Source organism: Pleurodeles waltl, chromosome 4_1 (assembly GCF_031143425.1).
Source record: "Pleurodeles waltl isolate 20211129_DDA chromosome 4_1, aPleWal1.hap1.20221129, whole genome shotgun sequence".
In the NCBI taxonomy this organism is placed as follows: Eukaryota; Metazoa; Chordata; class Amphibia; order Caudata; family Salamandridae; genus Pleurodeles; species Pleurodeles waltl.
This window is the reverse complement of record NC_090442.1, coordinates 928509551-928581639: the sequence shown is the minus strand read 5'-3', so window position 1 is coordinate 928581639 and position 72089 is coordinate 928509551.

Genomic DNA, 72089 nt, shown 5'->3' with positions numbered 1-72089 from the left:
GTATTTTGGTAATTTCTTGGTCTCCTGCAGTGGAACCTCTAGGAATCTCTAGGATGTTGGAAAAAAAGGACACAAATTTTGCATGGGTAGCTTATGTGGACAAAACGTTATGAGGCCCTAAGCGCGACTGCCCCAAATAGCCAAAAAAAGGCTTGCCTCCTGAGGTAGAAAAGGCCTGGTAGCGAAGGGGTTAACATATTCTCATTAGGAAGCATATTTATTCTGAATTTGCTTGTTTGTTTGGTAATCTGCTTCGAATTTAAACCAATATTACTTGGGGAAGGTAGGGGAAATTATATCACAGATCTTTAGACCCCCGCCCCGATGACATCACAGCAAATGATTTCATATGGCTAGTGAACCTTTGAACTGACGATTTCTTTGACCATTGAAGCATTTCAGGAAATTATGTGATTGAAGTTAAAAATCTGCATGAATAGTAGTAATACATTAATAGTTGTTAAATCAACTAAAATCAATATTGGTTCCTAGCCTCATAATAACATTATGTAACTATAAGTTGCAAACCCAGGCACAACCTCAAAGTTCCAGTAATTGCCTTAAATTGTGAAATTATCTCATAAATACCCAAGAACAGCCACAACATCAAGGCTATAACTCAGATGCTCAGGACTATTGACCTTGTACAGCAGAGAGCGTGTAAGTGTAGTTAGAGTGAAATGGGACTGCAGTGAAGTCTGGCTGCAAGTGTTAGGGTTCTGGGAGTCCGCTCTGAATCAGACAAAAAGGTGAAGGCCAGTCTTCCTCCTGCCTCCATTCCTGCTTTCCCACTTCTCACCTTGCATGAGATTTAAACCAGCACTGTCCCAATAAGATCTTGGAGAGAAGCTGTTAGCATCAGGGATACTCTTCCCTCCGTTTGAAACATTGCAGCACAATGTAATCGGGGTATTTGGGGCCTGGCGCCGCCTTTCCTTTCCTCATTCTACAGACAGGATTCCTTGCAGTGCACTCCTGCGATTACCACATCTTGATTATATGTTCCCGGTTGGAAAGAAAGGTTTCCAATACTCTGCAATTGTCCTAGTTGCTTCTAAGGAAGTCTTTGAGAAACACGTGTCAAAATTAGAGAAAGTGAATACTTCCTTTTATGGAGAGTCCTATTTACTTTCTGTTCATGGTGCTGCCCTGCAAACTGTGAGGCAGCAATCGCAAGGGGGTTCTTTAGGAACCAGAAGCAAGGTGAGCAGAAGTAGCTGCTGCTACTGGAAGCCCCGAATTGATGACTCTGATTTAGCTACTGTGTTGCTTTACCTGTTTTATTGTGTCCACAACAAAAATGGTGATTTTTGTTGATAGATCTTTGCTTATATGTCTTCTGCTTATGTGACGTCCATCTGTTTATTTCCAAAGCTTTATGTCCACATATAGGGGGTCATTACAACCCTGGCAGTCGGTGTTAAAGCGGCAGTAAAACCGCCAACAGGCCGGCGGTAAAAAAAATGGAATCACGACTGTTGCGGAAACTGCCAACATAGACAGCCACTTTAACATTACCACCTCCATGGCGGTACAAACAAACACCGCGGCGGTAACCGCCAACAGACAGGCGGAAGACAATGTACCGTCCACATTATTACAACAGTCCAATCCGCCACCTTTTCCGGGGCGGATTCACCGCGAACAAAAACACAGCAGAAACAGGACTTGGAAGTGAAAACGCTCACCTCTACACACCCCACGAGGATTCAGGATGCCATGGAACCCGAGCTCCAGATTCTACCAGCCTTTATCTTCCTGCTCCTCTACCAGGAACAACAAAGACGGCGGCGAAGACCACGGTGAGTACTGCACCTACGACAGAGGGGAGGGGGAAGGGAAAAAACAGCAACACACACATGCAACACGTAACACTCTCACCCCCACCCTCACCCACTACAACACACACACAAGTACATGTTGATACATTACATTTAAAAAAAACCTGGAAGAATGCAAGGACAAAAGGAAATGAGTCAAACGATTATAATATATTCAAATACAGTAATCAAAAATATATACATATATAAAGATATTTACACTATAAACAAATATATACACCAAGAATACAAGTCCAAGGTATTCCACCATCCTAGTCAGTGGACCACTGGGCCCAAAATGCATGGGCGACGCCCACACTCAATACCCGAACAACACGGAGAGAACACTGCTGGGGAATCAGATAGAAATAAAACAGGCACCTCAGGGGGAAGGGAAGGTGGTGCACCTCAGCCGGATGAGTGCACAACGCCAGATCCACGAGGGGGCTCCATGCCCATTGATGTATCCTAGGGAGTGCAAAGCCACAGTCTCTCAAGTCTCTACAGTGGGTGGTTTGCCCACTGCTTTATCCTGGGGAGTGCAAAGCCACAGTCTCTCAAGTCTCTACAGTGGGTGGTTTGCCCACTGCTGCATCCTGGGGAGTGCAATGCCACAGTCTCTCACGTCTCTACAGTAGGTGGTTTGCCCACTGCTGCTTCCTGGGGAGTGCAAAGCCACAGTCTCTCAAGTTTCTACAGTAGGTGGTTTGCCCACTGCTGCATCCTGGGGAGTGCAAAGCCACAGTCTCTCAAGTGGATAACAGTCTCCACTGGTTCTGGAGGGGGCTTGGTGCCCAGAGTGCTTCATCCTGCCAAGGACTGAGGTAGTGGATGCCTTTCTCCACTGGTTCTGGAGGGGGCTTTGTGCCCAGAGTGCTTCATCCTGCCAAGGACAGAGGTAGTGGATGCCTTTCTCCACTGGTTCTGGAGGGGGCTTTGTGCCCAGAGTGCTTCATCCTGCCAAGGACTGAGGTAGTGGATGCCTTTCTCCACTGGTCCTGAGGGGGCTTGGTGCCCAGAGTGCTTCATCCTGCCAAGGACTGAGGTAGTGGATGTGAATCTCCACTGGTTCTGGAGGGGGCTTTGTGCCCAGAGTGCTTCATCCTGCCAAGGACTGAGGTAGTGGTGAATCTCCACTGGTTCTGGAGGGGGCTTTGAGCCCAGAGTGCTTAATCCTGCCAAGGACAGAGGTAGTGGATGCCTTTCTCCACTGGTTCTGGAGGGGGCTTGGTGCCCACAGTGCTTCATCCTGCTCGTGGCGGCCTCAGTAGCATCGAAATCTTTGGCGCTCACTGGCCTGCGGTGCTTGTTGTGGCAGTGTCCTGTTCAGCGGTGCTGGTTGCGGCGGTGTCCTGTTCAGCGGTGCTGGTTGCGGGGTGCAGCGGCGTCCTGTTCAGCGGTGCTGGTTGCGGCGGTGTCCTGTTCAGCGGTGCTGGTGGTGGCGGTGTCCTTGGCAGCGGTGCTGGTTGCGGCGGTGTCCTGTTCAGCGCTGCTTGTGGCGGCAGTGTCCTTGGCAGCGGTGCTGGTGGCGGCGGTGTCCTTGGCAGCGGTGCTGGTAGCTGTCTTGTCCGCCGTGCAGGTTTTCCCAGACTTGCCAGTTTAACTGTGCCCCTTCCCCACCTTGGATGGTGGTGCAGCTGGATCCACACTCCCACCTGTACCCCTGGGAGCGGCTTTGGTTGAAGATTTTTTTCCTCTCTCCCGCCAGGCACTGGCCAACTTTTTGTGCTTTTGAGGTGGGGAACTGTCCGTGCTCTGGCTCCTTGGCACACTGGCTGCCCTGCTGCCTGGCGCACTCCAGACGCCAGTTACTACTGGCACCACTGTTCCCGCAGATGTTTTGGCTGGGGCGCTGGGTTGGGACCTGGAGAGGCGGGCCCTAGGAGACTGAAGGGGTGGGGGAGGTGAGGGGAAGAGGTCAAGGTTGGACAGAAAAAGTTTTTGGGACACTCTGGGACAGGTAGATGGAGGGGGTTTGGGAGTGGAGGAAGAGGTAGTGGTTGTAGGAGGTGTACGTTTGGTGACTTTGGGTGAAGGTGCATGGGCTGGAAGCTGTCGTGAGGTGGATGGCTGTTGGGTGGGTGTGTGGCTGCGTTTGTGTACCTTGGGAGGTGGGCTCACAGACACACTGGTAGAGGACACAGGGGATGTGTGAATGGTAGTGGGGTTGGTGACTGCACGTGAGCGGGGTGTGGTGGTGGGTGTGCTGGTGATGGAGGTAGTGGCTGAGGATGTAGTGCATGCAGGTGTGAGTGGAGACGAGACAGGGAGGGAGGAGGGAGACGAGGAGGAGGGGGACAGAGTGGAGGCAATGGCTGTTGGTATGTCTGCATGGGTATGATGCTTGCGTGAGTGCCTGTGGGATGTGTGGTGCTTATGTTTGCCTGAGCTTCCCTTGTGTGTTGAGGTGTGTGCATGCTGGTCTGATGGTGTGCTTGGGATAGGCTGAGGTACAGAGGTTTGGGTCTGGGTGGAGGAAGTTGGAGGGGGGAGGCTAGAGACAGGGACAATGGCTGCCATCAGTGCTGAGGCCAGAGTCTGAAAAGCTCGCTGATGGGCTGCCTGACCAGAATGAATGCCCTCCAGGAATGCGTTGGTCTGTTGCAACTGCCTCTCTACACCCTGGATGGCATTCAAAATGGTAGACTGCCCAACAGTGAGGGACCTTAGGAGGTCAATGGCCTCTTCACTGAGGGCAGCAGGGGTGACAGGTGACAGGGACAGGGGCTGAGGTGCCTGGGGTGAAGGAGATGCCCACCCTCCTGGGTGAGCGGCCACGGGGCAAATGCTGAGGGGCTGCTGGGAGGGCAATGCTGGTGGGGGGGTGGCGGCTGTACCTGTAGATGCGGGGGGCACAGAGGGGCCCGCCACCACAAGAGAGCTCCCATCAGAGGAGGAGTCCATGTTGCTGGTCTCAGCTCCTGTCCCTGCCGTGGAGCTCCCCTTGCCCTCCGTCCCACTGGTGGCTTCTGACTCCGTTGTCTCACCGTCCAGGGCCATGTGGGATGCAGCTCCCTCCTGCTCCGGTGCCACTGCTCCTCCGCCTGATGATGCTAATGCACACAAGCACAGGGAGACCACAAAAAGGGGGGGGGAGACAGAAGAAAGACATGTTGAGTGCATGCAAGACCGCTACCGTTGGCGGACACTACAGACACAGAAGCCCCCTGCACTACGCCGTGCACTGGGAGTTCCCTAATCAATTTCAGGGACATGGGTTACAAGGCTAAGCCCGATTGCTGCACACATGGATGTCACAGGAGCCTGACTAGCTGTAGTTGGCTCTGTACACAGGTGGGGTGGGGTGCCACAGGGCCTTCCTTAGGAAGGGACCTTGTCTACTAAACTCATCCTGGCCTAGGGGAACACACAGCCCACCTCCCCCACCCAGACACCTCCACTGCGCTCTGAATCAGCTGAATGAGAGTGTACTCACCCCCTTGTGGCTGCTGTGATGCCCTCAAGCGCCCATCCAACTCCGGGTACGCCACCGCCAGGATCCGGAACATCAGGGGGGTCATGGTGCAACGGGCACCCCTCCCACGCTGGGAGGCCATCCCCAGCTGGGCCTCTGCCGTCTTCTTGCTCCAGCGGCGAATGTCCTCCCATCTTTTCCGGCAGTGGGTGCTCCGTCTGAGGTAGACCCCGAGGGTCCGGACTTTCTTGGCGATGGCACACCAAATATCCTTTTTCTGGTGGGCGCTGAGCTACAGGAATAGTACAGGGGAAAAGGAGAAGATATAAGCATCCGCACCATCACAGTCATTGGCCCGCATCCCTACCCTTGCCATGACGCACATGCACTCACCGTCGTGTCATGCATGCCTCATTCTCCCCCATCTTTCATCTACACCACTCCAAACAGCCATTGTCCATACATCATGCTCACAGTGTACTCACCTGTTTGTCTGGAGGACCGTAGAGTAACATGTACTGGGGGAGGACCTCATCCACTAGTTTCTCCAAATCCTCCGTGCTGAAGGCAGGGGCCCTTTCCCCAGACACACAAGCCATTGTCTCTTCCAGACTGAGGTCACAGAAGCACTTGCAGTGTAGGTCCTCTCCTGTCAAAGATCAGGTATCAAGTGATTGAACAGACGGGAAAATGGCGGTCACGTCCGTGGTGGTGTGTACTGTCACCACCGGCGTACATCGTCATTGGATCCTCAGACCCATAGGGTCCAATGTTAACCAATGCAGGTTTGTGCCGCGGTCTTCGACTGCCAACCGCGACAGTGTACAACGCCAGCACAGTTACCTAATATCCCCTTGTCCCACATTAGGTCAGGAAGACGCCATTTCAGGGGGCCACATGGCATTATTTTTGACTGCGTCACACATATCTAGGCCTTGCTTATACACTAATACAGCCATATGTCGATTTTAAAACATTTTCCTATAAAGTTGTGTTTACGTACCTCAGTGTTGGTTGACTCTCTGCTTGCTATTCTCCTCCATAGAGCACCTCCGCTGGGGCATGTGAGGAGATGGCGGCATCCTCCGGTGTACAGACCGCTGGTGGACCTGTCGACAATGGAGGAACGACATGTGATTATCACCTACAGACTTGATCGTGCCACAATCCAGGAACTGTGTGCCTAGTTGGAGCCAGACCTGATGTCAGCTATCCGCCATCCCACAGGAATACTCCCTCTAGTGCAGGTGCTGTCAGTACTCCATTTCCTAGCAAGTGGGTCTTTTCAAACAACAGTGGCCATAGCATCAGGGATGTCCCAGCCTATGTTTTCCAATGTGTTGTCCAGAGTGTTGTCTGGCCTGCTGAAACACATGCGGAGCTACATCGTTTTCCCTCAGGTGGAGGATTTGCCTACAGTGAAAGGTGACTTCTATGCCCTGGGACATATCCCCAACATCATAGGTGCCATTGATGGGACACATGTGGCCTTGGTCCCCCCGCAGGAGTGAACAGGTGTACAGAAACCGGAAGAGTTACCATTCTATGAATGTGCAGATGGTGTGTTTGGCCGACCAGTACATCTGCCATGTGAATGCCAAATTTCCTGGCTCAGTGCATGGCGCTTACATTTTGAGGAATAGCAGCATCCCTTATGTGATGGGGCAACTCCAGAGGCACCGTGTGTGGCTATTAGGTGAGGACATGGACCCAATACAGTGTGACTAGGTGTCTGGGGATGTCCCTAACAGTTAGTGTGTGTCTAATAGTTGTCCCTCCATATTTGCAGGTGACTCTGGTTACCCCAACCTGTCATGGCTACTGACCCCAGTGAGGAATCCCAGGAAAAGGGCAGAGAAATGCTACAATGAGGCACATGGGCGAACTAGGAGGATTATAGAGAGGACCTTCGGCCTCCTGAAGGCCAGGTTCATGTGCCTCCATATGACAGGTGGTTCCCTATTCTACTCACCAAAGAAGGTGTGCCAGATCATCGTGGCCTGCTGTATGCTCCACAACTTGGCTTTGCGATGACAGGTGCCTTGTCTGCAGGAGGATGGTCCTGAAGGAGGTGTTGTGGCAGCAGTGGAGCCTGTGGACAGTGAAGACGAGGAAGCAGAAGAAGAGGACATAGACAACAGGAACACGTGATCCAGCAATACTTCCAGTGAGACACAGGCAAGAAGACAGCATTGCCTGCTATATCTGTTTAATTCTTCTACATCTCTTCTGGCTGTCATTTTCACCCAGTGTATGGACACTGAGTTGTCACTTTCCCTTTCGATTTCACAGATGTGGGTCCCACTGTGTGACCTCTGCTTTGTTTCCTCATGGACTAGAGCTGTGTGACTTAGGTATGTTGACAATACAATGGATATATAATTTCTACTCAGTTCTCGCAAATACACATTTTCGAAAGCACAGAATGACTCCAGATAGTTTTGTGATTTAAGGGTGTTTATTTAAGTGCTAAATAGTGGAGGGGGTTGTAAAATGGTCAGGGGTGATGGTGGAGGAATGTCCATGGCAGAGTCCAGTCTCACAGTCACACAGGTCACACAGGTGCATTGTCCAAAGGGGCATAGGAAGTGGAGCCGGGGCAGTTTAAGGATGGACAGGGTGAAAAGTGTGTCAAAAGGATGACAATCAGGGTGGTCTCATTTTTTGGTGGGTGTCTTGGCATTGTTCTCTGTCTTTGTCCTGGATCTCAGGGACCGTTTGCGGGGTGGTTCTCCATCTGCAGGGGGTGGGGTGCTGGTGTTGTGGTCCTGTGGTGGTGCCTCCTGTCCACTAGCGCCGGCGGAGGTGGTGGGCAGTTCATCGTCCAGGCTAGTGTCAGGGGCCCCTTGTAGTGCCACAGTGTCCCTCCTGGTGTTGACGAGTTCCTTCAGCACCTCTACAATGGTGCCCAGGGTGGAATTGATGGATTTGAGTTCCTCCCTGAACCCCAAATACTGTTCCTCCTGCAGACGCTGGGTCTCCTGAAACTTGCCCAGTACCGTTGCCATCGTCTCCTGGGAATGGTGGTATGCTCCCATGATGTTGTAGAGGGCCTCGTGGAGAGTGGGTTCCCTGGGCCTGTCCTCCCCCTGTCTAACAGCAGCTCTCCCAGTTCCCCTGTTTCCCTGGGCCGCTGTCCCCTGAACCGTGTGCCCATTACCACTGCCCCCAGGTCCCTGGTGTTGTTGGGGTGGTGGGTTAGCCTGGGTTCCCTGTAGTGGTGGACATACTGCTGCTTGACGTGTCCTGGGGACAGAGGTATGGGCCCGCTGGGTGGGTGCTGTGCTGGTGTTTCCAGAGGGGGGAAGCTCTGTGGTGGCCTGTGCCAGTGTGAGGGGAACCGACTGTCCCGAGGTCCCAGATGGGCCGGGCTGGTCATCTAGATCCAGTTGGACAGAGCTGCTGTCATCACTGTGGGCCTCTTCTGTGGGTGGAGTGGACATGTCTGGACCCTCCTGTCCGGTGACATTGGGTAGGGGTCCTGCAGGGGTGTAAAAGCATGATTATTGCATCTGGGTGTGCCATGGTGTGCAATGGGTGGGTGACCCTGTACCCCAGTGCTTGCATTGTTGTGTGGGACCTTGTGTGATAATGGTTTAGGGGGGTGTATGGGTATGTGCAGAGGACATGCTTTGGTGATGGGTGTCCATGCTTTGGGGTTACATGCAGGGCTTGGGTTTGGGATGTGTGGTTTGTGATATTGGGACATATGGGAGGAGTTGGAGTGATGGGGTGAGGGCGAGGGTGGGGGTATGTGATAGCATGCAGGTGGGTGGGGTAGTGAAAGATTTGACTTAGCAGAGTCCATTCCTCCAGCTGCTCCTGCGAGGCCCTCAGGATGCAGCATAGCCAAGACCATGTTGTGAGTTCTGGGGGAGGAGGTGGGGGTCCGCCGCCAGTCCTCTGAACCACAATCTGGTGTCTTTAGACAACAGAACGCACCTTCCCCGTAGGTCGTTCCACCTCTTCCTGATGTCATCCCTAGTTCTCTGGTGCTGTCCCACTGCGTTGACCTAGTCCACTATTCTTCGCCAAAGCTCCATCTTCCTAGCTATGGTGGTGTGCTGCATCTGTGATCCGAATAGCTGTGGCTCTACCTGGGTGATTTCCTCCACCATGACCCTGAGCTCCCCCTCAGAGAACCTGGGGTGTCTTTGCGATGCCATGGGGTGGTGTGGGTGATGTGTGGGGTGGTGTGTGTTGTGATGTGTAGGGTGATATTTAGAGGTGTGTTGTGTGAGGTGCTTGGATGAAGTGTGAGTGATGGTGTTGAGTGCCTGTGGATGCTATTGTTCTTTCTAGTGGTGTCTCTCTCTGGCCTTCTGTCGCAATTGTTGTCGTAAGGGTTTGTGGGTGATGTGGGTGTGTGTTTTATATTGTATTGGATGTTTGGGAGTGGTGTGTGTATGTGTATCAGGTGTGTGTATTTGGAATTATCCAATGTGTATGTGTTTTGTATATGTGTGTGTATTTTGAGTGCGGCGGTGTATACCGCCAATGGAATAGCGCGGTTGAAAGACTGCTGTGTGGATTCGTGGGTTGTGATAGTGTGGGCGTATTCCTGTTGGCGTGACAGCGTCGGTTTTGTTATCGCCAGTTTATCACTGACCTTTGGTGTGGCGGACTTGTGTGGGTGTCTGGATTTTGGCGGATTCTGAGATGTGGGTCATAATGGCAGTGGCGGTATACCGTGGCCGCGGCAGTGTGTTGGCGGTCTTCTGCACGGCGGTAAGCGGCTTATACCGCCAATGTTGTAATGACCCCCATAGTCTTTAACCTCAGGGAAGATTTCAAATTCGAATTCTCTTCCAAGAAAGTGACTAACTTTTGGGAATTGTAACCGGGCTGCTATCCTGTTATGTGGGTAATGCATGCGTCTACAAACTAATTGTGTGATTATTTTTCAGATCATGTTTTCATGAATAATGTAACTACGTATGTAGCTGAGAAAGTGGCTCACATTTGCAAATCGAGGTAATTTTGAAATTGTAATGACAAGCTCTAAAGTAATGTGGTAGAGGGCGTGCATTTGTCCTTGCTGAAGACGTGTGTGGTACTATCAAGGAAATCAAATTAAACATAACAGAGCGTAATGCAACATAACATAACTTTTGTCACAATGCTTAAAGAAGTGGCACACTGTTAATTTGACATTAGCTAGAGCATGTAATACTCCGTTGGATTGCTGCTTGCAGCACCTGGCTCCTCCAGCCTGCACACACACAGTGTACGCTGGCAGATACTATCAGCGTGAACTTTGTGAATGGTTCCCATCTGTATTTGGAAGTTGTTAACCATGTCATGCTTTGTAACTTGTAAAATGGTCCCAAAGCATTTGCGCGATCCACTGTGTCTTGCAAGATGACAGGAACACCCGTTGACCTCCTCTTTCCCCTCGAGATTGGCAAAGGATCCCCACGTGTGCAAAACAACTAAAGTTGCATTTTCTTTGAGAATGCAAAGTGTTTTGGCGTGACACCCAGTGCCCCTTCTGCTGCATTTAATAACTAACACATTATGGTCCTCAGTACGACTTTGGCGGTCTTGAAAAAGACCCCTGAAGCCGCAGACGCCACAATACCGCCAGTGCTGGCAGTATTGGTGGCACATTATTTTGACATTTCCGCTGGGCCAGCGGACGGAAACAGCGTTTCCGTCCGCTGGCCCAGCAGAAAAGTCACATCAACATTGAAGCCAGCTCATAATAAAGCCAGCGGCAATGTTGATGTGCAGCGACTCCCCTAGAAGTAGGTCAGTGGTTAAACAGGCGATGATTGATTTGGGGCTTGCGGATGTTTGGCAGATTAAGGAGGGGGAAGGGCCCAGATTTACCTTTCATAATAGGAAATATGGGCATAAGTTTAGAATAGATTTTTTTTTACTGCAAAATAGCCTGCTTGGGAATGTAGCTCATGCCCCGGCACACCTCTCAGATCATGCTGCTGTGAAGTTGTATCTTTCCTTTACGATGCAAGTCCCTAGGGTTTGGTGTACAATGAATCGCTCATTATTATTGGATGATTTGATAATTGAGATATTAAGAAAAGACACAAGAGTATTCTTTGAGTTGAATCAGGGTTCAGCTAGCTTGCAAATAACATGGGATGCATACAAAGCTTACATAAGAGGGAGATTGATTAGTTTGGCCGCATATAGGCGTAGTGAGGAAAGGGGAAAGATACGTAATATTGAGACCAGAATGACAATTTTGCAGAAGGCCATACAGGCTGCACAGAAAACGGAGAATAAGGTTCAATTAAGGATTTTTGAGCAGCAGTACGAAAAAGCACGTTTGAACTTGGAGTGTTTTTTAGAAAGGCAAGAAAGGAAGAAATGGGAAGGTAGTCAGTATGCGCATTATGAGTACGGGGAAGAATGCAGTAAACTATTAGCTTGGAAAACAAAGTCAGATCATTCAAAGAAATATATTTCTTCAATAAAGTCTGAGGCTACTGGGCAGAACTGTGTAGAAAGGACAGAAATAGAAGCTGCTTTTGTTTCCTTTTTTCAAATCTTGTATTCAGAGGAGCCTCGGAACTCTGAGGAGCAGATTAGGGACTTCCTGACTAAGGTTAGATTGCCTGGTCTGGAGAACTCAGCACGAAATTTACTAGAAGGAGAGTTAACTGAGATGGAACTAATTGAAGTGTTTAAGGGCTTGAAGAGAGGGAAGGTATCTGGTCCAGATAATCTCCCGAATGAGTTGTACTTGGTACTGAGGGAAGAATTAATCCTGTTTTTTTTTACATTGTTCAACTGTATGCTTCTGGAAGGGGCGCATGCACCGAGATCTTGGGCTGAGGCTGTAATGAGTTTGATTTTGAAACCCCGTAAAGATCTAACACAATGTTCTTCTTATCGGCTATCTCACTACTTAATTCAGATTATAAAATTTACACAAGCTTATTATCTAAAAGGTTGGGGAAAGTCATTTCTGGTCTGGTTCACCCAGATCAGAAAGGGTTTATTAAAGGTAGGCAGCTACAGGAGTTAGTGCATGACTTGTTGGCTGCAATGGACTTGGCCTTAGATGAGAGGCTCCCTCTGGCAATAATAACTTTTGATGCGGCCAAGGCATTTTATCAGGTGAATTGGTTATTCTTGCAGGTTGTGATGGAGCTATTTGGATTAGGGAGCACCTTTATTAGAGCAGTTAAAGAGCTATATAGGTCACCAACAGTGAGAACTTTGATTAACGATGTGCTATCACAGGAAGTAGGCATTTGTAGAGGAACACGTCAGTGTTGCCCCTTATCCCCTCTATTATTTGATTTATATATCGAGCCTCTTGCAATATCGCTTAGAAATAACTGGGAAATTCTCTCCTTTCAGAGTAAGGGATGGGAGAATAAAGTCGCATTGTATGCAGATGACCTGATGATTTACACTAGGGATCTTTCTTTCTCACTTCCCTCTATAAACTCAGTCATAGAAGGTTTTGGTAGAATGTCGGGCTATAATGTTAATGTTGAGAAAACAGAGATAATGTGCTGGAATATTCTATATGAATCCCCCTTAGTTAAACAAGAGATTAGATATCTAGGAGTTCAGATTATAAAAGATCTGGGGGAGGTAGCAAAGATAAATTTTGAGAAAGTCCATTTCGAGACTAAGAAACTCCTTAGAGCATGGGTGGCTCTTCCTCTCTCTTTAATAGGTAGATCTAATGTTTTGAAAATGATAATTTTGCCAAAATGTACGTTTCTATTAAACGCTATCCCCTTGGAATTCAAGGTTAAGTGGTTTACAAAATTGCAGGGAGATTTGTCTTCGTTTGTTTGGGCACATAAGGGAATAAGGATATCTTGGAAGAAGTTGTGTAAGAAGAAGGAGTGGGGGGGATAGCAGCACCAGATTTCTATAAGTATTATTTGGCTTTTCAAATCAAGAATATTAGAATTTTGTTAAGTAAAAAGTCAGAGTATACCCCAATGTGGGAAGCTCTGACAGCACATGCGGAGGAAGGGGCCGAGTTTTTTTTGTATAAATTCGGTCATCCAAGGTTTTTTTAATAAAGTCAGACTTAAGATTCTATGGCAGGCCTGTAAGGTCAGGCTACAGATTCATAACCTACTAGGGATACCCTACTATTCTGAATTAGCCCCAATCTGGGATTCACCTGGTACCCCGGTATGTCTTCTTGATAAGCAATCAATCCAGCTGAAAGTGAGTGGGATACTAAGGTGGGGTCAGATCATAGAGGATGGGGAGTTGGTTCCTTGAACCACATTTTTGGAGAGAGCGGGGGGGGGGTCTGTTTCTAAATTTAAATATTATCAGTTGGCTAGTTGGATTAAATCGTTACAAGTAGGAGAAATTGGCAGATCTAGTTGGGAGGACAAATTAATTCAGAGACCTTTACTTAAGGAAATTGGGTTTTGGTATCAAGCCTTGTGGGAGGCAGCTGAGGAGGATTCCCCCCCTGCCGCTCCAGAAGTGGGGAGAGGTCTTTCCAACTATTGATATAATATCGTTGTTGCAAAGGTCATGTTCAACTCTTTGGTCCGCTGTTAAATCAGCGGCAATGAGGGGGAACCCTTTGTTTACTTTGCATAGGGTGTATTGGACCCCAGCAAGGCTGTCCGGCATTGGGAAAATTCAGAAAAACTGTCCACGGTGTGATGTCCCAAATGCAGATGATATTCATATGTTTTGGAATTTCTCCAGGCTGGCAGATTTTTGGGAAGCTGTGCAGAAAGTCCTAAACAAGATATTTGGTGAAGGAATAACATTGAACCCTGTTTTAGTTTTATTTGGAATTTGCGATCTGAAAGCCCAAACACAGCAATGCCTACTGTTTGTTTTGATGCTTATTGCCAGGTGGCAAATTTGCTATAAATGGGTATGCTCATCACCTCCCACAGTGCAGGAGTGGCAGATCTCAGTAGATCGATTACATAAGTTGGACAGAGCCAGGCCGATTAGCAAAAGAGATATTTTTTGGTTGGGATGGGAAAATGTTTGTCAAATGCTTACTTGATTGGTGGTGCTCAGTTTGGTTATGAAGTCCGATGATTATACCTGATCCACCCTTCCGTGTGTCTAGGTGCATTGTCCAGTTATGATACCAGATGGATAGCTGGGAAGGAGTTGCCAAGGACACAGGGGGATCCACGGAAGAGAATGGCAGGTGGGGTGGCCCGTTGATGTTGTGGGGCTATACACCTGGGGGGCAATGAGCAGTGGATCCTTCCTTTACTGGCATGGATTAGCGAGATGAGGAAAAAAAAAAAAATGTTGATGTGCAGCGGGTGCAGCAGCACCTATCGCGCATTTCACTGCCTGAAATTTGGGGAGAGAAATGCACGATGGGGCTGTGCCTGGGGGCCCCAGGGGCACCCCGAGTCCCCCTTACCGTCAGCCTTTCCATGGCACTGTTTACTGCCATGGACAGGTTGGCGGTTGAGGATTATGACCGCCTGGCGGTATATTGGAGGGGCCGGCGGTATGGCCGTGGCTAATGCGCCACGGTCATAATACACTGGCGGAACACCACCAGCCTGTTGGCGGTGTTACCACCAGTGTTCCGCCGTACGCCAGGGTTGTAATGACCCCCTATATGCTGTTTTATAACGTTAAAAGTGCTCTGAAGTACCAACAAGGTGAAATATCTGGCATTTAACAAAATAATTACATAGATGAAAGAGTTAATAAATGAATGAATGAACAAACGCTTCCTTGCCCTTATATTAGTTTCTGGACTCATGAGGAACCTTGCCAAACTTGCTTTTCTCCTACCGGGCCAAAGTTAGAAAGGGAAAAAAAAAGTGAACTTTGACAACCCCAATGTAGATCAAAGGGGATTGATTACATTTAGGCCTCTTCTACATGAAGCAGTTGCTTGTTAGATAGGGGATGTTACATGACGTGTCACCAACCCCTGATATATGAACAAGACAGATTTTTCCACACTTCCAGTTCATCTTGGGGCCAGGTAGAAGTTACAAAATACTGCACGTTAGGAGTGTTTTCACCAAAAGACCTTCAAGGATTGAATCCACATTAGCTGCTAGGGCCTTGATACATGTTTGTTGGCAAAAACCACCAATTGGCTAATACCAATTTCATGGATCAGGAAAATAACACTTATGTTAAATAACACGGTTGTGAGTTTTAACCGTGTACTGCAGAATTGTTATCACATGTGGTAAATACTACACCCGATAAAAAGCATATGCACAATACATCAGGGAGTGCCCGTTTTCAGGCATGGAAAGTTCCTGTAGTGAGGAAATGATTCCCTATTGAACAGAAACAACCAAAGTAATGCATAAAAGGATCTTAGGACATCCCAAAAAAAGTGACCTAACTACTCCTTCCTGACTGTGGGAATGGGCATGCAATCAGTTGGGTGGACAAAGAACGTTGAAACAAGAAAAGTAGAATCCACTTGTTAGAAATGGGGTCTTTCGTTGACAGTCAGGTTACCCACTGTCCAAGCAAGTACCCTCAATCTAATCAGGGTAAAAGGGAATCACCCTCAGCTAACCCCCGCTCACCCTCTTGGCAGCTTGGCAGCTTGGCACCAGCAGGCAGGCTTAACTTCAGAGTGCTGCATGTAAAGTATTTGTACCAACACACACAGTAACTTAATGAAAACACCACAAAATTACACAACACAGGTTTAGAAACATAGAAAATATTTATCTAAACAAAACAAGACCAAAACGACAAAAATCCAACGTACACAAGTCAAGTTAATAATTAACAAGCAAAAAGAGCCTTAAATCCTCGAGAAAACAGGTAAAATACTGTTAGCATTGAAAAGTACCTGGGTAGCGTCAAAATAACATGCACAGGTGAATGTGCATTGAAAAGGGTAAGCGGTGTGTCGATTTCTCACCCGCAAGTGAGAACATGCATCGTTTTTCCTCCCCCCAGGAGAGCCATGTGTCGATATGGGCAGCATTCGGGTCCAGGCCAGCGTTGTGTTGTTTTTCCACGCCCAGCAAGTTTTGCGTCAAAAATCCTGCTGCGCGGTATCAACAAAGCCGCTCAATGTGGGTTGCGATGTTAACAGCCTCCGTCAGCGGGTGTTGCGCGTCGTTCTTCCAGCTACATGTGTCGATTTTCCAGTCGTGATGACGGTGGAACGTCGATTTCTGCTGTGAAGCCGGCAGTGCATCGTTTTTCAGCCGCTTCTCATAAGTTGCGGCGATATTTTACCGCACGGTGTCTGTGCGTGGATTTTCAGTCTTGGTCTGCCAGCTTTGCCTTCCAAAGCCCCAGGAACTGGATAGGGCACCACTTGGCAGGGCAGGAGTCTCAGCAGAGAATCCAGGTACTGGCAGGAGAAGTCTTTGATGGCCCTGAGACTTCAACAGCAGGAGGCAAGCTCAGGACAAGCCCTTGGAGGTTTCTTGACAAGCAGGAAAGCACACAAAGTCCAGTCTTTGTCCTCTTGCACAGGCAGAAGCGGCAACTGTAGGGTAGCTCCACAAAGCACAGTCTCACACAGGGCAGCACTTCTCCTCAGCTCTTCATCTCTTCTCCAGGCAGAGGTTCCTCTTGATGTCCAGAAGTGATCTAAAGTCTCTGGTTTTGGGTGCTCTTCTTATACCCATTTTGGCCTCTCTCTTGTTTGTGAAATCCTGCCTTGCCCAGGCCAGGCCCCAGACACACATCAGGGGGTTGGAGACTGCATTGCGTGAGGGAAGGCACAGCCCTTTCAGGTGTCAGTGGCCACTCCTCCCCTCCCTCCTAGCACAGACAGCTCATCAGGATATGCAGGCTAATCCCCCGCTCCCTTTGTGTCACTGTCTAGACAGAGGTGCAAACAGCCCAACTGTCAACCTGACCCAGACAGGAAATCCACAAAGAGGCGGAGTCACGGAATGGTTTAACCAAGAAAATGCTCACTTTCTAAAAGTGGCATTTTCAAACACACAATCTTAAAATCAACTTTACTAAAAGATGTATTTTTAAATTCTGAGCTCAGAGACCCCAAACTCCATCAGTCTATCTGCTCCCAAAGGGAATCTACGCTTTAATCATATTTAAAGGTAGCCCCCATGTTAACCTATGAGAGAGATAAGCCTTGCAACAGTGAAAACTGAATTTGGCAGTATTTCACTGTCAGGACATATAAAACACATTAGTATATGTCCTACCTTAAACATCCACTGCACCCTGCTCATGGGGCTACCTAGGGCCTACCTTAGGGGTGTCTTACATGTAAGAAAAGGGAAGGTTTAGGCCTGGAAAGTGGGTACACTTGCCAAGTCGAATTGGCAGTTAAAATCTGTACACACAGACACTGCAGTGGCAGGTCTGAGCCATGCTTACAAGGCTACTAATTTGGGTAGCACAACCTGTGCTGCAGGCCGACTAGTAGCATTTGATTTACAGGCCCTGGGCACCTCTAGTGCACTGTACTAGGGACTTACCAGTAAATTAAATATGGCAATCATGGAAATCTAATTACATACACATTTTATACAGGAACACTTGCACTTTAGCACTGGATAGCAGTGGTATAGTGCCCAGAGTAACAAAAACAGCAAAAACAGAGTCCAGCACACATCAACAACCTGGGAAACAGAGGCAAAAGGTTAGGGGAGGCCACGCCCAGGATGAAAAGTCTAACACCATTGCTATCCTCTGATCTCACTCAGTCATCACAAGAAGAATCCTGCTAAACTCTTCTATCATGTACCCAAGCAGGGAAAGGTACTACAAGTTTACGGATCCTAAGCTGGAGGTTCCGACATGACCTTCTAATATGCCTTTTCATGGTTAAGATGCCACACAAAAAAACAAAACAAAAAAAGCATATGGGAGAAGATAATGGACAAAATCAGCATTGAATCACATATCACATGATATGGAGAACATTAAAATCAGGTTCCAGGCCTTGAAGTTCTAGGTACTTGCAGGAGTTACAAGCACAGGCACTAAAGCGTGGCAACTGTCGGTAGTTCTCCAACTCTGCTCTACCACAAACTGTGGAAAGAAAAATTATGACCATCCTCAACATGTTTGGAGTGTAACATATTAAACAAAGTCTTGAGGTTGGAAGAATCCAAGCTAAGAGACATGAGAGTTGTAGTGGAAGTACGTGTGATTGTTAAAAAGTTGACTTGGCTGAGAATCATCACAGTACCAAAGAGTAACTGATGTAATTTGTTACACATAGTCATAGTTATCTATGTATAAGATGTCATAGGGACTAATAGCTCTCATATAGCACTGCTGATGTATTGAGATGGGAAGAAAATCATAACGCAGTATAATCGTGAAGGGTGATGTGTTTCTGCCGTGTGACTAATGTTGATTCTCATCAAGATCCTGTCATCGAGGTTTCGTCCAGAGCACCTAACAGAGAGGTTCAGTATACACAGATCCACATCACACATAATTTGCATATAAATAACTCCCTTCATTTTACGGTTCAAGCACACTTATTACCGTCTGTGCGGGGGCACCAGGTGTATATGAGTTCAGTCAACTGATCATATGATGTCAGGAAGTCCTGCTGTAGAATAGTTGTTTTTCTTTGTTGGGATTAGCTATGTTGGTGCCTAAGGGGAACTGTATATGTTGCTCACGCACTCTCTGCAAAGCTTCCATGACTTAGCTGAGTATTTTGTTAAGGGTTGACTAAGAATTGTCATGCAAGAATCCTACTTTCAGCTGTGGTGCCTGTTGCAAATAATTCTAGCAACGCTAGCATTTTGAGGAAGGGGTGATCGCAGTGCATTCCTATGTTCGTTGCATGGTGCCTGTATCGAGCCGGTGCATCCTCTGGATCTCAAACTGACCCATGTTTATGGTTTCCAACTTTACTCTTTCAACCCTGGATCTCATCATGCTTTGCTGCACCATTTGAGGACATTGCTTGGTATATGTTTTCTATTCTCATCCTGTACAGTTTGTTGTAGCGGAACACAGCTCTGTTATAGCTTCATATAGTGGCGTAGCAGTGCTGCATCACTGGTAGTGTACTTAAAAATAGATGTGTGAGCTGCTACAATCAACCTGTGAGAGCTTCACCTGTCATTGGTGGTTAATGTAGTCCTGGCCTTGTGTTCAGAAGTGTATGAGATTTTCTTTTTTTCAGCTCAAATACTGCATGTACTGTGTGATTTTGCATTATTGTGTTAGTCTTGTTTTTTGTATTGTTTTACAACTTTTCTTTAATTCCCTCACACTATCATGGCCTTTTACTATCTGTTTTAGACTGGCAGTATTTTCCATTGTTTTTAATGACCTCTCATACTTGTAATTGGGTGTTATTTATCACATGCATTATTTTTCACATGTGGTAAATAGCATGTGTTAAATAGTGCATGTGGACTACAGTCATGAAGTATTTGTCACATGTGCTAGGTATCGCATGCAGTTTTTAACACATGCTCAGAAGATTTGTTAAAGTCAGGTGCTATTTACCCTAGCATGTGGTAATTGCGACTATGCCTAACTCATAATAACTGGTCTAGGGGCATGTTTATACTCTGTTTGCGCGGAATTTGCATAATTTTTTTACGCTAATTCAGCGCAAACTCAACGCCATATTTACATTGTGACGCTAGACCTGTCTAGTGTCAAAATATTGGTGTTAATATCATTTTTCAGATGCGTGAAACATCCTTGCGTCAATGAGATGCAAGGTAGGCGTTCCCCTCCAAAAAAATGACTGAAACACAGTAGCGCTGTATTTATCCACCTGGGCAAAAAAGATGCACAGGTGGGAGATGGACCCAAAAAATGACATTAACACTGATTTGCTTCAAAATGTAATGCCTGGGTCAGGGCAGGCATTAAAATGAGGCAAACATACTACTACTTAAGGAGAACACAGAAGCAACATTACCAACCCACATGAGAAGATGGAGGTGATAATGATCCAGCTTTTAAGACAGCGCAGAGGACAGCAATAGCTCCAGCAATCACCACCACTACAACACGGCCCACAAAGGCAACGCAGAAGGCAGGAGAGGATCATCAGAACCACGACAATCCTCCTTGGCCTCAGGGACCTCGACATTATTAGGACCTACAGACTGAACTGGCAAGCCTTACTACACCTGCTGCATCACACTGAGCCACAAATTACAGCCATTTGCAGACCCCACACAACATACCACATGTGACAAAGCGGCTAGCTGTCCTGCACAGGCTGGCAAGCTGTTCCTTCCAAATAACGGGTGCCCTGGTTGCTGGTGTCTCACAGCTGTCGGTCTCTGCATTCCTGCCAAAGATGTTAGATGCTATCAAATCCCTGACACCCCGCCACATCAGCTTCCCCATCACCCAGCAAAAGCAGCAGAAGAACAAACAGGGGTTCTATCACATCCATGGCTTCTCGCATGTGCTCGGTGCTATTGGCTGCACCCATGTCCGGCTCGTACCACCTGCAGCAACAGAGCACTTATACCAGAATCGCCAGCACACGCATTCCATTAATGTGCAGGGCACAGTGGACCACTGGGGACTATTCATAAACATTTTGGCCAAGTATCCTGGGAGTGTCCATGACGCCTACATATTCCGGCACAGCAGGATCAATTAACAATTCCAGTATGGATAATTTGGAAATGGCCTACTTGTGGGTAAGTCAACAAATCTAGCAATATACACACAACACACCAACCCTGTCAGGCACACAAAACATACACCACTTCATTAACACATGGCCAGGGTAACACACATGTGCAGGTGACAACACATATGCACCATGCTGCAGTACAGCACAATCAGTGCACACCACAAACACATACATCCACATGTACATAACACACCCACAACTTGACAAGCACACCACAGGAAGGACAGGTGCAGACATGTACCCTTTGCTGACAGTAGAACTACACAGACCACTACAAGTGCCTACTGGTTGCCTAGTACGTACACTTCACATAGAGTACACCAAAGAATAACACAAACATGTCAATGGCATACACCATGCCCATGTCATGTAAGTTCCATAAAGGCACAGATCCCTCAAGTCATGCCGTGCAAATCACCGCCAGAACAAATATCAAATACCAGACAACTTGCGCCTATACCAACTACATCTCATCAACACATACCTGACTTACCTGTACTGTGCAGAGACATCTGCCTGATGCATTGGCTCACACACATAGGAATACAAGATCAATGCCCATCACATACCTTGTGCCAGATGTGTGATAAGTGGTAACACACCTACTGTATTGCCACCTCACATGCAACACTCACTGACTCACAACACCATCATGTCTGTATCAAATACAATAAATGGCCCAACATGGGGCTGAGTCACTGTCAGACAGTGCAGATCATGGATGTCATAGTGGGACCCATTAGGAGAAAACAGGACATCACTGACGTCACATGCACTGTGCAAAGGGACACATTTGCTAAGTAGCTGAGCTCCATCCCATAGCCTGCACTGCGCATGAGTTGATAGTATAAATGTAGATTAATGTTTTGGGTGATAGGAGAGACACTGGTAGTTATGTTGATCATCCTGTAACAATGGGATACACACCCTTGGACACCTCATGGCTGCCACAAACATTAGATTCCACTCAGGATCACCAAGGGACCTATGTAATAGCCCATAGTACCATTGTCATGGCATGCACTGTATGTAAAACCTGGCAGATGACCATTTCATAATGACTTGAAGCCACATTGTAAATGGGCCCCAATCCCATGCTGTATGTAGTCTAGAAGGGGTGTACACTGGGTGTTGCTGCAGGTCTATCACCACAAGATACATAGCATGATCATACTGACTCAGATGTAGCTGTCACCTAAAACCTGAGGAAGTGCCAACAACAAACACCACACAAGGGGTGCTGAATGCAAGTTGCAATAAGGAAGTAGATTGTGCATTGAGCTCAGATGATTGTGCTACAAATGCACGCTGCATTCTGCTGCACACACAGAAAGAACCAATTGGCCATCAAAACAGCATATGTATAGGGAGGTGTCCCTTCCTGCACAGATACATCCACCTCCACAATGCAACTAGCCAAGTACCGTGGTGCAAGGTAGGTAGTGTTGGTGCACGGCTGCATATGAGCAACTGGCGCAGGGGACAACAAAGGACTTCCAAGTAACATGTCACACAAGGTGAATTCTTACATAGTCAAAATGTTGCAGGACAGTGCAGCCAATTTTGGAGATGTGTTGTGCATTCTCGCTTACCAATTTCAAAGGCCCTAAATGTCACATATCGTCTGCATTGACACATGTCAAAATGGATGGGATGTCCGGGCTCAGTAGTGCTACCATGTTGCCACCACATCTGACCCCATTGTGTTGTGAGGATGTGTTGTGTCCCCTCTAGTGATAGAACACTGAGAGACAGGTGCACTACACAATGCATGATGCATACATTATGACAATCAGTTTGGAATCCAAATCATATGTCCCAGGTCCTTGAGCCAAAAACAAGATTGGCATGTCGAACAACCTAGTGCTGAGAAGACATTACACAAGAATAGGAACTCACACCATACCACAAATATGTATGAGTCACAACCAGTTCAAAATATCAACTGCCATGCTACATGACATACCTGTGGCAATCCCTAACAACAACTTATTCCATTAATCTTTTGCAGTGGACCAGTGTTGTTGTATACAGCCATGGATAATGACCCCATTTCCCAACCTAAACACAGCAGCAGAGTGTGCATATAATGAAGGAAATCAGAGGACACAGACTATTGTGGAGAGGACATTTGGCATCAGGAAGTCCAGATTCAGGTGCCTGGACATCACAGGAGGCAGCCTCCTATATGCCCCACACATCGTCTGCAAGGTAATTATGACATGTGCTATACTGCACAACATGTGTGTGAATGAACGTCCCCGTATATGAGCAGGTTGATGACCTGCCTGAGGAGGAGAAGGAGGATGGTGGAGAAGAAAATGAGGGAGAACAGCACAACACAGCAGCTGGGATGAACCGCAGACTGCACATCATTGAGAACTTTTTCACTTAATAACTTAGTAACTCACCTTGTACATTTTGTCAATAAACACCCCACTTATTCACAAAATCCGTCTTTGGTCTCTTCAGTCTACACAACATATACCACAGGATTGTGAGTCTAACCTCAGGGCACATGTCACAAACACTAATCTGATGAGTACAGTAGCAACATCACATGTGATGTGTAAGATTGAACTGCTACCATCACACATATAACAAATAGCCTCATCACTTGAATGTGATAACGGAAGGACACAATCGATGGACAACAACATAGTATTTACATCCACTTTTACATCTTGTACAATAGCTCATCCAACACAACTACAACATGGCCAAATAGGAGGCAAACAAGGGGCCGACACATGAGGCAGTGGATGTCAAATTATGGTGAGACTGTAATGTTTGAACAGACCACTGACACAACTCAGTTTGAGAGTTGCAATGGCTGCATGAAGCATGTGTGACAAGGGGGGACATCATTGGTGACAATGGTCATCATGATTAGCCCAGGTATGACAAGCAATGGATGAAATTGAGCCTGGATAGTACATCCATGGAAATCAGTCTTGCTACTGCCATGAGGCCCAAACCTGACCAGGGTACACATGACCTCACACTTTGGACGGACACGTCTGTGTAATGCACATCAGAATGAATGAGAACATATGCAGCTAGGGATGCAGGTCCACCACACAAAAATTTAAAAAACACTGCTGAATGTAATGACTTTGATCTGACTATTGTGTTCAGAACATGATATGGGTGGAATGTAGGCAGTGTGTGTTAATCACAGTATGTACCAAATATGTACACAGGTCAGATATATGTGTAGTCCACACACAGGCTACCATATACTCAAGATCAACATATGGAGACAGTTGTCGGGTAACATTTGCTAGATAGCATTCATCAGCCATCATCAACAGTGCCCAAGCTGTGTATGTTGTCTGAAATGTAATGCTCTGTAAGACAACTACGCACATCACATACGTAAACACAATTCACAATCACATTTCATAACTGTTGCATAGTACTGACTGTCATACATATGTGGATACAATGTTGTCACACATGCATACATGTGCATGACATGAACACATTTGCATGCTGTAAATTCTGAAACACACACATCGGTGTAACAGACCAATCACACCCAAATAACATTGTTGTATGGACTACCACATGAGGCAATACACAAAATGCCACACTGCAGCCCAGCCCATTCCATTTATATGTTGCTACAGGGTGCATCCATAGACAATTGACAAAATTACATAATCAGGCATAGAGTAAAAAAAATGCCGCAAATGCATCAAAAACATCCGCAAATATAAAGTATATGACCCGTGGGCCATTAGCGTGAATTCCACCTTCGCACTCATCTCAATGCTGATTTACTGTTAGATTGACGCACAAAGGTAATGCATAAAAAAAAATACCCACATGGGTCATGCGTCCGAAATACTCACGCAAATATCAGATGCATCAAAAAGATACATGCATAACAGAAAGCATGACGCACGGGGACAGGAAGTGATGTAATAGGAAATCATATTTACAGGAATGGTATAGTGGGTGTACTTCACTTTCTCTTTACAGTCTGTGCCTCTTTTGACTGTGTGGTTGTGTCTTGGAGTTGGTGTGTTCTTGCTCTGTATTGAATCTTGTGGTGTCCCTCCTGTTGTGTTTTTTGCAGTATTTAACTGTACTTTGTTCCAGTGTTAGTAAATTTGTGTGTTTGTTGTATCTTTCATTGCACTTGTACTGTGGGGTGTCTGTCCAGGGTAGTTGTTAATTTGGGTTAGTTGGGATTGTTATTTTTGGGCCTTAAGTTTCCTTTACTTTATTTTTGTTTAGAATCATAAGTTTTATCAACCTGTACTTTCGAGATATGTCTGGTAGGGGGAGGCTGACTAGGATGGGGGAGAAGGAGCTAGGAGGATTTGCGTGGCTGGTAGCCCACTCCATCCCCTTATGTTGAAGATGGGGGGCTGTGTGATCCAGGGCTACCGGACGGAGGTGAGGCGCAAGAAGCACCAGCTGAAGCATCACTGGGCAGATCTGGTGGCCATGGAGCAGGATCTTCTTTACCATCTTGGTGTGGTGATCAGTGGCCCTGTTGGTGAGTCTCCCATTGACAAACTATTTACTGTTCACCACACTTGAATGACGGTAACAGATGTGTTGGTGTGCTGCATGCAATGCTTGTGGACAGGTTGCATTCAACCAGAATGAAGTGTTACTGCGCCAGGATAGACATGGAGTTCACAAATCCTAGCATTTTACCAATGCAAGTCAGATGTTTGGTGACTCATGCACAACCATCACTAAGTCACACATTTCAGGGGCCAAGGCAATACCTGTGCCCCAGCATAGTTTCACGTATGATGAGCCAAGACACTGCCAGCATACCATATGTAACTGGATTCTGATAACAAAGTAGGGCAATCCATGTACATTGTCATAATTTCACACACATTATCCCTGTCATTATGTTAGCAAAGGGGGCATACCCCCCTTAGGGGGCAATGGCAATGGGACATTTGATACGATCAGACAACTTTGACACATCAGTCATGGATTACTCCAAGCATGATCATAGCAGACTTCAAATTGAGCCGCTTGTACTTCACAAAGTGCCTTTGTGTGCCTTGCAGGACAAGCTAGAATACCTGAGTCAGTTGTCTTGCAGAGCACCAGGGTAGTGTCATGTATCTGTCGCTCAACTCCCCCTCATACCATGGAGTTACATCTTCTATAGATTGTCCACATATGGTTGTTGCAGGGTACAGCACTACATGAGTCTCAGGCCCAGTGTAAGTGTGCAGATGTGTGGCTCTCACTCACCTGGGTGGCAGTGTCATCGTGAGTTTGCAGTGGCTTGTCTGTTGCACTGTCCTCAACCTGGATAATTAGCTCACTCTTCTAAAATAGTACACACTGTAATATGTTGTCCACTAGTAGTGACAGTGATATGATACTAACCATGGTTTTCCATCCATATTTTACAGGTGGACCTGCCCCCTACACCATAGGTGAAGTGACAAGATTTGAGAAACCAGATGTATTCAGTAATTGTGATTATGTCTGTCCTCTGTAGTGATTAAGGCTTTTGTGTGAGTGAGCCAATGCTGGAAGTGATGAGCTGTCAAATGATTAGAAATCAAAGTAGGCTGGATGGTGACACTGTGTCCCATTTAAGGGTTCCCTATGCACGAACAGAGAATCATATCTTGTGAGGCTTGTGGAGCTCAAAGGGGCAGGATCGTGTAAACAAGGTGATGACAAGCCACATGTAGGCCCATATGTGACTTAGATGTGCACTGTTGTGAAAATATTGGCACTGGGACACACTGTCATTCTCACAACACAGTGATGCACCATTTTGTACATAAATTGGTGCATCCCTGTATTGTAATGTACATATAGGACTGGGTGGGCAATTGTCCCCCAGCATGGTGCCACATATTTTGTACTACCATTATGTGACACTTATATAGAATGTAATAGGTGTGCATGCAGGTCAAGCCCAAACGTGTGCTAGCATGGATATGGTTGTGTAAGGAATGGTATTGGCTGATCGGGTATTGATGGGTGTCTACATCTGGACACATGAATGTAGATGTGAAAGACCTATGGATACCAGCTTCCTAGTTGTCAGCCCTCCCAACATATGGTCCACTCCCTGACTCCATGTATGAGTGGGCTTGTCTTGGCGGATGACCTGGACACTTGAGATCATGGATTGCATGGCCATCCTCCCTGAGGCACAGGGAGTGAGGAACAACAAATTTGTAGGCAGATGTGATGCTCACAGTGTAGGTGACAGTCATATTGATCAGGTTTGCATGTGTACATATCAACACTGACCCCTTATGGTTACCAACTGCATCCCATAGGCTCAATAACAGATTCAAGTTACTGGTGATGTATGGTTGAAAATTGACACAGATGATGAGGAACAGTGGCCCTTATCTATGTGAAGTTGATGCTGCCTTTGAATTGTTACACATGGCACAAAATCAATGCACACCTAATTTGGTTTGTTTCCTAATCTTGTTGTGAGTGGCTTTGGTGTCAATGAAATGATGCTAAGGCAGCATTATCGTTTCATTCATCCGGGCCATTGTATTATCCGAAATGTGAGTTGGAGTGCATGTGCAATTCGATGTAGAGTGTAAGTTAATAATCTGTACATACTCCACACAATGCTGACACTGATGGTTGCATGTCTCAATTTAACAGCTGCCAAAATGAACAACGAGGAACAGCGGGCTTTTCAGAAGAGGGCAGTCTGCTATAGGCACATACTGGCAGTGCAGTCTGGGCTCCGGAGAATGGCACAGCAGTATCGCATGGAGCAATCCACCGGAGAGTGGTGGGCAGTCACCCAAGGGGGACCCACACTGCCCACACATGGAGGACCAAGCACCACAGCTGTGCAGGGGGCCACAGTTGCCACCATCACAAAAGCCACAGCTGCTGCACCCTCAACATCCGTGCCACAGCCGACCATACCTGCTGCCATGGACATGAGTGCTATTAAGGACCTACAGAAGGATGTCACACTGGTCTTCAAAAAGTTGGAAGGAGTTGGAGAAAAACACCAAGAGACTCAAATTCATCAAGATGAAACTCAAGAGGGCCAATCTGTGAATGGCTTAATGACTCTCACCCCCAGTTCAGTCCCCTTCCTCCTCATTTGTTTTAATGTTTTATAGTGGATTTGAGTGAGTTAGTGTCAGGTTAGATTAGAATAGTAGTTTAGTTAGGATAAGTAGGTTTGGGGGTGGGTTTTCTACGTTTTACATTTTAATATGTGGCTGGGTGGGTGGGGGGGTGATGTTGGGGCATTTATGTGCTATATAAAACAAAAATACATACATATATATATATATATATATATATATATATATATATAATATATCCCAAAAATATATATTTGTTTAATTATAGGTAGTACATGTGTAGTTTAGTATATGTTGTCCTCCATGCTTCGCGTGATATAAGGGGTTGGGGGGTGCCAATGTTTAGAGTGTGTCGTTCAATGTGTTAGGTAAGTTTAGCATAGAGTAGTTAGGGTCAGTTGTTGGTTATGTATTTTTAGCATAGGTTAGGTTAGGATAGGTGTTCTTCATTCTTTTTATTTTAGTTAAATTCTAATTAAAATTATTTGGGAACTCCCTTACTTCCTGTGTCTTATGCTTGGGTCTCAGGGTCTTCCCATGGGGGTACAGTGAAAATTGTGTGTTGGCCTAGGGATTCCGTCCTGCCTCCAGGTCCCTCTCTTAACATGTTCATCACCTTCTTACAACTGAGCTGTCACATTGGCAGCTACAACACATCTACTTGTCTGTTCATCTGCCATCCAGTGTACCCACCACTCAAGGTGACTATGTTGACCTTGTATTGGACAGGTAGGTGTGGTAATTCCGCTATCATTGTTTGGGTCCTTTGTTGGAATGTTGAGCACTGTGGAACATCTGACAACAACCTACATTTCTTATCTATCGTGCTAAACTGACCAGTGGAAATTACAAATGAGGTTGAGTCTCTCTGTTTCACACCAATGTGTTCTACTGGTTCTCCCAGCTGACGATATTGCCCGAGAACTGTTTCACAGCCATTCCTGCCATTTGTAGTGGGTACAGCATACATGTGTTCAACATTTTTGACATTCTCAGTGAATTGCTTGTAGGGGATGAAACCAGCATTGACGTTCATCATGTAGGTACCATGTGCGTAGATATGTGCCCGATATTGCTGCACTCTTGTACTTATACTGACACTCTGTGACTAAAGACATGTTACACACATCAGAATTCCTAAGCATAGTAGAGGTGTCACAACACACAAAGGCATGCTGGTTGTGTACATGGTGTTTAATTACAAGTGTCGTAGTGCAATATTTACAATGTCCAGATCTGTGTCCCCATTAGTGGAATCCATCCAGTAGTGACACAACACAAGTCCAGGGTTGAGGAACATATCATGGGACATGCTCGGGTAACGTGTCTTTTAGTGCAGGGGAACATGAATTGCCAATTGAAAAGTTAGAGACAATTGCGGTCCATAGCAGAAAGGTCAACAGTATGTCAGTGAAGAGTGCATATCTGCAGCAGTGCTAACATTGGCATGATGTCAAATACAGGACAAAGGAATACATGTCACATGAAGGAAAGCCTAGTAGGCACAATTGGCTGCGTCATATCTTTTAACTGTGATGTCTATCATTTTTGTGGCTTGACACCATCTTTTCATTATCTACCCTCCCTCTGCATTCATTTGCGTGGTGAGGCCTTGCAGTGGGTGTTGCTGTGCTCATGCCACAGCATCACACATGACAATTTTCACCTGTCACAGTCTTACATGTTTCACATACACCCAAGCAGTGCTGAGACTTTGCACCACCCCAGGGATGTCATTGCCAGGACACTATGCTCTTGTTATCATTGATGGCTCCTCATGTTGTTGTTTGTGTATGTGTACTGCATTGCATGGCACTCATGGACCTGGCAGAGTTCAGTTTCATTTTCTGTCTGTGTAGCTGTGTTTGTCCTACTACACACCTATGTCCTCCCCCTCAATGCAACCCTCCTTGTGCTATGATACATGAGTGCAGCATGGGGACAGTACAGCTGATTTGACACAAGCACAGGGATGGACCCCGGGATGGGTAGCATGGGTATGACATTTCTGCTGGACATGGCCAGTTAACAGGAGTTGTACTTAAGTCAGGGCCTGAAGCTAGTTAGAGGTGATTCTGCATGTAGTCATACTGGCCCCTCATTTCAAGTGCGTCAGTGCCATTGTGTATTTGGCCTCCCCCAACAGCAAAAGTGGTAGTGGCAACTGTTGTCAATGTGGAATGCCCCATGGGCCAATGGCCTGGGAGGTTTCCAGCAGCTTAGGGACTGGCTATGCCATCTGACCTGTGACACCAGATCAGTATTACGTTCAACACTACCCTCCAGGTCTATTTCTGCATTCTCACCAGCCTTTGCATGGTGGTCAAACCCTCATGCAAAGGTTTTTGGTGATGTGGTGTGACCCTGGGGTACCCCTGCACAGCCCATGCACTTGGCATGGGCAGTGCAGGGGTCCCAGGCCCTGGCCCTTTGCCTTTTCCACTGCCTGATTTGCAGGGCTGAGTACAGCGTGTCCTGTCACACCCAATGCAGCCCAAAAGTGACACGGAGTCTATTTGATCCATCAAAAATGTTGTGCTAAGTGCCCCACAGAGCTACCATGAGCTGACAGATTTCCAGTTGCCATCCCAACGTGTGACTCATACTGCCAATTGCAAAGGGTACACTGCACTGGCAGTCTTGCCAACACCGGACTTGCCCATGCACCATCCCCCGCCCGTCAAAGTGGAATTATACTCTATTATGTTCACAGTCATACCCCATGTATTGTAAGTGTGTGTTTATTTCCCGATTCCCATGTGTCTGCCATGGTTGTGTCAGAGTAGTTGTGGGCTCAGCCTGTGACTGTTCTGACCTACAGTTTGCTATCTGTGGTACATATTTTCTGTAGTGACATGTTTCAGTTCAGCATCAAGGTGTGTGGTTCAACAATACTTCAGTTTAGTTGGTCTGGGTATTGGCATGTTACCAATGATACAGGTCCAGCCTGCTATTCCCCCAGCACCTGTTGAGTTCATTGTTCCATGTACCCAGGGGACACCCTGACTGCATGATGGAGTGGTAGCTGCCTCATGTGACTATGTTGTCTATATGTGGTGTGGTGTGGTAGTGCTACAGGCACATGTCTGGGTACTACTGGGGCAGTTGTAATGACTTGTGTGCTGTGAGATGCAGCATACATGTGTTTGGGCAATGAGTCACGGCAGTTGCAAGGTGTTACTGACAGGGACAACACTATGACGTAACCCCAGGAAAGGTATTGACTGACTACCTGGTCTCTGAGGTCTTGGTCGTGTTGGAGGTGTTGATATGACTACATGCAAGGGATGTTGTGATGACACAACTTGTGGCAGAGTGATTATACATGCCATCCATTCCATGTGCTGTATAAGTACATGTAGGTATTTAGGCCTGGTGTTCAACATATGTCCAGGTTGTGTATGTGTCATGGTGCATGGCACTACCAAGGCATAGGTACATGTGTAGCTTACGTCAGCATAGTGCAACTTGCTTAATGTACGTTGTGTCCCTCGGCGCTCCTTTGCCAGCATTGTGAGAGTCCTATGTGCCTCCCACTTCTTGAACGTAACATTTTTGCATACCTTTCCCCCATGCAATTTACCCTGCATTTGTGGTGTTTTCTGGTAGTCTGCGCTGTGCTGTCCTGCGATTCCTGTGACGATTTCCTCTGGGATGACCGCTGCAACCATCTCCTCCTTCTCGTCCAAGTCCTCTTGTGGTGCTGGACTCCCACCACCAGTTTGTAGTGCTGTCTTCCTGTTCCTTGCCATTTTTTCCTTTGCTTGCAGTCATGCCAGCTTTTCTTGCACTCAGTTAGAGTTCTCCTGACCTCTGCCACACGGTTTGTGTTATCTACTATCTGCTGCCAGATAGCTTGTCTCCTTCCAATTGGCAATTTAGAGGTGATGAAGAGTTGATTTTGTTTCTCTGTCAACTCTCTCACCAGTATTACATGCTCCTCTGCGCTGAAACAACACTTTCTCTTTTTCTTCTCCCTCCCCTGGGTCTTGTCTGTGTCCTCCTGGCTGGTTCCTGGTTGAATGGGGTCTCCCTGGGGTCTCTCCTGGCTTCCTGGCTCCATTATGCCTCTCCTTTGCACCGTTTTCTCCGTTTGGGTCTGTATTTGACGCTATTCTGTTTTGCGACGTACTTACATTTCATAAACTGGATTAGAGTCATTTTTCCTCCATTAACGTCATTTTGCCTTCGGACAAGGCGCAATGGTTCACTTCGGAAAAAATTACTCTAACCAATTTTTAACGCCACCCAGCATCATAGTATAAATATCACACCCGGATAGCATTAAAAAATGGCACTAGTCAGCGCTAACCTTTTTGATGAAAAAACTGATTTAGCGCAGTTTTGCATCAAAAAGTATAAATCTGGGCCCTAATGTCTTAATCAATCAATCAAGCAATCAAACAATCAAAAAATGTATAGAGTGCGCTACTCACCCGTAAGGGTCTCAAGGTGCTGGGGGGTGGGTGGGCTGCTGTTTTACTGTTCGAAAAGCCATGTGTTCAGGTGTTTTCTGAAAGACAGGAGGTCCTGGGACTTGCAGAGGTTGGTGAGGAGGGAGTTCCAGGTTTTGGGGGCGAGGTAGGAGAAGGACCTGCCTCCGGAGGTGGTGCGTTGGATGCAAGGAACTGTGGTGAGGGCGAGGTCGGCGGAGCGGAGGTGGCGGGTGGGAATGTGGAAGTTCACTCTTTCGTTGAGGTAGGCTGATCTAGTGTTGTGGAGGGATTTGTGTGCATGGATGAGGACTTTGAAGATTACCATTTTGTTGATAGGAAGCCAGTGGCAGGATCTGAGGGGGGCGGAGATGTGTTCATGGCGTGGGAGGTTCAGGATGAGGCGTGCTGCTGCGTTTTGGATCCCCTGGAGTTTCTGCTGAAGCTTGACTGTGGTGCCAGCGTAGAGGGCGTTTCCGTAGTCTAGCAAGCTGCTGATGAGTGCATGGGTGATGGTCTTTCTGGTTTCTATTGGTATCCATTTTTAGGTTTTTCGCAGTATGCAGAGGGTGTTGAAGCAGGAGGAGGTGATCGAGCTGATTTGCTGGGTCATGGAGAGAGAAGAATCTAAGATGAGGCCGAGGTTGTGTGCGTGGGTGGCGGGTTTTGGTGGTGGTCCTAGGGTGGTGGGCCACCAGGAGTCGTCCCATATTGTTTTGTTGGGGCCGAAGACGATGATTTCGGTTTTGTTGGACTTTAGTTTGAGGTGGCTGGCTGTCATCCATTTGGAGGTGTCTAGGTGTCCGGTGTGGAGGTTGGTCTTGGCGGTGGTGGGGTTCCTGGTGAGGGAGATGGCGAGCTGGGTGTCGTCTGTGTAGGATATGATGGTGATTCCGTGTGGGCGGAGGATGTTGGCGAGTGGGGCCATGTAAATGTTGAAGAGGGTGGGGCTGAGGGAGGACCCTTGGGGAACTCTGCAGATGATCTTGGTTGCTGGGGATTGGAAGGGAGGGAGGCGGACTTTCTGGGTCCTTTCGGCGAGGAAGGAGGCGAGCCAGTCCAGGGCCTTGTGTCAGATTCCTACGTTGTAGAGGTGTGTACAGAGTATTTGGTGGCAGACAGTGTGGAAGGCTGCGGAGAGGTCCAGGAGGATGAGTGCGACGGTCTCGCCTTTGTCGACTCTGGTTCTGATGTTGTCAGTACAGGCGATGAGGGTGGTCTCGGTGCTGTGGTTCTTGCCGAATCTAGACTGGGAGGCGTTGAGTGCGTTGTTTTCCTCAAGGAAGTGAGACAGGCGGGCGTTCACTAACTTCTCAGCGACCTTGGCGGCGAAGGGGAGAAGAAAGTTTGGGCGGTAGTTCATGAGGTTATCAGGGTTTGCTTTGGGTTTTTTCAGGAGTGCGGTTACTTCTGCCTGCTTCCAGGAGTCTGGGAAGGTGGCGGCATCAAAGGAGCTGTTGATTACGGCACGAAGCTTGGGAGCGATGGTTGGGCTGGCCTTGTTGAAGATGCGGTGGGGGTAGGGGTCGGAGGGTGAGCCTGAGTGGATGGAATTCATGGTTACTTCGGTTTCTACATCGTTGGTGGGGGCCCAGGTGTGTAGTAGGTTGGGGAGGGGTGTGTGTTGTTGTTGGTCGTGTCGGTGTTGGAGGTGGTGGGTGCTGGTGGTGTGAAGCTGTTGTGTATGTCTAAGATTTTGAGGTGGAAGTGGTTGGAGAGGGAGTTGCAGAGGTTCTGTATGTGAGTGGGGTCGATGTTGCAGGATTTGGGTTTGGTGAGCTCTTTGATGATGGGTAAAGAGTTCCTTGCTGTTATGTGAATTACTGTCTATGCATTCCTTGTAGTAAGCCCTTTTGCTGGTCGTTATGAGTTGGTGATGTTTGCGTATGGTGGTTTTGAGGGTGGAAAAGTTGGTCATTGAGGGTTCCTGGTGCTAATCTTATTCTGTTTTGCGACATTCACGCTTGGAGGCTTGGAGTTCAGTGGTGAACCAAGGGGCGTTCTTGATGTTGCGGGTGGTGTTTCTTCTAAGAGGAGCGAGTGAGTCTGCGCAGGTTGTAATCCATTGTGTGAGGTTATGGGCAGCAATGTTGGGGTTGTCGGTGTTAGGGCGAGTTTTGTGTGAGCTGGGTGTTCAGGTGTTCTGCTGGGATCTTGTCCCACATGCAGTAGGGTGTGGTGTGTTGGTGGTGTGTGGGGGGGTTTCGAGAAGGAGAAATGGACGCAGTAGTGGTCGGTCCAGTGGAGTTTGGTGGTGTGTGTGAAGGTTATGTGGTTGCTGGAGGTGAAAATCGCATCTAGCGTGTGTCCTGCCGAGTGGGTGGGTGATGTGACTAGTTGTTTGAGTCCTAGGTTCGTGAGGTTGTCTAGTAGGGATGTGGAGTTGTGGTTGTGGTGGTTCTCCAGGTGAAGGTTGATGTCACCAAGGAGGATATACTCTGTGGAAGTGATGGCGTGGGGGCTGATGGTGTCAGAGATGGCGTCACAGAAGGGGGGGGCGAGGTCCTGGTGGTCTGTAAATGAGGGTTTCTCTGAGGGTGGTGTTGGCGTTTATGTGAATGAGGAAGTGCAGGTGTTCTGCGCTGTCTAGGGTGTCGAGTGTGTTGGTGGTGAGCTTTATGGTGTTTTTATGTACAATGGTGATGCCACCTCCTGGTTTGTTTAGACGATCTCTACGATGGATTTTGTGGCCTTCTGGGATGGCTATGGCTATGGCTATGTTGGGCTCAGATGAGGGATACATCCAAGTTTCCATGAGGAAGGCAAAGTCCAGGGAGTGTGACGTGATCAGGTCCCAGAGTTCGATGGCATGTCCATTTAGATAAAAATGAACTCTTGTGTATAGAGCTGATGCTCTAAAAACACAAGCATTTACAATGTAACGGGTCTCGCGTTTCTCCGAGTTAGAGCTATCAGAAGTTGTAAACGCCCAACCGGACGTTTCTTGCCACATTAAATGGAAAAAAAAGAGCGTGATCGCGCTGCTACAGTTCACTTGTAGTGAAACCTATTGGTAAAAGTGCAATTATCTGCGTAACCAGCAAAAAGTACAATTAACTTTGTAAAAGGGTCGATGTCATGGAAAGCGCTCGACTTCTGCCAAGCGAGATCGCTGTGCGAACAAAGATAAAAAGTAGTCCACAAACCGGACGGAAAACAGCGAGCCTCGCATGTTTTCAGTACTTGGTCGCTGCGCTCGAGGAGGGCTAATCACCGGAAAAGGCATGATGTAAGCATGCCTTCCACTAATGAAAGCAAGCAGATTTTAACAGGCAAGCCCATGAACCAATGAAAGACACTGACGTGACATGGACGGGGCTCCGAGCCCTTTATTAACTCCTAAAGCGTCTTGCAAGCGAAACGCATGCTCGACCCTAAAAATGAGAAACCTGTAAATATTGTTTCTGATTACCTGTAAGAAAACAAAATATGATAGAAAAATTGTTTGAATTAAGTATGAGCCAATTGTGATTTATCTGGGTTCATTAAAGAGCATCATTTCATCAAGAACCCTCTTGTGATTTTAGATGATGGCGTCAGGTTCAGGACGTTCACTAGAGTTTGAGGACTCGCTGAATAAGTTGATTCAGTATCTTTTCCATATACCACGAAGTCGAGTTATTTGCCACGACAGACTAGAGGAGGTCTTTATTAACCAAATGCTTTTCATATGGATTCATAATTACGCAACATAAATAATGTTCCAAATCTCAAAACATGACAATGTAATTGATTACACTTACCTTTTCATCAATTCCAGGTGGACCACTGTGAACCAAAGGTTAATTCCAGAGAAGTATTCGTTGCTGCATTAAAAGTCATTGGAGATATTTTCGAGTTTTGTTGATGGGTTCTTTCAATACTTACTGGATCCAAGTTGTGTAGCTGAGATGTGAAGTCACTGTGGTTTGTGAAAAAATGGTCTGTGAAGTTCAGACTCATATAATTACAGTAATAGAGACGTACACCAAATGTGACTTTCAGTTACAAGTGAAAATGAATACGCCCAGAGCAGGGAAGGTTATAGGAAATCAGTCTTGCTTGGAGCAGTGAGTTCTGTAACGTAAATAAGAATTCTAGGTCTTTAACCTAGATAGGCAGTACAGATTTTCAGATAGTGGGATTTAAATTAATGCTGATCACTAAAAATAACGAATTCAGTCTTTGAAGTGATTCTTTTTAAATAATAGGTTTTCATATTGGAATTGATCAATCTGAAGTAGTTGTAAAGTGAGTAAGACTGGGAAGCAATATCCATCACCATATGATGATATATGCCATTGGTATCAAAAGTGAACCAAGGCTTGTGTCGGGGTATGGTGTCATTGAAAAGATTCAAATAAATATTACCCCTCATCTGACTACTTATTAATGTGATAAATCGCTGACACCTCTCTGGCCTGACCCCGTTCTGTTGTAAATTGGTTTCCGATTTCTTCCATCTACCTCGGGCCTCCCTGCATTCAAGCTCTTGCACAGGAGGGTCAATGCTCGCATTTTATACTGCTTTGTCTAAGGAGACATGCATTCCAGCAGTAAAGGGCGACTTAATAAACCTGCTGTTGGGCTTCATGGTCTCCTGTAGTATAACTACATTCCCATATAATTTAAAGAGTCAGTCAGCGACGCAGTTCTACATTTATCGTTTGCTCAGCCACTATAGGGCATTTGGCTGGGGTGTGATGTCAGCCATCATTGGTGGAGGTCCAATCACGTCAGATTAAAGATGTTTGTGGCGGGTGTCCTTCACTATTGATGTCAGAGATTAATGTAAGAGATGAAAGTGTGGGACTTAGGCCATTTTTGGCAAAATTCAAATTGAGTCCTAATGTGCCATTTGCTTGTAGCACATTTCTGGGGTTGAGTTGGTGCGTATTCGAGGATTTGCAGTACTGTGAGACTGAGGTATGAGCAACTTTGGGTGGAGGTAGTGAATGGAATGGGGAAGAAACAAACTTTTCTGTCTGGGAAGAAAAATGTGTGGAAAGCAATATCCAAATAAGACACCATCGTTGACTTTAACACCTGTAGCTTGTAAATGATCATTCTCAGCTCGAAACTTTACTTGAATGAACATAAATTGTGCCTAAAGCCCTGAAGAGCATAGTATGGGATGAATGACAAGAAGAATTTTCTACCGATAAAGAACTCTTCAATGTATGTCAAACTAAGCAGGCGGTGCATGGACTAGTTCAGTGTGTACATGTACGAAGAGTGCATTTCCTAGAAACCCGTTGACATCAGTGATGTTGTTTTGAAACCACATTTTCAATGTACAGCTATGTTCTGCCACGATGTGATGAGTTCTCGTCTGCAAGGACCTAGGCCTCGTTTTCAACTAGGCACTTGTAAGCGAGAAAGTTTGATTCATGTTAGCTCGGCAGAGAAGCTTCTGCTATGTATCCTACTTTTAATGTATTTGACTGTTTCTCATGAGAACGAGGGCATCTGTTCCAGCTCATATTATGAGTACTTTGGATTTCTGTCATGTAACTTCTTTCTTTGCCTATATACACTATCCAGGATTGTTCTTTATCATCGTATGCATTGTTCAGTTGCTTTCCAGCTAGATGTGCAATATAAGTCCCAGTATGCATAGACATATAAACACTTGCAAGGTTAAGATCTTGAATTTATCTAATGAAACCTAACCTTTTGTTTCTGGAACTTTCACCAATATCTCCCTCTCCATTTAGACAAGAATACTAAGGGATATTGATTTAGGTAGAAAGGTAGCTAGTAGATGAAAGATTATCTAAAGTACATAGAACTCTTGACCATGCACTTTGCCTGTTGGGGTACTATTGTAACCTCTATAGGATTCATTTTGGACCAGATGTATCGACCCTTTTTGCATTCACAAATGGTGCAAATCGCAAAATTCCACAGTTTGCAAATGCAAAAAAGCCTTCTACGTTGTATGAAAGGAATTCACAGTGCATTTTTAAGGAATCGCTAAAATACCGATTCCCTAAAAATGTGACGAGGTTTAGCAAATCGCAAATTGCGATTCGTATTTAAGGAATCGCAAATCCAATGTAGGAAGCAGTCGCATATACCGAGTAGTCGCAATACTTGGATTTTGCATGGGCAATTTACCACCAAATGAAATCAGGTGGTAAAGAGGTGCAAGATATAAAAAGTGGCCCAGAATGCATCAGGACCTTTTCCACAATGGCTGCACTCTACGTCATGGTGAGGAGGATCCTGGCAGGTTTGAGTAGAGGGAGAAGGAGACAAGAGCAAATTTTCAGAGTGCGCATTACTCTACTTGATCAAACAGAGGAGGAGATATATGACAAGTACATGATGAACTCTGCCATGATACTGGTCTTAATAGCAGATTTGCAACCCCTACTGCAGCGACACACACAGCGAACCAATTCCATTCCCACCCATGTGCAGGTATGATGCTCCATGCACCTCTTAGCCTCAGGAAGCTATCGGGGGTCATGGCAGCAGCTGGTGTATCTCAAAGTATGCTTTCACGCATATTTAATGCATTCCTAAATACTATGTTAACACAATTGAATCTTCACATAACATTCCCCAACACCCCACAGAATTTGCAGCTAACTAAATTACATTTCTAACAGGTAGCCCTATTTCCACGTTATTGGATGCATTGGTGGGGCATATATGGCAATCTATCCACCATCAGCAACAGAGTATATTTACAGGAACTGTAAAAATACCTATTCGATGAACATCCAGGTCATTTGCAATGCTTCCCACATCAAAACTGATCTAGTGGCCAGATACCATGATAGCACACATGATTCCTTCATTTTTAGGCACAGTGGAATGTACACAAGACTTCTTGCTGGGGAGTTTGGCGAATGATACCTAATTGGTAATGTAACAGAGAACAATGCTGCATACTGTATAAGTGATGTCACAGATAACAATAACTAATATGACACTCCTGTCATTGTAGGAGACAGTGCATATGCAGTGCGGTCCTTCATCCAGACACCATATCTCAATCTGGCCACGCCAAGTGAGTGGCGATACAATACGGCACTTAGGAGGACACGCAGTGTGATAGAGAGGACCTTTGGACTGCTCAAGAGTCGCTTTTGGTGCCTCCACAAAAGTGGGGGTGCACTCCAATACAGTCCAGAAACCACCTGCAAGATTGTGGCCACTTGTGCAATTTTGCATAATGTTGCTACAACAGAAGGCTTACCAGCGGAACTGACAGAGACAGACTCCGATGAGGATGACAACCCCTTGCAACCCCTTCACCCAGCAGACAGAACCAGAGCAGTAGACGGCAGGCAAAGACGTACTGAGATTACGCACAACTATTTCTAATGTAAGTAATGACAACGCCACATATAGTTTCTTTTTTGCTACAGGTATCACATTTATTGCCTTCACTACAGGTCAATTATGTGGCATAGGACATGGGTATTTCAAAGTACCACAATCATTACCCAATAACAATGTCATACTGTTAACATCATAGTACCAATGCATCACGACAAAATATGCTATGTCCAGAACATGTCCAAATCACTTTTTACTTCCATGCACTCCGCTAGAACGCTCATTGGGCTCAGCTGCACATTTTGTTGAAGGTACTGAGACAGTACTGTGTCTGGAACTGCAACGCCTAGGATCCATTACAGGGGCTGTGACACTGCTGAGGGTAGAGAGCTCCTCACTGTCCCCACCACCCAGATCGCTGTTTGCAGCACTCCAAGCTGTCTGAATTGTCTTCAGTGCATTAGTGACTTGCACCAATCCCTGTACAACATCCCGACTGGAATGAGCCATTTCCACTTGCATACCCACAGCACGTTGTGTCAGCAAAACAGTTGTATTAGTGAGACGATTTACAGATCTGCTGAACCTTTCCAACCTACCCATCAATTGGTGATGGCACCAATGGTGGGTGACATGCTCCTCCTGCAGTACAGTGCAGAGTCTATTAATTGCAGTTGTTATCTCCCTTAGGTGTTCTGCTGTTGCTTGTTGTCCCTCATGCAGCTTGTACATGCTGTGATTGTGAGACACTAACTGCCTGTGGATTGATCTCATGTGCTTACATTGTAGGCGCTGCACCTTCAACATGGATGCCTCAAGACCACCAAACAGAGATGTGCCCTCACCTTCCACTGTGCTTTGTCTGCCTCCTTCACAGTGCCTCCTGAGGGGACTATACTGGCGCTGAAACAGGGACTGCTGTCTGTGGGTGCATCTACCAGCTGACGGTTGTGTCTGCACATCTTGTTGTAACTCACCAGAATCCTGAGTGAAATCTGGGAGGCATTCCACTCTTACCCAGCTTCTGGGTGGTGCTGGTATGATGGACTCAGTGTTGTTGGTATCAGACTGTGGCTGACGTTCCTCATTTCCTCCTGTTTCAGTCTCCGCTGCATCAGGTGTAGGAACATCTGCAACAACAAGGTGCAGCATGTCATTCTATATGTTCTTTTTGTATGTGTCATGAAACAGTTACTTTTGTATAAACATTTTCCCTGGCATTGCATCTCTACATGTCTGTTGTATTGTCTCTCTGTTTGGTTTAACACAATACTGCTATTTTGCCAGTAGATGCACTTTTGGGGTCTGGACTACCACTCCCATAAGGCATTGTTGTGTTGAATGGACAATGTGGCATGGACTGCTTCTCACACTGCATGGTGACATTGAAAATGTCTAAGGGACAGTTGTCCATGCACATATGGTGATTCAAATCATTACTGCCCTTACCTTTGCTGGTGGCAGGTGTGCCTGAGGTGTCTATGTCAGTGACACCACCTACTGCTTCAGGCAGCAGTGATGACTCCACCATGCCTTCCAAGGGTGTGGACGGTGTCTGGGTGGATGGTCTTCCTCCAGTGATCCTTGCCTCCTTCAACCTGCTTGTTACCCTCTCCTTTGCTCGTAATCGAAAGTCGCACCAGCGCTTGCGTATCTCTTTGATTGTACGCTGTGCAACACTCACCACGCTGATTTTGATCTGGATGTCAGTCCACAATTTCCTTCTCTCACTTTCTGGGACATGTAGTGTGTTCTTCCCAAAAAACTGGTCATGATTCCTGACCACCTCTTCTGTGAGCACCTCCAATTCCTGCTCACTGAATTTCAGTTTCCTTTTTCTCCCTCCTGTGTCCTTGCCATTTCCACCAGTGGCCATTGGGTTCCCCTGGTCCTCGCTGACTCTCCTGAGTGCCTCCCTGGTGCTGTGCTGGATCTCTCTGCCTGCTCCTGTGGCTCAGGTGTCTGGAAGTAGCATGCACTGACTCACTTCCTGGTTGTGACGTCACCATGCTGCACTGGAATACATAAATTGCAATTTGCGATTTCCAAATACTGATTTGCTATTTTATTGAATCGTCGTTTGGTACTCGCTGTTTGTGATTGTGAATTTTTGACAATTGTAGAAAATTCCGCGATTGCCTTGTTACCTCGCATTTTGTGAATCCCAAGTAACGATTCGGTAAAAATCACTATTTGGGAATCTCAAATGCGGACCTTCATACATCTGGCCCCTTATGTCTACTGTGCATCCCCTTAAATAGACCCTTTTTTATTGTGATTGGGATTCTGCAGAATTGACAGGGACTAACTGCATATATAATTTTCCTCCTCTGGCTTATCCCTGTCACCCTCATGTAAATTCTCCCACTCTCTCGTGCCCTTCCCTAACCTTCGTATTTCTCGTCACTGTATCTAAGTTGTGATGATAACTGAAAATCTGGCACGCTCACTGGCAGCAATGGGTTCCAATAGACATTTAAGAGTACCACTCTCCACCATGTGGAAGAGATGTGTCTCCAATACGTCTCCCTTACAACCAGGGGCTGAAGTGCCATTCCTCTTTAGTAACATTCAACCATACTGCTACGATGTATTCATGAATGACCACTTTCGCTCTCCACCTGGAAATGTATCATATTTTCAGGGACAACATTGGCAATAATATTTTATTTTGATCTCTGAATATCCCTTGTGACAATTAACGAGCACGTAGGAAAAACTAAATTTGATAGATGGAATGCCTAGAGTAGTCTTTCTGCCGAATTCCATTTGATTGTTTTTGCTCGTCTGTACCACTGAAGACCTGGACCAACCACATGCACAGCAGTCATGGAAGCGCACCAAGAGGTGCAGTCATCTAAGCCATTTCTCCTCCGAAGGGGAACACAAGACATGTTTTGTCTTTATCGGACCTCATCTTGGAAGTCCAGCTCGAGTTACTATAGCATAGTGAGATACGGTACTGATACCTAACATAATTTTACCACTTTGAGCCCCATTGCTAGTAGCCCCATACATTACAAAATGTATGGTAATTCCTGCTGCCTCACTTTTCACAGTTTGGCTTTATTTATTGAACCCAATATATACAGGGGGCAGATTTACAAGGTCCTTGCGCCTACTTGAGCCACACTAGTGTAATTTGTTTTACACTAAGGAGGCCATTTCCCAGCGCCAGATTTACAAAGTGGCACAATGCTTGCATTGCACCACTTTGTAACCCCTTGTGCCGCATTATGCCTATGCCAATATTCCCACGCAGGGAGGCCGCAAAAAATGGCACAGTGAAATCTACAAGATTTTACTGCAACATTTTCAGTAATTTTTAATGCCCGCTGAAGGCAGTTATCAAACTGATGGGTCCCTAGTAACCTATGTGCCTCCCTAGTGCTTTGCTGCACTAGCGCCATAATTTATGGCACTAATCCAGCAAAGCACTACAAAAGAATCATGAATTATGACGCTATTGTGGAAACGACTGTCATAGTGTGCCGTATTGTAAATGCGGCACAGTCATGGTGTCATTAGGTGGGGCAGGGGAGACGCAAGAAATGTGCCACATCGGGACCAATGCGACACTTTCTTGTAAATCTGGCCCAGGGTGTGCTAGAAACAAATCCCACAATAAATTTCATCAGGTCAAACCTGACAATATTGATTGGAGATAAATTGCCTAGTCATTAATAGGACATGAAGGGCCTGATCTACAAGAAAGTGTTTCATCAGTCCTTATGCGCCCCTTTTTTTGCACCCTCCTTAGTCCCCCTAACGTCACCATGGGTACACGATTATATATATACAATACAGCACACCATGGCACACGTTAGCACAATAGCATCAGAATTTATTACGCTATTGGGGTGCTTTGCTGGATTAGCGCCATTAATTATGGCACTAGTCCAGCAAAGCACAATGGAGGCCTATAGGTTATTATGGGCCTGTCACTTTAATGCCGGCAAAGTGCAAGCGTTAAAAATGAAGAAAACATTGATGCAGTGAAATCTTGTAGGTTTCACTGTGCCATTTTTTGCAGCCTCCCTTGAGGAAACGTCCCCCTGGCATTTGTTATGCCTAGCAAAGGCTTATTGTGGAGCAAGGGGTAACAAATGTCACCATGCTAGCATTGGGCCACTTTGTAAATATGGCGCCTCAGAAATGCCTAGCTAACGGCACATTAGCATAACAAAAATGCAGCTAAGGTTGCACAAGGAAGCGCAAGGGCCTTGCAAATCTGGCCTGAAGTATTTTATGCGCTAAGCACCAAATGTGCATATTATTCCCCATTTTAGGAGGAAACTCGTGAGGGGCGAAGCTTGGTCAGTATGATGGCGGGTGTCAGTTTCATATTTCCCGACAATCACCTGGAACATGATGTAAAAATACATTATACCACAAGCAAGGCGGAGGACAAGGGTTTATGAGGCAGTGGAAAGGGAGAGGAATGCGGATCATTAGGGTTACTAAGTGAGAGAAAACGCATTATTTTGAGAACCAACCACATTTTCGAAGTCTTTCTAAACAGAGAAAGGGAGAGAGTGTATGTCCGTTTTTGTCTGTTTAAGTAAACATTCCTGGTGAAATTCGACAGACACCTCACCATATCCGATTAACAGTACCTGCACTCAACTATATATCACAAATTACATTTAGTAGGGGGTGTAACACCCCACACACTCCCCTGAAGCTCGTGCTAGGTGCTATTTATTCCTTCTGTGAGAAGAAAAAGCGATGCGTGCAAATGTTTGTATTAAATGTCTCCTGTTACTATTGGTAACATTCTGTCAATCAATTTTAGGCTTACACAATTTAGCAATAATAACTGTTTTGATCACATTTGGCCAGATCTAGATACGTTATTGAACATTGCAGACCATAAATTAATGATGACAATTACATTTCATGTTCAACCTGCCTTCTGCAACTAACTAATTGCATCTCCTTCCCGTGCAGCAAAACAATAAAGTGTGCTGTAAACCCGTAGGGTTTGACAGGTGGAACTGTTCCAAGAGGAAAGGTACATTATGTTAAGTTTATCAGTATCATTTTTCACATTTAGTTCCTCGGTCATATTGTTACCTGGAAAGTACAGTGCCTCCCGTGTTTATATTGGATACGGAACCTACCCCATTATTAAAGGATTTCATTGAGAGCTGGCAATGCAAGCATTCAGGAAGGCAAACCTATTTTTGGCATCTGAGGTACCATTGTCCTCTCTCACGGCGCGCATTCGATTTTGAATATATCTTTTAACTAATTAAGGAAGTCGCTGGTTCTCAAAAACTTTCTGATTTCAAACTCATGTGGCTTTGAGGGTTGAACTATGTACTGCGGTGGGCGTTGCCAAGTTTCCCACTGCCTGACAAGTACCCTGTTCAAGAAAGAGGGCGTTCTTCAGTCCCCACAAAAGATTGTTTATAAAAAAATAAACAAGGCTTTGCAATGCACTAGGTCTCACATTTGTTAGAGTTAGGGCTATTGATGTTGCAAACGCATAACCTCACTTTTCTTGCCACTTAATTTGGTCCTCTCTGCAACATAATTCCGGTGGCCCTGCATAGAACTAAAGCACTTCTATTTACCTTCTTCCTCTATCTGCAGCAAAAAATCTAAATATTGCCATTGTCTATTATGTTTATTAATAGTATTGTTTTGGAGTCTGACCCAACGTAGTGGGGGGCCCAGGGATTATACAGACAGAAAGGGCACTTCGTGCTGTCCGTTTTGATGGTGGTCCCATTGTTCTAGGACCACCACAAGGTGAGTTATGGGCAAAAATGTTTTGTAAAAGGAATGCCCTGCAAAGCATTATGGAGCAAGTTTTCCAATGTAGCTAATATTGTAGTATCTTGACTGTAAGGCTCAGAACAGCCCCTAGTGTACACCACAATAAGAATTGCATTTGTAAGAAGAGGGTGTGGTGCATTACACATTTTCAGGCCTAGCAGGCCTACTAGAATAATATTATAAACAAGGCCCTTAAAACACAAACTACTCTCAGCTGTAGAATAAAAGCTCCAGCCATGAGAGAGCCTAAAAAGACACTGAATGGTGGGAGGGGTTAATATTTTGAGGTCCCACCAACCTAGTGCGGGGACCCAAAGGTGGCCTAGACAAAAAGTGTACATCATGCTGAATGTTTTGATGGTGGTCCCATTGCTCTAGGACCACCCCACAGTGAGTTATGGACATAAATGTTTTGTAAAATGAATGCCCTGCAAATCATTATGGGGTGAGTTTCAGAGTGCAGCAAATACTGGAGTATCTTTACTGTAATTCTCAGAACAGCCCCTAGAGGACACCACAATAGAAATAGCATTTGAAAGAAACATGGTCATGTAACCATATAGTCAGCCCCTAGAGGACATAACCACATGAAAACAGACTGGCAGAAAGTAATGCAGTGTAACCACATATTTACTCCCTAGATGATGTAGTGTCTTACACATTTTCAGGCCTAGCAGGCCTACTGCAATAGTATTACAAACAATGCCCTTGAAAACACAAAGTACACCCAGCCATAAAACAAAAGTTCCAGCCATGAGAGCTTATAAGGACACTGAATGGGGGGAGAGGTTACAATTTTGCGGTCCCCCCAACCTAGTGTTGGGACCCAAAGATTATCTCAACAGAAAGAGTTCATCATGCTGAATGGTTTGGTGGGGGTCCTATTGTTGTAGGACCATCACAGGCTGAGTTAAGGGGCCAACATATTTTGTAAATTAAATGTTTCGCAAAGCGTTATGGGGGGAGTTTCCCAAGTGCAGTGAATATTGTAGTATTGACTTTCAAACTCTGCAAGGAGAGCTGCATTGAGGATTTCTGGTTTTTAATGTTTAAAATTCACCAGTTTGTATATAACTGCTAAACTTGTACATAAGTGGTACTCATGTAAAACGCTGCTCCGATCAAGTTAGTGCAATATAATAAAATAATTAAATAAAAAGGAAACAGTGGTATGCCCAAAAACAAGCAAGAGGAAGAAATAACATACGGAAAAGGAGCGCAGAGAGGAGAAATAGCATTTGGAAGAAACATGGTCATGTAACTATATAGCTAGACCCTAGAAGCCATAACCACATGAAAAGAGAATGGCAGAAAGTAATACAGTGTCCCCATAGATTTAGCCCCTATAGAACATTGTGCCTTACACATTTTCAGGCCTAGCAGGCCTACTGCAATGATATTACAAAGAAGGCCCTTAAAACACACCAACTACCAGCCATAAAACAAAAAACTTCCAGCCATGAGAGCTTAAACAGAGTCTGAATGGTGGGAGAGGTTACTATTTTGGGGTGACGCAACATAGTGTGGGGACCGAGAGATGGTCTAGAAATAAAGAGGACAGTGTGCTGAACAGTTTGGTGGTGGTCCCATTGTCATAGGACCACCACAGGCTGAATTATGGGCCAAATCTTTCTGTAAAAGAAATGCCCCGCAAAGCATTATGGGGTGAGTTTCCTGAGTGCTGTGAATGTTGTAGTATCAGCTCTCCCACTGTGCCAGGAAAGCCGCGTTCAGGATTTCTGTGTTTTTTCTGTTTAAAATGTGCCAGTTTGTATTTTTTTCAACTGCTAAACTTGTATGTAAGTGACACTTATTTAAAGCGCTCTTCCGATCGAGTTTGCACTATATGAAACTTGACGTACGGAAGTGGTTCTCATGTAAAGCGCTCGTCCGATCGAGTTCCTGATATACTGAACTTACAAAAAAAAGAACCACCCTCCTGCTTGCAGCCTTTGGGGGTAGACACCACAAAGATATAGTGGTATGCCCAAAAACAACATACGGACAGGAATTGTGAAGTGGAGAGGCAAAAGAAAAAAGTAGTGCGCCATATATATGGCTGATTGTGCAATAATCCATGTAACAGGGTCAGTCTCCAACGCGGTAACAAAGCAGCCTCAAGGTGGGACAAACGTTAAGCATTTACCTGCGAAATCAAGGGAATTTCGAAAGGCAGGCCAAGGAACAAACTGAAGTGATGGGTGTGACATGAGTTAGGTGAAAGCCCACAGAAGTAGATTACATCATGTTGAGAGACAGTGCATGCACACTACCTAGGCTCGACCTAAAAAGCCTCACAATTTGATGGCTAATAACTGTTGGGAACAGGAATACGGATGTGCTGCACCATCGTTTGGCACCAGGCGTTGTGTAAATTTCAGTGTGCAGACGGTGAGGACGACTGACCTTTTTATTGTGCCTTTGCAGCCTCATAATTGATAATTACAATATTTTTTGATGCTTTGCCCAGACATTCATCTTCACCTTAATTTGGAAAGATGAGCTTTAGCTGCCAAAACAATTCTCCCTTGTCACGCAGAGTCTTGGCAATGAGGGTGTACCCATGCAAAATGTATTGCTTCACGCATCTTTGTGCTGTAAAACATAGGTCCTGGGTTCAAGGTAAAACCTCCAATGACCAAGGGGTCAAGGGTAGCGGTCAGATAGGTACCAAGATGCCCGTGTGTATGTGTGTGCTCAAAATATTCTCATTTGCCCATTTACTCATTCATTCATTTATCCATCCATTCATTCAGGTGCTAAGTAGGTCATTTTTATTGTATTTAGTACAACAAACCTTTTACAAAGTTACATATAAGGAAAAAACTAAGGCGTCATCAGGCCCTTTACTAGAAAAACGTAAAAAAAAACTGTTAGTTTCTTCTGTACCAGACATGTCCAGACAACAAACAAGCAAGAATAGAATGCATTTTAGTTAAATGAAAGCCGCTACGCATAAAATAAGTATTGGCCACTGCAAATACAGAGACAATTGTCCATGTTGCTGTTCTAGTGGCCAATTAAGGTATGTCACAAAACAGCCAATGACTCTATTTGAGACTGTAAGAAGTACATAATAATACCTTTATGTTTGGTTCTCACTGAGGCCCGAATTTATACTTTTTTAGCGCCGCATTTGCGCCGCTTTTTGACGCAAAAGTGGCGCAAACTTACAAAATACAATTGTATTTTGTAAGTTTGCGCCGCTTTTGCGTCAAAAAACAACGCAAATGCGGCGCTAAAAAAGTATAAATATGGGCCTGAGGGTGTGTGTATGTCTATTGATAATTCACTATTGTGATCTAGCAAAGATGGGTTATGGTTTCTTGTAACTCACTGTTGCTGCATCATAAAGAAATTGCAGGCTGCTCCGGCTGGGCTTGGTGAGTGCGCTGGAATGCAAGGAGCACAGCTTCTAAAGGATAGTGAAGGGAAGTCACTGAGAGTGCAAGAGTGGGTGACAGGACAGGAGGAGAGACCATGTTCCCTATGACTCCTACAGTACTCCGCTTCCCCTGAGTAGCAGTTGAAAGCAGATGCAGGTGATTTGAGTGGCCATACAGAAAATAAAATTATAGATGGATAAAAAGTGAATACAGGGATGTGTTTCACCTCTGGGTTATGATGCTTCAGCTCTGGGTTATAAGAGACATCATAGACAACTCAAGCTTCACTCTCTGTATCTCTTTGATGTCACTCAGGACCCCTCTGTAAAAACAGTCCCGTAATTCACTATTACCCATCTACAATTCTATATGCAGCTTTTTTCCACAGTTATTGAACACAGATGTTTTTTATAAATATGTACCTAAGAGGGGCACAGGGGTACAAAACGTGTTGGACTTTGGAGGGGATAGAGCTACTATTTCCACTGATTAGAGCTCCCGCATCCACGGGAAGCGCGTCATTGGAGGCGGCGGCGGCGGCAGGCACAACTCACAGGGCAGGAGCCCTTTAAAAACTGATTAGCACTCCCGCATCCGCGGGAAGCGCGTCATTGGAGGCGGGGGCAGGCGCAACTCACAGGGCAGGAGCCCTTTAAAAACTGATTAGCGCTCCCGCATTCGCGGGACGTGCGCGGGTGGCGCACGGGCAAAGCCCGGGCCAAGGGCGGGCCCGTCTTGCGCCCGTCATCGCCCGTTAGAGGCTGGGCTGGGCCACCCCTCTTTCATCTCCAGTGAAGGGTGACTATTTATACATTTACTATATACTGGGGATCATTTTGGAGCCTTTTTAGTGGGTCTAGTGGGTCTTTAATTTTGTAGTCTGTTTTGTTTGATTCATTATTGAAACTTTTTTTTAAAATGGGCAGGAAAAGAGGTCTGCTAACTGGTCCCATGGAAGGGGGTGGTGGTGGTGGCAGTAGACAGGGAAGTGGCACCACCACATTGGACCTATTCCTAACTGGGTTCCTGACTATCCCTTTATTTATTAAAAAATTTCTTCTAAAAGTACCTCTTGGATCCTGGTCTCTAGTTTCCAGGTTTGGAATGTGTTACTGCTCTGGGATGTGCTTTCTATTACTCTAAAGCTTCTAAAACATTAAACAAATACCGTTATCAGAATTACCAATATCAAACATTCATCTTAATATAACTAAAGCCTAAATTCCCAATAGCAGACTCACTTTTCCCATATTTCCAGAATCTTTTATAAAACAAATACTGTACTTTTACGTCAAAATACAGCATGTAATTTGTGCAAGTCCTTGATTTACTGTTTGCCTCACAAAGTTCCGCAAAGTATTCTTGTAACAAAGAGTTTGAATCACAATGTTCGTGGAAGGTATCTTGTTTCAAATTGTCTATACACGAATCCAGAAATTGTTGTCAAAGTTCTTTCAGGTAATAAAAGTTTTGCACTTACTTGTTGCTGGCAAGAGATACTGATCAGTCTAACCTTGTCTTCTTTCTCTTTTGCAGGTTGCTTGTAGGAGAGAGGCTGAGGCAAGGAGGAACCGGAAACCGGAAGAAGGAAGAGCCAGCAGCTGCGCCCATTGAAGCCAATGAAAGTCTGTAGAGAGCAGGAGTGCCAGCGCCGAGGGATCTGTCCTCAGGTAAGCGGGAGGTAGACGAGCACAAGCACTGGGTGAGGCTCGGGAGCTGCCTTTTATAGACAGGGCTGAGTGTGGTCCTCACATGCTGCACATGTTCTTGAAAGGTGTGCAGAGCTGGGTGTGGTTTGAAGAGCTGGGTGTGGTCCTCACATGCTGCACATGTTCTTGAAAGGTGTGCAGAGTTTCAGTTATTATGCAAATGAGTTAAATTAACACATGGCCTAGAGCGGAGTGTTTTAAAGAAGCCTTGGTAAAAGCAAGGCCCAATGTGTAAACAAAACAGCACATTAAACAACATACACAGAAGCCTGGGGGGGGGGGGAGGTGAGATAACAAGAAAGGCTTTCAATAGTAAGTTTAAAAGGGAGCTATTACAGAACCCACTAGTGCAGTGAGAGGGGACATGCTCTTTGCTGTGCACAAACCCTAACACCAAGGCCCTTCCAGAAGAAGCAAAAGATTTTTTTATCTTCTCCCCCGGCCGGCCCCCTGGATAAATGTAGCCCCCGAGGAAAAAAAAGGTCTTAAAGAAATCGATTCCCAAGTCAAAAACATCCCCCTTGGAACTCCCTAAGGGTACGAGTAGTGACCCTGCACCTTGCCAGCAGCTGGGTTGTGATGTTACTATTTTATTGTCAAAATTTCGTGAAATGATCCAGGAGATTTTATCCCCCGTTGTGGCGAAACTATCAGCCATAGAAAAGGCAGTCTCTCTGATATCTGTGCAAGGAAGTCAGGGGAAGCATTGTGCAGGTGGATGTGTGGCCCCGGCCAGGTGATCCCATCCTTGTGAGGAGTTGCTTCTGCTGGAGGACGCTGCAGGGCCGTTGGGGCCTCTGGGAAAATCATCTCAGCTATTGGTTAATTCTGGAAATTCTGGGGGTCAGGGCGCTCATGTTGAAATTGCATCGGCTGCACCGACTTCTATATTAAGGGCGGATAGGACTGTCAATAGGTCTAGCTGTAGTAGGCAGCCTGATCCTGAATTTGTGGTAGCGGGGGGGCTGACCAACAGATGGTTGGGAATAAAAATCTGAATCTCCCGACGGCCAGGCCTGCATTGACCTGTTTGGATCTCCCCCCAGCTTGTGCCCCCTATGTGGTGGTATTGACGAATGTACCTGCTCTTGCCCATGGGGTAACTGAGTCCACGGACCAACTCACAAACAAGGCTGGATATTGGTTGAGTAAGAACTGTGATTTCTCATGTAAGGATTTAAATGATATTCTGTTTGCCAGAAGAATTGGATGGGTTGGGCCCAAAAATAAGGTGGGGGATGAAGATTGTATTATTAAAAATGTTAGATACCCAGCCCTGAGTCAAAGGCTCCTTTCTACCTACCGCCCTGCTGTATCTAGACCTGGTACAATCAGTATGGTCCCTCTGGGTTATTTTTATGACCACATGCGATTGAGTGCCGGAGTGTTTCCGGGTTCTGGTAGGTTTCCCCCCCTGGGTCAGAATAGTCGCCAGGCAACCAGCAGAAGAACTGTCACTAACAGTAATTTATCCTTGGAAGGGGTGGACTGACAATGTGCCAAGACCCTGGCTATACAAGATGAGGTGCCCCCACAGTGTAAACTTATCTCATGGAATATTGCGGGCTATGATGCTAAGTTATCTGATCAGGCGTGGATTAGGTGTGTGACTAATTTTGATGTGATCATGCTTCAGGAAACTTGGTCAGAGGGGTAGTCTGTGTGGGATGGGTACCACAGATTTGCAATTCCAGCTGTGAAGTCGCTCAAAAGGTGGCCGCTCAAAAGGTGGCTTGGTTACCCTAATCCGCCTCTCTAAGATAGTGGGTGCTTTTCAAATTAACTGCAATCACCAAGGTATATTGCTGGTATGGGTAATTTTCTCTAATAATTTTAATATTTTACTGGTTAACTTTTATAACGCTGTGTGGGATATGGGATGCCAAATTGGGGCCCTGTTTTCCGTTCTTCAGGTTTTGAAACTCAGAATGGGGGAGATGGGGTTAGAATTCTGTGTTATTGTCTCTGGAGACTTTAATGCTAAGTTGGGGGGGCTCAGTACTGTGGTTAATCCCTTTATTTTTGACTGCGAGGATTATTCAGTGGATGGTCTGCAGGACTCCAGAGGCAGGGTTCTAATTAAGGAACTCAGGAAAATGGGCCTTCTGAATGTGTGTGATATAGAAGCTGTTGGCACTCATCAACTCCCAACCTATGTGGGAAGAGGATCTGAATCCACTATTGACTATATTTTTATGTCTCCACCTTTGAAAGACCTGGTGACTGGGGGGGAGGTGCTGGGTGAGAGTTTCAGTGATCATAATCCCCTTATAGTATCCCTTAAACTCCCTGGGGCCCTACGTAATTTAGGACGAGGTTGGCCGGTAGTAGTGGAGATAAAGGACCAGGGTAGGCGGCTTGGGTGGAAGCAAGTGGATTCCCTAAAAGTGGTAGAAAGGGTGGTGGGGGAAAATTTACATTTATTTATGGACACACTCTTGATAGAGGCTCCTAATCCTAAAACTGTTATGAATGCAATAACAAGAGTAAATGCAGCAGTGAGAGATTGCCTTTTCTCAGTAAGCAGCCAACCTAGCAAACGTAATTGTGGTTGGTACGATAAGACCTGCTATGTTGCAAGGACAAACCTGAGGATGGCGACTAAGAAACACCCTAGAGATTGGGTCCTCGTAAAAGAAGCTAGAATGAAATATAAGAGGGCCCTGAGGGATAGCAAGATAAAACATAAAGATAAAGCCTGGGAAGAATTAGAACGTGCCATAGCTCTGAAGGATCCTGGCCTGTTTTGGAAAGTGGTAAATAGAGGTTCCTTTGGAACAGATACAACTGAGGGCCTTGGCTGTAACATCGCTCCGGAAGCATGGGTAATTCACTTTTGTAGTATTTTTTAGGGTTCTCTCCTAAGAAATAACCGGGAGAACGAGTAAGAGATGGCTCCTAACCTAGCAATTAGGTTCTCGCTCCAGGAGGTTATGGATGCGATACAGAGTAGTGCGAGCAATAAAGATCCGGGCCCGGATTCGATCCCTATGGACTTGTATAAAGCGAATCCCCAGTTATGGGCACCTGTTCTCTTAAATGTCCTTAATGCAGCAGGTACTGTGGGTACCCCTGCCTTTTGGAGACTGGCATGTATTTTCCCAGTGTTTAAAAAGGGCGACCGAAATGATCCTAAGTCCTATCGCCCTATTTCTCTACTGGACTCTTCGGTGACAGATTATTTTAAGGCGTATGGAGTCCGGGATGATAGGGAATGATATATTAAGCCGGGACCAGTATGGTTTCAGGGAAGGCCTTGGCACGCGAGACCAATGTCTCAACCTACTGATGTTGATCGGCAAATACACACAGGCTAGGAAAGGTACGCTCTATCTTGCTTTTATGGATCTTAGCTGTGCCTTTGATAAGGTGAACCGGTCTATATTATGGGAGAGATTAAATCAGTTAGGGCTGGATCCTAATATTGTAGAGTTGCTCCGATATCTACATTCTGGGACGGTTGCAAATGTAAGGGTGGGGTCGAATGGGGAATGCTCAGAGGCCTTTAAGTTCTCAAGGGGTGTGCGCCAGGGGTGTGTTCTGGCTCCTACTTTGTTCCTTCTATATACAAATGGATTGTCTGATTTTCTGATGAAACATTGTAGGGATGTTCCAAAGGTGAATGGTAATGATATCCCCGTGCTAACGTACGCGGATGATGCAGTCCTCATGGCCTGTACTATGAATGGTCTCCGGGAATTAGTTCGAGCTTATGCCTCCTTTATGTCAGCTTTGGGTTTAGAGGTCAATTTTAAGAAATCTCATTTTATGGTGTGCGGAAAACCCCTGAGTAGGGTGGGGGAGCTAAGGGTGGAGGATCAAATTATTAGCAGGGTCCATGAGTTTCCATACCTAGGGATTATTTTTGATGAGAAAAGATCTTGGAAACCTTGTATTGCCAGAAGGGGTGCGCTTTTTCATGCAGCAGTTGGCGCAACTTTTGACTTTGCTGTTAGAGTAGGTAGTAAACCCATCAAGCCTTTGCTTGAAATTTATAGGCGGAAATGCCTCCCCGTCCTGCTGTATGGTGCTGCACTTTGGGGGTATGGGGACTCCCGAGCCCTTACGGTGGAAGAAAATCAGTTCTGTAGAAGGCTATTGGGAGTTGGACAAAATATCCCTGGTTTTAGCCTTCATCTGGAGTTGGAGCTTGAGTTTGTCCAGGACACTATTCAGTTGGCTCCCTTTCTGCTATGGATCTCAATTTGGACTAACGAACATGCCACTCTGAATAGGGATATCTTAAAGGATTGTCTGGCTTGTGACAATGTAAAGAATATTCCCTGGTTGATGCACATAAGGAAGATGGCCCGTGATTTGGGGCGGCCTGATTTGGTTTATCATCCTGAAGGCCTGACCAGGTGTGATAAGAAATGGGTCAAGGAGAATTTTTTAAGAATCCAGAAGAATAGGAGGGAGGGGAAGGCCTTAGTGAAAAAATCGATCAGGGATTTCATTATGTTAAAGATGTGGGTAGGCCCTGAGCGCTATCTCTTAGAGATAAAGGATGTGAGGGAAAGGTCTCTCATAACCCGTTTCCGTTTGGGGATCATCAGAAGTAACCTGTGTTTCCCGTTAGGTCAGTATGGGGACAAATGTATTAGACCCTGCCCCTGTGATGGGGTGTCCCAACAGACCTTGCCCCATTTTACTTTGTTTTGTGTTTTTTATGCACCATTCAGAACTCGTTTTTTATTACCTCTCCTAAGGCCTAATGGTTTTGTGCAATATCGTCCTGCTTTTATGTGGCTGCAGATGGCCTCAGATGTATTGGTGTGGAAGGGGCTGGGGTCTTTCCTGAAGAGAGCTATTACTTGGCGTAACAATGTAGAGTTTTTAGAATGAATCTTTTTATTTTATTGTTTCTATGCATGTGGTTATATATGTTTTTATTTCTGATGGGTGTTCTTATTATTTATGGTTTTATTGCTAATTTTAAAAAAATGTATTGGAGATTATTTATTGTAATGGATGAATTTTTTTTATACCGAATAAAAGTATATATATACTATTTCCACTACACTGGAAGCAAAAGCAGATAAAATGTTAAAATTTGGAGGGGTTAGACTTACTACTTCTACTCTAGCACCAACCGAAGCTGAGAAAATGTTGGAGTTCAGAGGGATTGCATTTACTGTTCCCACTCCACTGTAAGCAAAATTAGGAAAACTGTTTGAAGGGGTTAGATTTACTATTCTCATTCCAATCTAAGCAGCAGTAGGGAATGTGTTGGCCTTTGGAGGAGATACATTTCCTATTTCCACACCAATCTAGGCAACAGAAGGTAACATGTTGGTCTTTGCAGGTGATAGATTTATTATTCCCACTCCAATCTGGGCAACAGTGATGAAGGGTCAGACTTAGAGAGAATTAATTTACCATTCATTTAATCCAACGTAGGCAACAGTGGGAAAGTATTGCGGTGTGGAGAGGTTATATTTACTATTCACACTCCAATATTTACAATCATAAGTAAAGCATTGGACTTTGGGGGGGTTAGATTTAGGGCTTCATTAAGAGTTTGATAGTCCCAACCACCACGGACAGCCAAACTCGCGGGAAGGACGCTACCGACATGGCGGTCACATCTCCCCTGTCCTATTACAATGTTCCCGCCTGTTGCAATAGAGACTTCTCGCTGGTCAGACTGGCAAGCACAGTGCTACGAGATAGCACCCAGCTCTCTTAAAGGAGCTGGGTGCTATCTCGTAGGACAGAGGGGTCGACCAGCACCCAAGGAATGCACACTGTCTGCAAATATAACATTAAACACTAATTAAATACAAGAAATAAAATTAAAACCAATAGTATATATAAAATACATTTTTAAAAGATTAAATAAACTTGTGAATTAATTGAGTACAAAATAATTACACAACAAATAATCAGTTACATAATTTATATAATTAGATATTTCATAAACATAAAGAATACATTTATAAAATAAGGTACATTTAATTACTTCCTACCCTATCGATCTATACACGCCACAAAACACTACTAAAATGAAAATTAGTAACTAAACAATACAAAAATAAAATATGCAAGCAAAATCACAAATTACAACTAAAGTTTTAAAATATTTAATTAACTAAACTTTTTACATAATTAATTACCACTTAAATATTTAATTAACATAAAAAATAACTTAATAAATATAATTTATAATTTAACTAACTTCTGACCCTATTCTCCTACAACTCAACAACCTGCTATTAAACCTTCTTCTAAACTCAAACATTACTACTCAAATGTAAACAAATTAACAACACATTAAAAATGACCAACTGTACAAAAAATTTAAAAAAATATTTAATTAATTATACTGACACATAAAGGTACAACTAAAATATACTAAACCAATTACAGAACAATATCTATGCAACTATATTAAATGGAACATAATTATATACAACATTTTAAAAACTGTTTTATACATAAAAGTAATAGTAATACCTTCTACATTGTGTTCCTCAACATTTTTGTAGTGACAATATTTTTAACATGCTATTCATGTCACATGATATTTTTGAGTCAATATTTTTATCATTAACCCTAATCTATTCAGGAGTAGATTTAGTTCACCTAAAAAGCCATGGCATCATAGTACATTCAAGTAAGGTATTAATTTGGCTTACAATGTCCCTGTACCAGACGACTATCTGCCTTCTTCACCCACTTCATAAAATGTGCATTCCTATAATCTAAAAAGTGGTTTGATGTTATATCAGTGTGGTGTTTTGTGCCACCCGCCAAGGACAGGTGCTATGTCTCTTATGCGTCTTGCTGTGGAGTGGATATGAGAATCTGATATAGGGGTTAGCATTAAAGTCGGCATGGAATACCCTAATGTTTATGAGCAAGCCTAGGAATAAGGCATACTTTTCACACCCAGTACATTGAGAACACATTAGTGTTGAAATTTATAAGATGAAATCATTATGGCAACTGTACCTGCAATACTAGTGATTAAGGAATTTGTACAGTAAGATGGCTACCGAACTACTCTTCAGAGCCACCTTCTGCTGTTCTCTATATTGTCCATGACTGCCATCATCGATGTTGAATGGTCACCCTTCATCATTTTGAATTGATTTCTGCTATTTTATAAAATGAATTTACTTTTCTATAATTGAAGACCTAGGACAAAACTATATTTCAGTTTCTGTTTTTCCACCCATTCTATTGATTGGCTAATTTTGTTCAAATTCTGCAATGATTTTCTTCTTGTTAAACAGCATCTGAAAAGGATGTATGTAACAAAATACTGTTTTTTAAACTAAGAATTAATTGAAAATAAAGATGAGTTAAAACTGATTTAAAAATAGAAACTTGGTTATTTTTGTCTTTATAGAAATTAATTAAGCAAATGGAGATTCATTAAACTACAAAAAAGTGGAGTATATCATTGTTTATGCCAATTGTATCTAAATCTATAAAGGTGACATATTACATCATTCACAATCAAGGAAAAAGATAAACCTTGATTTGTTCTATTTATAAGGGCAATAGTTAAACATATTGAATTAAGTCCTAATGTATGCTATTCTATGTGGACATGATGGAAAGACAGGCAAAGGGTTGTTGGAATAAAGATCATTTAAACACATGAATATAAATACTAATTTTCCTATTTAGAGTGTGGCAGTTGGCACACTGATAAACATCACAAACATGGTTGTTATTTCAACTGCAGTGTTGCAAATGACATAGGTTATAGTGCCCTTCTAATACAGTGAATGTGACGTTCAACCATGTTTGTAATGGAGTGTCCTGTCCACCAACCTCTAAATAAGTACCTAATTCATCAGTGCTGTGTATTTTTTAACAAAATAAATATAATTTGTCTCAAATAAAATGTAAAATCTTGGAGGTACTTTTTAAGAGGCAAAGCCAAGCAATATGACTCATTTCCATCATTCATCTGCACAAGAAGTGACAGTTGAATTTCCTATCATCCATCTGCACAGGAAGTGACATCTCTGGATCTCCCATCATCCATCTGCACGAGAAGTTACATCACTGTATTTTCCATCATCCATCTGTACAGGAAGTGACATCCCTGCATTTCCTGTCATCCATCTTCATAGGATGTGGCATCAATTCTCTCCAATCTCAGGACCTACTTAATGGTAGCTGCTGCGTGGGCACACAGTGGATGCAACCAAAGACAAGTCTATCTACCCCTGTCTGCCCCTGGACCACACCCAGCACCAGGAACCCTTATTTACCCCCCTCCCGCTGCTACTATGCTGCGACCATATGCACCCTCAACCCCGGCTGCTGCTCCCAATACTCCTGCTTCGCCACTACACTCAACACCGAAGGAGTATTCTGCTGTACTTCCTGTGAATTTTCATGGACTTACCCACACCCAATACTCACCACACCCACACTGACAGCAATCAATAACACTCTGGGGGTTATTCCAACTTTGGAGGAGGTGGTAATCTGTCCCAAATGTGACGGATTTACCACCAGCCGTATTACGAGTTCCATAGGCTATAATGGACTCGTAATACGGCTGGTGGTATATCCGTCACTTTACCGTCACTTTTAGGACGGATTACCACTTCCTCCAAAGTTGGAATAACCCCCTCTGTCTCACACAGTTCTGCAACCACCCACACAAGACTCCTCAACACCAGCTCACTCACAAGACACGTAACAGAGATCTTGTACCTGCTGCATAACAATGCTGCAGACCTACTTTTCCTCATGGAAACCTGGCTGAGCCCAGCTTTGGCACGCAAAGTCGCCACAGCCATCCCCCAGATACATGTTTGCCAGGCAAACAGGCTTCACAACCCTGGATGCAGAATCGTCATTATTCATTAAAAAGCCATCAGTTGCAGCCCCTCTAGGGACATGTCATCCTCCAACATGAAACACCTATTGGTCAAGCTCTATGTCACAGCCAACGTTACCCTAAGTGACACTCTCATCTTCAGACCACTGGGACAGCGCACCAACTGCACTAAAACTATCACAGACTTAGTCACCCCACCCTCCCGTGATGCTAGCAATTACATCCCACTCAGAGACCTGAGCTTACACCTGGAAGACCACGGCAAACCCAACTCAAATGCATTCATCAATGCCCTTGAAGCCTGGGTCTCACTCAACAAGTAAAGGGCCTACTCAAGTTGCTGGACACCTTTTAGACCCTATTTTCAGCACCCTTGACATGATCTGAGTCAAGAAGCCCTCACCAGTCTCCTAGACAGAGCACACACTCATCATGTTCAACACCCTGTCCCAATCTAACACATATGCACCACCACCAGACCAGCCTGCCGTAACTAGAACAGCATCACTGACAAGGACTGGAACACCAATTCTCAACACCCACCAACCTGCACAGAGCAGCACCCTTCACAGAACCATCAAGAATATCAACAATTGGATCACATCCTGCACCACTTTCCTGACCCCCCTCAAGCACAGCAATATAACAAGATCCAGGCCCCAGGTCAGTTGGTACACAGAGGAACTGCGACTGATGAAATGCCATTTCAAACAAGTGGAGCACAATTTGAGAATAAGCCAAGATAATGCACCCAAATCTGCCCTGAGACGCATCCATTAAATGATCCAGGCACCAAACATGCTACTCTGGCAGAGGGCATCGATGCCAGCATGAACAGAAACAAAGAAATCTCCATCATTGTGAAGGACTACACCTCAACAGTGTTCGTCTCTAACTCGATCACCCCCACAGTATCTCAGCAACCATCCCTCTCAATTCTTCAGCAACAAAATCACACTCATTTAAAGCAATTTTAAACTGCAACTGAATCCAACAGACCATGCCAAACTCCTGATCTTAATCAAATATGCAGTGCTAAACACATGGCCTGTCATCACCCTGAAGAAACCGCCACCATCATGAAGTCCAAACACTCAAGTCCCATTAGACCCCTGCCCCAACCACGCTTACTTGAGAGGACTGAAACCCATCAGCACCATGATAACATATAATCTGAATGCCTCTATTTTTTCTCTGATTTTAGCTGATGCATGGAAACTCACAGCCATCCTCCTATTGCCGGAGAAACCCTCAGCAGACCCTTCATCACTTACAAACTACAGACAAATCTCTCTATGACCATTACTGGCTAAAGTCTTGTAGAAAATAATCAAAAGACACCTCACTGATACCTCAGCGACCACCAATTCCTCATCACCACTCAGTGGGGTTTGAGACCCAAACCCAACATGAAAACTGCTCTCATCACCACCACAGATGTTACCTGCATGACTCTGGATGTAGGAGACACGGTGACCCTCATACCCCTGGACTTCTAAGCAGCCTTTGACACAGTATTCCACACCATTCTCATCCATGAGATCAGAATCCAAGGACATGCACTCCAATGGATCACCTCTTCCTGGCTTGAAGGACCAAGACAGTCAGTCTGGCACCATAGACCTCAGATGCTCACAACCTCATCTGTGGAGTTCCTTGAGCCGACCCTCTTCAATGCATACATGATCCTTCTAGCCAGCATCATATACTGTCACAATACCAGCATCCTCTCTCACACTAAAGTCACACAACTCATTCTCTCCCTCACAGATCAGTATCTGGATCAGGTTTAATGTCTCCAGGACTGCAATTGTTCAGAGGATGAAGGCAAACTGTCTGAATCAAATATCAACAAGGTTCCAATCATGATTTTCTGAAAAAGTACTTCACTGTGGCACTCCACCTGGTGGCCAACAGAGCTAGGACGACACCTATCCTTCCACCCACACAAGAGCCTCAATATTGTCATCAACAAAAACATCAACATGACGGCCAACGTCATGCTTCCACACCTTGAAGATACTAAGGAAGGTTTTCAAATGGCTCCCAATCAGCACCTGAAAACCATCACGCACACCCTTGTAACAAGAAAGCTGAACTATAAACACTCTCTATGCTGTGATCAACAAAAAACTCATCGAAAGGCTGCAGACCATTCAGAACTCAGCAGCAGAATCACTCTTAACTTCCAATGCTGCACTCACATCACACCACACCTGAAGAAGCTCCATTGACACCCCATACACAAATGTCCACAACTTAACTCCTCACCCACACTTTTAATGTACTTCTTTACACTGGCCCAGCATACCGCAAGAATCGCATCTGCTTACACAAACCTTCCAGACACATCCGCTCATCTGGTTTTCTACTTGCATGAATCCCACACATATGGAATGCCAGATCCGGTGGTCAATCCGGTCCTACAACTCTTCCAAAGTGTGAAATAGCCTGCCGTAAGATATATGAGCCTCCTCCTCACTTCTTGATTTCTGCACAAAACTGAAAACCTGGCTTTTCGAGTAGTCTTATTTGGCCCTAGGTTGAGTAGACTCACACCTGCTCAGCACCATGTTGCCCTCCCGGGTGATAGTGCACTTTACAAATCTGCATTTCATTACACAAGTGGAACTATAAATGAGATGCAGGGGAGATCTTATGAGGGAGACGTTATAATGTCATGAAGTACTCTGGATAGAGATATTGGCCAAAGCATATCCTTTTGAACTGACCACATATATTCGTATGATCATTTACAAGTATTGTTTTATGCCCTTAAAAATAGTAAACTGTTCTGAGATCAAATATCATGCAACAGAAATAATGCCGCATTATCATCTACTGTTACATGAAGATGCAAGGGATTATGAGAAACCTGAGAAGTGTCTCAGAGTTGAAAGACATTCTGCTAAAAGACATCTTGGAATATGGTTACAAAAATTATCGAAGATAAGTGATTGATAACATGTATGACTTTTAAAAGGAAACAATACAATGCATTTATTTTTGTGCTTTCTCAATTGATTTAAAATGTGTTCTCTTGTCCTCCTGAGGAGGGATTAGCCTCTAAGCAGTGAGGTAATAAAAAAGGCATTACATCATAAAAACTGCACTACTGACTTATAAATAGTAAGACTGAAAACCTTCCCCTACATAAACGGTGATATCCTCTGTCAGGGAGTTGTGAGTTCAGTTAGTCTCATTCTTCATTGTGAGGAATTGGGTGTATTATTTGGTATGGCTGGGAGGTCTTGCTGTGGAGTACGCTCACAAATACCATCTTGGGTACAATCAGGTAGGCCTACTTAACCTTAAGTTCAACCCTGGGTAGCTGTAGATGTGAGCTGTAAGGTTCAGCAAAGGAACAATGTGCAAAACGTTTAACAGCACCAAACAACAGAATAAGAAAGTCACATGACACAAAAGAAACAAGACCCAAATTTATAGAAACAGATTCCATTTTTATACATTTTTTTAGACCATATCATGTAGTAATTGGAGAGAGGAGCGAGAAGTACTGGCTAGCTACCCTTGGACCTGCACAAAGAGAGGCTACAAACTCAGAAGGACTGCACCTGCTGCACTGTGGGCTAGCAAAGATTGGACTCCAAGACAAATGGACTGAGCCTTGCCCGAGCATGAAAAAGAAGGGAGATCTCACATGCTTTGTTGATTTAGGTATCCCAAGGAACCCCCATAGGGTGATACATGTGAACAGGCTCAAGTTACATCATGACAGAGCAGAGATTACCATGCTCCTGGTGACAGATGGTGGAGAAGAGGAAGAAAGTGACCCGCGCCAGACCTAATGTGTGCCAATGTCAAAGAGGGTTCAGTGGAGGGAGTAGCACTCTCTCCCACTTTGGCAGATATGCAGTAGAAGAACTGTCTCAACTTGCTAAAGCAGTTCTTTGGGTTGTTTTCCTTGATTCAAGGTCTGACAACATGTTGTACCCATGATGAGGACACAGGTAACAGTTTCCCTGTCAAAAGTAAGATTTACAGACTGTCAGACCACGTCAAGGGTAGAATAAAAGCAGAAGTTGTTGAAATGTTAGTTAGAGGTGATTGAGCCCTTTAATAGTAGATTGGCCAGCCCAGTATGTTCTGGTGCCCAAAGCTAGTCCCAAAAGAGGGAAACTTGAGCTAAGGTTTTGTGTGGACTAAAAAGGATTGAATGCAGTCACTAAGACTGATGTGAGTGTGTGTTTCTGGAAGATGAGGATCTTGAAAAAAGTCTTGCTATTTATACCACTAGAGCTTAGAGTAACAGTGATTTTAGCTCTTATAGCATAAAGAATGGAGTATTGAAATGCATTGTTTCTTAACATAAATTAATTATCACTGAACAAACTACAGTTGATCCACAATGCAGCTGCTCGGTTGGTACTAGGTCTGCCAAACCATTTCTCAGTTAAAGGCTGCAGAAGCTTCACTGGCTGCGGGTAAGGAAACATATTTCCTTTAAGGCCCTGTGTCTGACTCATAAAGCATTACATCTGAATGTCCCAGGACATTTGCAAGAAGTCCTTAAGTGATATCATTCATACCATCTGCTAAGGTCAGCCGATCTCAGGGTGGCCCTAGGGCCCTGTTGTTGTAAAGGTAAATGGGGGGATAGGGCATTCTCAGTGGCCGCAGCTAAACTTTGGAACTCTCTACCAGTTCAGATTAGAGGTACTGAATCCCTGCTTTTATTTGGTAGGCAACTTAAAACTTAGCTGTTCTCTCAATAGACTTGAGAAGGGTGGTGGTCTTTGTTCACATTAGTGCTTTGATACCGCTGGTCTGAATGTGCTTTATAAATGTCAAATATCAATATCAATATCAATCGATGCTCACCCCATTCCAAGAGCTGACAAGCTAATAGACAGGTTGGGGGCTGCAAAAAATCTGAGGACCGTTGACCTGACTTCAGCTTAATGGCAGACAGCCCCCACACCAGAAGCCAAGGAGAGGTCTGCCTTTTCAACTCCAAAAGGCCACTTTCAGTTCAAAGTGATGCCCTTTGGGTTGAAATATGCAGCTGCCTCCTTCTAGAGATTGGTGAATAGAGTACTTTCAGGTCTGGAAAGTTTAAGTGCTGCATATCTTGAAGGCACTGCTGTCTTTAGTTGCACCAGGGAGGATCCCCTGGTCCACCTCAAGGAACTGCTTCAAGCCCTTTATCAGGCAGGACTGACTATCAAGGCAGGGAAGTGCCAGATAGGGCAAGGGCCTGTAGTGTACCTTGGCCAACAAGTTAGATGAGGCCATGCGCAGCCTCTCCCACCCAGGATCAAGGCAATGCTGGCCTCGGAAGCTCCAAGGACTCAGACCCAGGTCAGCGCCTTTTTAGGGGTGACTGAGTACTATAGGAGGTTGGTGAAGGGTTATGGTACCATAGTGGCACCTTTTACAGAATTAACCTCTATTAGGCAGCCAAGGAAAGTAATTTGGAATGACTGTTGTCAAAAGGGCTTTGACACCCTAAAGGAAGCTCTGTGCTCAGGCACCTGACTTCACCAAAGAGTTTGTTGTCCACACTGATGTTTCAGAACATGAGATTGTGGCAGTTCAGTCACAGCTGAATGACCAGGGCCAATATCACCCAGTTCTCTTTATTAGCAGGCGACTCCTCCCCAGAAAGTGGTATTTGAGTGCCATTGAGAGAGAAGCTTTTGCTGTGGTTTGGTCCCTGAAGAAGCTAGTACCCTACTTGTTTGGGACTCACTTCAAAGTTCAAACTGACTTCAGACCTCTCAGGTGGCTTATGCAGATGAACGGGGAGAATCCTAAACTGTTGAGATGGCCCATCTCTCTACAGGGTATGGACTTTACAGTGGTACATAGACATGTGACTGACCATGCAAATGCAGATGGCCTTTCCAGGTTCTTCCACTTAGATGATGAGAACCACAAGGTTAAGGGTTAAGTTGCTCATCATCTGTAGTCTGCAGAGGACCCTTGTAAGGAAATGCCTCTTTCTGCATGTTCACCTCTGTATTTGTGGACTGATGCTACTTTTTTCGACTCTAAGAGTGCACAGAGGCCTGCTAACCAGACGTCAGTGCCAGTGTTTTAATCTCATATAAAGTACATGTCAAATTAGATGCACCCAATTGGCAAGGCGTGGCATACTTATAAGTCCCTAGTATATGGAACCAAGGGTACCCAGGGCACATAAAACAGAGTGCCCACTTAGGGCTGCAGCACTGTTTCTGCTACCTTTCATGTCACAAGGTACAAAATGGCTCCCAGCCTGCCACCGCAGACTGGAAGAACACTGTTTTCACTGCCAGTTCGGCTTTGCCATTCAAACCAATGGCAAAGCCACCTTATCCTTTAACATTATATGGACCTCATTTACGAGGCCTGTGGTGCAGGGCAACACAGCAAGTGCCTTGCTGCATAGCTGCACCACCAGGAAAGGGCAGAAATGCACTGTATCTACAAGATACAGCATTTTTCTGTCCTCTCCCCTCGCGCTGGGGCACAAATTGCTACCTAGAACCAATGCAGGCACCTTTGCACCATGGTGCAAGGGTGCCTGCATTCTGGGGGTGATTGTTTTGTGTAGGAAGGGACACCTTCCTGCATAAAAACAATCCAAAGAAGTGTTTTTCTCTTTCTGTGTGTGCTGTAGAATGCAGCACACAAAGAAAGGGGACAAAACAAGGAGAAATAAAGATATTTCTCCCTGTTGTTTCATCCTTACGCCACCCCTGAGGTGGCATAGGAATCTGACACATTCCCAGACTTGTAAATCTGGGAATGAGTTAGATTCCTTTGGGTTTCATGGGTGCTGCATGGGAACAACCCAAGCAACACCCATGGAATGCCCCTTTCACGCAATATTATGGGTGAAAGGGGTCCATATTTACAAGGCCATGAAAAGCTACGTAAGGTGGCTTTGCATGGACTTGCTAATATGGCCTGGCACACTGCGTCACCGGAGCATCAGAAAAATGATGCTATGGTGGCGCAGTGTGCTGCTAGTGCCTCATAAATGAGGCCCTATATGTCTTCCATAAGAAAGGCCGATAGAGTCCAACGGCAGGAAACTATGTTCTGTTAAGTAAAATATATGTTTTCTGATATGTCCTGACAACAACGCTTCCAAATTGTCAATTTGCTGTGGGCAAAGTTGGTAGCCCCATTGGCTAACACAGGGTTACAAGGTGGCATCCCAACCTGGCTAACTTTTGACTGGGTCATGTAAGGTGTCAAATTAATTGTGGCATTCAATGCGACCTGGTGGCCATGTTGAAAGTAATATCACTAATAAAGGTAGGTAACGTTTAGAAAGGTGCCACTCTGTGCTCTGCTCCTCCAGTAGCCAAACACACACACACTCACACACACATACACCCACCCACACACCCACCCCCTTACCTACCTACCTACCTACCTACCTACCTTCTGACCACCTAGAGAGACATGTGAATGACTCCCTGGCTCAGGAACAGAGGGAAGGCTGAAGCCAGGATGACCACTCAGTAGGTTTAGCCCAGAGGAGAGCTTCAAAGGGGAAGCTGTCTTCGATGGGCCACCTGGCCCAACACCCCTGAGCTGGATGTATTTTGTTCCAGTAGACAGCATTGAGACAGGCCCAGAGAAGGGAATCTTGCCCCCAAACCGGTTTTACCGTGGGTGTGTAGACCCCACGGATAGCCACATCACTAGGGTGGAGTACCAAGCTCCTGACAACCGAGTAAGGGTCGTGCCATCTTGAAAGGAGCAAGACTGTGGCATTATGGGATAGCTAGATGCCACACATCACAGGAACTTGTCACTGGGTAGAAGGGGACGCAGTAGTCCTTTGGCTAGTGACCGTGTGCTCACCTCAGGGCACTTTTCAGGGATAAATATGGTACCCCTGGCACCATGATCCTCAGATCATTCTGGAATCGAGAGAGGAGCAAAAAAGGACTGCCCAGCTGCCCTTGGACCTGCACAAAGAGAGACTGCTTGCTCAGAAGGACTGCACCTCCTGCACTTTGGGCTAGTAAAGATTGGACTGTGCCTACTGCTCCTGATCCGGGGAAAAGTTGATTCCCAACATCCAACCACAGCAGTGATTCCAAAGAGCAGTTGGCTGATCTCCTGGACTCAGCTTCAGGGACACAAGAGCTGAAGTTGCCCAACTCTCAAAGTTGGTAGCCACTGCAGACGTTTTGCCACCATCAATCACAGGGCACCCAGGAAGACAAATCTAAGTTAGCCATAACCTGCATCCCTGTCTGCTGACCCCATCATGCTGTCCAGGACCAAAGTCGTCCTGCCTAACGAACACCAGCCCCCTCCAACAGATTTTTCTCCAACCCTAGTAAAAAATGACCTGCAGCCCAGCCTCGACTGGTCGGCTACTGCAACATAGAGGATTTCGTGGGACCCCAAACTCTGGGGTCAAGTTTGTCCGGCTTCATCCGAGGACCGAGAAACCACCACAAAGGCACCCTGTGGACCGCACCACAACTGGAGCATCGTATGAGCATCTTTTAGCTGCATCCCTTATCATCAGGGCCGCTTCATTGATATCTATGGCAGTCGTCCTGTACAGTTTGGATCTTGCCCAAAAAATACTCTGATGGCCAGGTAACTGTCAAAAGTATTCTTTCAGCCCTCACCCTCCCCCCATCCACCCCCAACTCCAAAAAACACCTCTGTCCTGCCAGATTTAGTTGTCCAACTCAGGCTGGAGAAAACTTTTCAAACATTTGCAAACTTTTTGTCGCCCAGTGCTTGTTTGCGGTTGATATAAAAGTGGTTTAGTACTGCTAAAACCTGTATCTCCAGAACCCTTCAGTGAATTTTGATGATTGAGGTCTCTAAAATTTTATAAAAATCTAGTCTATTCTTATAAACTTGGGTCTTGTTTCTTTTGTGTTGTTTGACGTTCTTCTTCTGTTGTTTTATGCTGGTAAATGCTTTACACATTGTTCGTTTGCTATGCCTTACTGTTCACACCCACAGCTACCCAGGGCTGAGTTTAAGATTAAGTACACATACCTGACTGGACTCAAGATGGTATTTGCAAGTGTAGTGCACGGTAAGGCCTCACAGCCATACCATATAGTACACCCAAATCCTCACATTCATAGTGTTTTAGTACAGAGAGGAAACTAACCAAATCAGTACCAAAAGATTATTGTCTAAAGTCACCTCTTGGAACTTGGCCTCCCATTAGCTATCATGGTGCGGATGCATTAAAATGGTTATAATCCATTGCTACTCTCCTAATCCATCACACTTAGGTCCATATTTATGCTTTTTAGTGCCGCATTTGTGTACTTTTTTGTTGCAAAAGCAGCGCAAACTTGCAAAATATAATTGTGTCAAAAAGCGGCTCCATTGCGGCACTAAAAAAGTATAAATATGGGCCTTAGTGCTCACATTTACTTCTGTGCCTGTTTGTCAGCCCCCTTAATTGCTTAATTAATACTTTCTTTTAGAAAGGGAATCAACCATGTATCATGCTAACTAAACTGAAAGCTTTTAAAAAGAGATATCTGAGCCACGTTTTAAATGTTATCACAAAGCATTTTTGGAGAGGCAATCTCTTAAATGGTTGCAGATGTCACTGGATTCAACAATAAACCTGCCATAACTTAAACTGCAAAATCATTTAGTGCAACTTCTTCCTCTCCCAGAATCTGTTGCCAATGAGCTCTCATCTAGCACTTATCGAACCCCTCTTGTTTTAGCCACCAAGAAAGCTCTTGAATCGCCAGTGACAATGAAAGTCAAAGACAAGTCATGGCTGGAGCATGGGTGTTCACACGCATCCACCCATGGATTCTGACACATTCCCAGATTTACCAACATTGCTAGACCTGCGTATGCGTCAGAACTGTACACCTCCCAAACAGAGGTGCAACAAGGAGAAATATCTTGATTTCTCCTTGTTGTTTCCTTTTTCTAAGCTTTAGAAAGAGGAAAATGCCTCTGAGGATTGTTTTTGTTCCAAAAGGAGTCCATTCCTGCACAAAAATAATCCTGCCTGCAATGCAGGTACCCTTGCAACACGATGCATGGGTGCCTGCATTGGTGCTAGGGAGCCAAAAGTGCACCAGTGCTAGGAAAGGACAGGAATGTGCAGTATAATGAAAAATAAAGTGACATCCTGCCCTTCCCCGTTCATGCAGCAGCAAGGTGGCTTGCTGGGTTGCGTTGCTTGAATGTTTGATAGGACTGGGCAGATAAGAGACTTATTAGTATGTTGTTGATATCACAACTGTCTGTTTTTCCCTTTACTTTATGTTAGGGAGAAAATTTGTCTCTAAAATAGTGGCTTGTTCAAACTTTTGCTGGTACAGCATTAAGTTAAGCCTTTGAGTAGTCCTTTCACAGAGGAGCAAAATAACTTGGCTAATGAATTTTACTTAGGAAGATTTCGATTAGCAACTCCCATTGATTGTCTCCCAGTGCCAGAATAGGGGCCTAATAATTCACAGGCAGACGCCAGTCTTTGGATTTGCTTTCAAAGTTGGGAAACATTTTATTTTAAATGAAGCCCTTGTTCATCATAGGCACTGGTGCTGCTTTCAGAGAAATGTTTTTTTCCTATTGAAAAACATCAGGGGGACTAGGCAGTGGCACTCTGAACCACTGCCTGCTCTCCCCGAGGCCTCCAATGTGACTCACAAAGAAGGTGTCCCAAAAGTACACTTTTCCCATTGTGATCCAGGTACCACACCAGCTCTGGGGGGTTGGTAACTTATCAATGGTTTGTGACCCTAATGTAGCCACAATATTATGATAAATTCCTTGCCAAATCAGAAATAGGAGGGGAATTCCACTTTCATTGCCCCCCCTTTACGATTTGGAAAGCATAGCAAAATATTTTTTTATGAGTTGGGAAGCATGTTTTGACATGAAAGGACCTTTGTGCATTTAGAAAAGTCCTTTTGTGGTCACATACCTTGTGATTCACAAGATCATGGTCGAAGTTGGAATTTTCTTACTGGTAAAATAAGTTTTGTACATTTTTAGTAGTTTTGATTCCTTAAACGGTAGATGAATTTTGCAGTTTGTGTTCACTGCACGTCGGATAGGCCCTGGTTTCTAGGTCTCCAGTGAATGAACACAATTTATTCATTACACTGTCTGGTGCATTTCCCACCCTATCACTAATGCCTTACCTTTGACACACCCCTCCCTTCTATTTTATTGTTAATATTTTCAATTGTATTTGCTAGTATGCTTGATGATTGGGTAAGCACCTGGTTCATCACGTGATTTTGTTAATATTTATTTCCTGGGGGATGCGCCTAAAAGCCTTACTTGTGATAACGCGTCCCAATCTAGATAATTTATTCACTCTGGGACTCGTTTTAGGCCGATGAATCTTTTGACCCTGATTGAAGTCTCCTTAAGACGAGATAACTAACCAACATGTCAATCAATAAATCAATAACCTTATCAATATTCACAATAGCAAATCAATCAAATTAATCAATAACATTAACAAAATTGAAACACACCATGACCTTTCAGTCATGAATAACCAAACAGAATTTAGTAAGATTTATGATATTTATTCCCTATTGATTACACTCTACTAGCAAGTTTATTAGTCTCAAAATCAGAAAACACATTAACACGGTTATAATATGATAACTCAAATAAGATTTAATGAAAGCAAAAATCATAAACATTAGAACAAAGCACAGCGTCAGCATGGGTTAACTTTAGCAGAGTATTATTAGCGCATTATTCAACAAAACATAGATTCAGTCTATGTCTATTTGCGTCCGTTTAGTGAATTCCTTAACTAACCTCGAATCAGCATTAGCATGTTGGGCTTCATGCAAAACAATTTAGCAACACAAATTTAGAAAACATCTATCTATGGTCTCTATCAAAATGTAGCAGTTGGTACCTAGAAAGAAATACAGCATACAGAGTCAGTCTCCGTCCTCAGGACATCAGTTGATTCGCCATCAGCCAAAAAACACAGCAAAGTTCAATAAGACGAGCAATAAGGGGCACTTCCCTCATAAGAAGGAAATGTAGGAATCAGGCAAGGCAGAATAAGGATGGTTCAAAGAATCAAACCGCAAAGTCTTAAAGAATAATGGCAAAGTATAGCTTAAGACAGAATAATGGCTCGGTGGAATGGCAAGGAATGGTGAAGAATGGCTGATTTCTCTTCGGGTCATGCGGTTATATTAAAATTGTCGAACAAGTCTCTAATTTCCAATTGGTCAATATTTGGTGCATCATTATCTCCATCCAACAGTCCAACGGTCACCCCATTAGAGCTTTCCACTTTCGACACTTCTCACGCAGTTCATTGGTTCCTGGGTTTGACGCCTCCAACGGGTAGAATGTCAGGTGAGGAATAAGTGACATTTGTTACTCAAGTCAGTAGTCCCATTGTTTTCCCTAGTCTAAATGACCTTGTACCTGTTGCGAATTACACTGTTGCGCTCCACAAGAATGTCTCCTTGAGCAAGTCGGGTTCTCATGAGAAGATTTACTACGGTTACACACATCTTCTAGTCTTCTGGAAAAGTACGACTACATGTCCTTCAGCAAGTCAGCACATTGCACGTTAGAAAAACACATCTAATAAGAAACCGGGCAGCTAGGCCCCGACTCATGCTAACTAAGGCCTAGTGATTAATTCATAAACATGTCATGTTCATTTTGATTATAATAACTACACTCCAACACTTGGCACTAGTGTACTTGGTGATAGCCTAGACATGGCGTACTGGCCAGCTGTTAGGGTAACAGCAGACATACGGTGGTCTTGATCTCCCTGGAGGTAATGGTGCGCTGCAGGTTACAGTGTGAGCCCGGCTGTTGGCAATACACTTGCAGAAAGAGTTTATGATGCCCACCGTCTTGA